This window comes from Sceloporus occidentalis, unplaced genomic scaffold, assembly GCF_023333645.1.
Source record: "Sceloporus occidentalis isolate IW3139 unplaced genomic scaffold, rSceOcc1.0.p SCAF_526, whole genome shotgun sequence".
NCBI lineage: Eukaryota > Metazoa > Chordata > Lepidosauria > Squamata > Phrynosomatidae > Sceloporus > Sceloporus occidentalis.
The window spans coordinates 66,204-128,908 of NW_028317506.1; the positions used below are offsets into that span (position 1 = coordinate 66,204).

Below are 62,705 nucleotides of genomic sequence, written 5' to 3' on the forward strand. Positions count from 1 at the left end.
GCTAGAAACCAATGCTTCATTTTTTTTTTATTGAAACCTCTGAGCTATAAGAGCTTCTTATAGTTCTCTGTACAGCCCTTTTGATTTATGGCCCCCTTGAGGGCAACACGCTGCGCATGAGCTGAAAATACAAGTCAATGAGTATTCAGTGGTGCTAACCAGTGAATCAATACACATCTCATTCACTTGGATGATCAAATGCAATTTAACTAATCTGCTCTATAATCGTTTCCTCCGGAAAATGCATCTCTCAGCTTTCCTGTTAATAAAAGATATGAAATGTGGGGATCCCAAGAAATAAAAATGTAAAGAAAAAATATATTTTAATGAAGCTGCATTAGTTCATCAGAAGGGAAGGATGCAGCGAAAACACCTCCTATCCCATTCCGTCTTTGGTCATAGGTGTTTGTAGATGTTCACATGGACATTCTATAGGAGGTGAGTCTTTGGAAGCCCAGGCAGTGGTATTGACCTGGCCCAAGCCTAACTCGTACCATGCCAGCTTTACCAATGGGACTCCGGCTACTATAGACTACAACTCCCATGATGCTGTGGGTGAGGTGTCTCATGATGCTTTGGCAGCCTTATCTATGTCCAAGTATCACGGACGTCACAAACCAAGCAACCGGAGAGGCATCAATTTCTGCTTTGCCCACATAATCCAACATTTCCGTTACTTTCACTGCATTTGTTGGGTTTTATGAATGCTCTTACTTCAATCTAGGGACTTTTTAAGATTTATATACCGATCTATCTACAGTTATGTTTTTGACTGCAAGCTCCTCAGTCAAGGAAAAACTTTGTAAAAAATAAATTACACTTTCTCAATATGTGGATTCACATGTTGAATGCTAGCGACACCCACCTGGGTAATTACTAATACGGAAGGGGTTAAGTTGCAACGAGGGTTTTGGTGACATTACCTGGCAGATGAGGAGGACGTGTGTCAGCGGGTCCCTCTGTCTTTCTATCTGAAACACTTTCCGAAGCAGACCTTATAAAGCTCATGAACTAGCATGCCCAGGCTCGCTCCAAACCCCACGCCACACCGGCCAGTTTAATAATTCCTCAGGCCACAGTAAATCAATGCCAGACTGGGACAATCCAATGCCAGGTGACCGGGCTAGCCAGCCGTGAAGAATAGGCGGCAGGCACGGTGCCATTACACACACACAGTCACCCTGACAACATCTGACACTTCCTGCTTTGGAGATGTCTTATTGTTTCGCCTTTTTTTTGTTTCTTTTGTGGCTTTTTTTTCCTTTTTAAGATTTCTCCTTCCAGGAAGGCCTCGTGTTGATAAAACCTAAAAAAAGAGAATTGGAATTGAAACAACAAAAAACACTGGAATGGCATATGATATGTTTTGTCCAATCAGAATGCCACCGATCCAGTCTTAGGAACATGGCATCAACCAATCCGGGGGTTTATTTATACATTATTTAAGCTTGCTTTTAATTGTTTGTATGATTTTTTGGCATTCAGATTAATGCTTATAGCTGCTAGGTAGCTGGTCATAGATGAAATCCCTTCTTGAATGCAGGAATCCTTAATTCCTGAGAATTAATATAAGCAACATTTACTTGGCAAGTCATCCAACAACAACTTTGCCGTCAGGAGCTTTCATATTTTGACATAAAATAAAACCAGATAATCATAATTAGAATGTATTTACCTTTTACAAAAAAAGCTCTAGAGACATTACGTAGCTTAACTCTCTCTGCACCTTGTGCTTTTTTCCACTTCTTACCCTAGCCTAGCGATTACATTGTAACCGTCCACGTAAATGTATCTTCAGGGAAAACGTCTACCATTTCCACGCTGTGATTGCGCAAATTAGACAGGGCTGCCTAGTAACCACCACATTAAAAGTAAAAAAAGGTCCAAAATGAGCCTCTGGAGGGAATCTATAAGACTATAAATAGAGTTTGTGTAATTGTAGTAAGTGTATATCACAAACAATTATATAGATTTTCTTCTATAGACATAAACAGCATCAGGCCTGGACTGCCCATTGGGCACAGTGGGCTTATGCCAGTGGGTCGGTGGCACCCGACTTACCTTTATTGCTGTTTGTGTTGTCAATTCAATATTTTACTGTATGCTCCCCGGCTTGACACATGAGGCTGCACAATACAGAAGTGCCACACAAGAATACAACATGTATTTTAAAGTTCAAGGGGTGATATTTATCCCCACTCTGTTGCTAAACAGTATGTCCAGATCAAAATATTGTAAGTTTTGTGTAGCAGTTTTAAAGACATAAAAGAAAGGCTTAATTACCGTATATTGCTTCAAACTTTTAAGGTAACAACGTAAGTGGTAAAAAGTTATGGGTGGTTGTATTAGGAGTTTGGAATTTTGGGTGACCTTGAAAAAAAACCTAAATTGGAAAATGTTTACGGAAGATGATATAATTATTTATAATATTGTGTTTTCAGGTTGACCAGGGGCTACTTTTGAGGTTAATTATTATTAATGTTTATTGTTTTATATAACGCCATCCTATTCTGCAGCGCTGTACAAATATGAAATAAAGTATTTATTTAAACATATTTATATGTATATTTTTTACTACACTTAAATCACATTATTTTGAGCTTTATGGCTCGCCCATAGGCAGTCGCATAATGCTGCGCTTGTAGAATGTGAACAGCTGACATATTATGCATCGAGGAAGCAAAAATACGTTGATCAAAGCAGTCTTTGGAGTAATATATATATATATATATATATATATCCAAGGACTTTTTCTCAAGGACAACCATGAAACTGTGAAGATATTATCTTATAGATTATCAATGTTCTCCAACATGCCGTAATAAATACCTTAACAGTATATCATTGCACCTGTTACCAGCCGAAAAGTTTCAGAAGTGGAGAGAACCGGCTAAAATGCCACCTCTGATCTCCCATGATCACCACTGCAGGACAGTGTCCAAAAATCAGGACTATCTCGTGAAAACCGGGACTGTTGGGGGGTATGTATTTTGTGTCTATGGCTCCTTCAAGCAGCGGGTTGCGTTTAATTGCCGAGAGCCGTTACTTCCAAGGAAACTTTGACAATATATGTGACAATATATGTGACATGAAACAGGCAGCTCCACAGCACGACGACGAATCAACGGTCTGCACCGAAACGTTTAATATCAAAGGTATTTGGCCGGCCTTTGTGTTCCCTGCAAATAGCTTTCTCCTAGCAACCAGGAAAATAATTATCTGCCGTTAACCAACTGTAGGTGATGTGAAACCTAAGATTCCATTGAAATATGACCCATTTACAGCTTTAATCATTTTTTTTTATTTAATTTCATTTATTTATTTATTATTATTATTAAAATGATTATTAAAAAAATAAATTAAAAGTAATTTTTTAAAAAATTAGCAAAATTCCCTAAATCTAGTCCAATTAATTTTCCGTAGACCCTTAGGCTCTTGGGAGGAGAGAAAAAAAATGTCTTTTCGCGTAGTTATCATTTATTAATTATTGATGTATAAGTAAAAGTTAGGCGTCATCATCGTCACTTTAAAATGATTGATTACTATGTGGATTATTATATGGAGATGAGATAAATCAGCTGCACTCGACAACCACCCCATCAAAAAAAGTTCAGAAACCTGGCTAAAAAAATACTGGTATATTTGTTTATTTATTGTTTATAGTAAAACGGAACACAGAGCCTGACACGCTTCACGCGTTTCGCACAGACTGCTTATTCATAAACTTATGAGAAACGCACTAAACGTGCTCTGCGTTTTCCGATAAATAAGCAAATATACCAGTATTTTTTCAGCCCAGTTTCTGGTTGTCAAGTGCGTTATTTGATGTATATAGCGCCATCATATTCCGCAGCACTGTACAATAGGTAAACAGGACAAAATAAATAGTGTAAAATGTAACACAAAAGGAAGTTTAGTGTTTATTTTCATTTGGCCCTTATTTGTAATGACATGCTAAAAAAAATTGTGCCTGTTAAATAAATGGTTTTTTTTTAATAAACTTTTTTTGGAGTGTTTCAGTGCTTGGCTTTTGAATCTCTCCTGAAGAAGGTTAAAGTGAAGTGGAAATTTCCATAAGTCTTGGGGGAGGGGATGGGGTTTAGAAAGCTGAAGAGCGAGGCCCCTCTGAAGCCCACCGTTCTCGCCGGGAACTTTGTATAAAAGTGCCACGAGGCTAGACGGCAAACTCACAGACAGGGCCCTAAACTCTGTGAGGAAATGTATATTTGTTATGTATTTATTAGCCACGTTGTACAGCGCTGCGGAATATGTTAGCACTTAATAAAGAATAATAATAATAAAAGAATAACGTCGAGGCTCGGGATTGAGGAGGAAAAAATGAGAAAGGGAGCTTGCTCTGCCCACGAGAAGGGGGGAACTGCAGAGAGGGAATGGGAGGAAAGTTATCAGGGGAGGGAGCTGAGGCCGGGAAGCGAACTCCTGCATAGGGCCTCTGTCTGTGCCTCATTAACCGCGGGCCTGTGTTTGCCACATCCAATATGGCTCACTCTGCGGCCAAGGCGAAGCTGGGAAGCCCAGCAACACTACTGGGGGATAACTCGTGTCTCCCGGCCGCACTCAGAGGGCTGATTAACGACCCCCAGTTCAGGTGAGTCCGACTGCGCTGTCACTGACCGGGAAAGCAAAGTTCACCGGTTAGTTTTTAAGGGGAATGGTTGTTGGTGCCAGAGAGGGAAAAACATGCGAAAATCTAATTATCAGCCAATATCAGCCACACCAAGTTTAACCATGTTGCAGATGGCTGTGCATGATGGGAATTGTCAGCGCCCTGTGACTGACGATGAAGGGTTGTAGCTGTCGTGACTCCTTGGGAACTTTTGTGAGCATTGTGGGAGTTGTAGTCTGTGATTTCTGGGATGCCAGAGGCTGCAGATTTCATGGAAAAGTGAACAAAAAGTAAAGTTGTTGTTTTTTTGTCTGTAATATGCAAATTTTTTAGACAACAGCTGGGTTTGTGAGCGTCTACTCACATGAAGCTCAGCCGTATCTTGGCTGCGAGGTGTTAACCTTAAACATGACATAACTTCAATGTTTTCTTTTTTAATTAAAAACAGGGCCTAGGTGGCCTAGCAGTGGCAATAGGTAATTCTGCTTCTAAAAGCGACAAAAAGGGCGATAATTTAAGCATATCAGCATTCAAACAATTACTAGTTCATCCCAGAACTGGTAAGAAGGGCCGAGGGGCCGGGCCCCTGGGCTGCTCTGACTGGAATAGTTTGAGTCCCTGCTAGTAGTTACAAATCACCCAGTCACCAGGGTTTGAAGAGTGTCAATTGCTTTAGGTACCATTTACATTGACTGGATCCTTTCTGTGGTCTTTTTTAAGCAGTCTATTTATATAGGACAGGACTGGGTTGTGTGCATTGAGCATTGTTGTCCTTGCTATAGGTAGCCAAATGTTTTGGGAAAACATACTACCGGGCCTCTAGTTTGGGCTTAGCGCCCCTGGGCTGAATATTTCCAACCTGCCCCTGCATATCAGCAATTTGTATGAGTCCTCGCTGTTATCTGAGCCCCAATCTACTAGACAAACACCCCGACTCCTTATCATACCGACTGTGACAAACATTAGAACGACTCAGTCTGAATCACCTAAAGGGACACTGACTAGAAGTCTAGGGAGGAACTTACTTCACTAGCATTACCATAAAGAATCAGCTCAGTGTGGTGTCTGAGCAGGGAAAGTCACCCAAAATATCATGACTGACAACAATGGTGTCCTGCTGTACACAATGCTGTATTCTGCGCTGTACTTTATTTTTCTATGGGAGATCCCATTTAACCCCTTTGTGACCAATGACTTACCAGGGAGGAAAATATGTCCCTAGAGGACCAATGACATGCCTGGTATGTCACAGGATAAAAAGTAGTCAGTCTACAGCAGATCCACTGTGCTTCTGTCCATGCAGCCAATCACATACAGGGATACAGTTAAATGATGATACTCATTGGGCGAGTCACGTGGAGTACAAACTCAAATTTAAGAAAGCTCAGAATACAGTAATAGCATGGCACATGGTTTGGCACCAAACAGATCTGGTAAAATGGGGTGGTATCTGGGGTGGTCAAGGTGGGGCCAATAAGAAGGTTGATGAGAGTGGGCCGGGGTGGAGTGTAAATGTCCTTAGGGGGAGACCTCCCTGAATAGCTATCGATGCAACGCTGTTGGTCAGCCTAATTGATGCCCCATTTGCCCAAACAGTCATGGCTGTGGCAGCAGGGAGCCCTGAGGTGCCCTCACTGGCAGTAAACACCTTTTGGGAAGGGGGCATTCTGATAATTTGACGTTCCCCCTCTTTGCGCTGCGACCCAGTTTCTCTGAACTGCATACACCTGGAGCACTTGCTAGCATCCTGTGGTTTGAAAGATATTAGATGTGTTACGACAGCGGATGTTTGTGTTTCGGAAAGAACGGGACCAGCTTTGCATATTTCCAACAATAACCCATGCAAATATCTGGAATGACGTGAGGACAGAAACACGTGAATGTGGAAAAAAAATACCGTATGGTGAGACCAGTTTCTTGGGGGGGGGCATTTAACCCCTGTTTTTCTTGTCTTGATTTATGTTTTTTCATATTAATGGTACTGTTCCAATTATTAATTGCACTCTGTTAGAGGCTATGCAAATAACCCTTAAAAGAACACTTCTACCATCAGATACACTTTAATGCATATGGTAGCTGAGAAGTCCCTTTAAATTATCATGGTGTCCCCTTTGTAAATGCATTGGGGGTGGGGTCTATGCCCTACATCCCCATAGTCATATCTAAAGGTGACGGAGATGGAGTTAGTAATGGTAATAATTTTGAATGATCCATGTGTTGCAATGACGGTCGTGTGTGACCTCCATTGGCCCCTACAGTGATTAAAATGTTACTGTTAATGATTTATGTTCAAAGAACATTGTAACCCAAATTGAATTTCCTTTCAATGGAAAAGTAACCATCAGAAAGTTATTTGAATACCCTTATTTGAATATTTTGTTGCCGTTTTTAGATGTCTTATTAATACAACTATTTATGAGCGTAACGAAATAAAAGAGGAAGTACGTTGATCCCATGCTTTAAAACGTCCCCGTTTTGCACAGACACTCTACCTCCTAAGCTCCTCCCCCAGCGCCCTGATTCGCTGGAGGTTCGAAGGTACGAGCCGAGGCTAGAATGTGGTGCTGCTTGCAACACCTTTACATATAACCCCCCAAAACCGTCTGCAAAAAGGGTGTCGCTTTGTGTTCTGAAAATGGGTAGAAGTTGGAAAAATAGGATGATACTTAACCGATACGTCGGCAGAGAAGAAGTAAATCATGAAAGTAATTCCCCAACTTGTTTTATAACTGATGCAGGACTCACAGGACGGGCGATTCCAAACAGCTGTACGAAAAATACATAAACCTGTTTGCACTAGTTCATTTATAAAAAAAAACCCTAGGACAGGGGCATATAGGGAAAGGGTTAATAAGGGCAGCTATTTAAATCCCAGGCGGTTGTCTCTCCTCCTCCGCCGTTGTTTGTCGCTCTCACAACAATCATCTCTGTGGTTGGATTTCTCTGAAATCTTAGTCTAAATGAAAGCAACAAACAAGCAGATTTTTCCACCTGCTTCGCACATTCTGCTGACATACTTTCATGTCCGTGTCTTCGCACAGCCTCCGAAAACTCACTTTAACGTTTCGCCTCGATGGTGTTGGGATAAAGGCTGCTGCGGTGGGTAATTGTGAGAACGAGATTTTTATTTATTTTTTGACATTATTTTTAGCCTTTTCTTAACGTATTCAACCTAAAGGGCATGGTAAAAGCTGAAGATATGCATTGTCTATTTAGGGCCGGTTTCATGTTGACGGTAAAATCAGATAACAATAAAGTCAACAAAACAAGGACTCAGCAGGGGGTCAAATCATGCCCACTGCCTGGGTCCTGACAAGGGTTACACGTAAAGAACATAAATATTACCCCCCACACCGCTTCCCAGTTAAAAAGGGACATTTGTGTGGATCACAGCCACCATCCTCACTACAGAGCGCCGGAATATGATGTCATAGCCCAGCACTCTGTGTCACCTTTGAATGCAGACTAAGGAGGCCTGTGTCGACACATAGGCCTCCATAGTGAAAATGGGATGGTTGGGAAGATCAGCAACAACAACCTGCCCCGTGGGTTTTGTGGTGGGGGTCTGCCACCCCCCAAGAACCTGCCGTTCTAGGCCCAGGCCTGTTCAGTCTAGGCTAGAGTACATTGCTGATCAAGCGGAAACCCTAAGCCTACACAGCACTATGTGATGGCTGCGCTGTGATTGGGTGACCCAACACCTTTTGTTTTGGAAAATTACCCCTGAGAATAGTCTGACTTCACAGTTTGAGGCTAATTGGCCATTGGTTGATCGAAGGGTCTAAACACTTATGCAGTAATCTGAAATTAGAGATCTGTGACCCATTTTTTGTTACCATCCAGTGCTGGATTGACCTAGAGTGTAGAAGTTGGTGATGTGGGTGTGGTTAAATTATAGCCCCACCCACTCCCACAGACCCTCCACCTCCTTTCTTGCTATTCTTCACCCATTGTGTCCATAAGCCTCCCATTTTCAGATATAACGGAAGGATTTTTGCCAGATGCATCCAAAGCTTTCACTGAATCAAATTGTGCTCCGTGCTGCAAACGTACAAAATATCACCGATCCGTGATAATGAAATTACATAGAACGGTGTGGTGCCTCGGTGGTAACACTGTTTTGTCACCTGCTTGTAGGCAGCCTCAGTATGCCTAGCTGTATGAACAGGGCCACACGGTTTAAATGAAAAGATTAGGAGAACGTAGCAGCTTAATCCCCCTGGAAAAAAAATCAGACGTGAGACTGGATGTTTTATAATTGCTTTGGGAGAAAGATTCTATGTATGCGAGAACATTTTCAGGAAATCCAATTTTATATGAAGCAGAGTAGAGTTGAAGGACTTTTCAAGGTTGGATGGCACAGCAATATCATCCATATAATGTACCGAAACACAGAAGCATAGAGTTCCAAGACAGATAAGAAGCATTCGGCTCATCTAGTCTGCACGTCTATGGAGAAGATACTGGTTCTTAACGGCTATCAAATACCACCTTCTCTGCTTAATTTAACACTTTTTTTTTAAAATATCCCAACTACTGTTGAATGTCCAGAATCTTCAAAAATAATCATTTAATGGTGTACGTCATTTTACATGGAATGATTATCATGTAACAAAAGCAGACTCTAGAAGGTTGTTGCCATAAAACTGAAAGAAAGCTCATAAAATGCTTGTTTTGTTTTTTATGTGATAAAAAACTTCAAAGGAAAGAATGGAACGAAAGATCCGTAAAGATTTATATTGATTTAAGATGCTAGAGAGCTCAATATTTTGTCTTAGTGGAACAGCACCTTTAATCAGAACAATACTATTAATAATTGTATCATATCTCTAGTTTTTTTACTCTAAGAAAAGGGAACCATGTTGCCTATGAAATGTTTTTAAAGTCATACTTCCCTTTTTAAGACACAATTTTTTCCTAGAAAAAAACAACCTGATCATAAGATTATTTTTATTTTACATTACGTTGTGACGATAACCTATTTTAGACACGCTGTCATGTGCTGTATGAGTCTAGTGATATTATTTATTTAACCGTCTCCTGTGTATTGAACAGCGCTGTAAACAATCACCCCTTAAAAAGTGGCAAAAAATCAATATCATATATATATAATACCCCAGTTTGTTCTTTACTTGCTGAGACAGGTAAATCTGAAAGTTATTGGTTTTAAAATTCTAATTTAGGACGACCACAGGAAGTGCGGTACAGAAAATAATGCTCTAAACTCACAATTGTGAAGGTTTCAAGATAACCTTCAAAGTTAGTTGTTTGGTTATTTTGGTGCAGGAAACTGGTGGTAGCTGCTGGTATGAGCAGTCGATGAGCAGTTGAAGAGCAGTGCTTCTTACTGAAGTACCACTTGTTTCCCTGAGAGACAGGTATAAGCAAGAAATCAAGACAGACCACGGGGCAGAGGGGTTAGAGACCATTAATGGTCCTTACATGATGTTTTATAGGTGCTAGGCATACCTGGGAGCTTTCAGGGGGCGTGGCTGACAGAAGGGGGTGGAGATAGCTGCACATAGCAGCACAGTTAGTGGGAAGGAGCTGGGCAGGAAAAATGGGCGGGGAATAGGCGGAACATGGGTGGGAATAAGACGTGGCCAAATTCCCCGGGAAAAGAAAAAACTGACCCACCGAAGCAGGGCTTCACTCGGAGACTCCGGGTCAAACCCATAGAACTCTCAGGTGTGGTGGTAGGTGGAAATACATTTACAATGTTTTTCATTGGTTCATTGCAGAACCATTTTAGTAAAAAACATGTTTGTGCTTTATGGGTAAAAAAGAGTTTTGTTTTTAAGAGGAAATCTCCCCTTACTTTGGTTATTCCGGATTTTTTTAGGGACAAGGTCAGTATACAGTGACTATTTAGTTAGTAGATATGTCTTTTTTTTCTTACCGCTGATGATTTAAAACTTCCAACACTTTACTTTTATAATTTCCCATTCCACTGAAATTTATCCAGCCCCGATTAAGGGTTTCTAGAAGGTGACAGCTCTCCCCTGGTGGGACCACTCATAGCTCCCTCTCTTCACAGTGATGTAACGTTTGTGGTGGGTAAGGAGCGGCAGGTGGTCCACGCTCACCGATGTATTCTGGCGTGTCGTTGCAAGGTCTTCCAAGGCATGTTCAGCAAACAACTACAAGCGACTAAATCCTCGCAGGAGCTGCAGGTCCCCTTTGTTTTGGCAGATATGCATCCCGAGGTCTTCTTGGCAGTCCTGGAGTTCCTTTACACCAACAGTGTGACACTCAACAATGTCATTGTAAGTATCGAAAATTACTGTTCCTTCAATAATCAGCCACTAAACTAATATATAATTCAACTAATTTAGTTTAAATTTTAAATTTACTTTTAGTTTTTAAATAACCAATTTGCTTGTTCATAATAATTGTACTAATTATATATTCAGTATTGAAAATAATTAGCAGAAAATCAAAAGAACCAGGTAAAGGAAAATCAGATTTTATCATAAAGGAAAGGTCTGAATCAGTGTTGTGGTCCAGCTCAGCAGAAAGATGTATTCGAAATATTAATTGTTTAGCATTCCGACCCTCTGACTTCGCTGTCGGTTGCGAAGGGCCAACTCCAGAGAGCTTCTGAAGCGAGCCGCCTAATGCATAATGAATGTCTTGAGTCATCTCACTGATTTGCTTTGCATTGTGCAGGGCCAGCTCAGGGCTTCTCGAAGGAGAACGTCACTCGGGTTTGGCTCTTTGGATATTCTAGCTCACTGACCTCACTGCCAACTGCAAACTCCCTGTTTATTGAAGACACCTTTAAGACTTATTTATATGTGAGCCTTCCTCCCAACTTCTACCCCTGGGGATTGGGGATGGGGCTTGAGTGTCACTCAAACTGGCATGGCTACCGTGTGAGCAGAAATTGGGACCGCGGCCCCGAATCCCTCTTTCTCGCCGGGCTCTACTGGACAGAGGTAGAGCTCGGCAGGATAGAGTGGCAAAGTCGGGACTGTCCAGTGGAAAGTGTGACAGTTGAGAGGCATGGGGAGTGTAGACAATTGACAGAAAGTTTATGATTTGTAATCTATTTCACGTACATTGGTGGTTTTTGTTTTCACTTGGTCCAATAGCGAATCAGGAGAAATTAAGACTCTAAAACTCATACAAGTCAGAAGCTGTACATTCTGTAGATAAGCAGAATCCTTAGCGTTTGTTTTAAAGTGCAGACAATGCATGGTCGCCTAGCCTTCAGCCTTACCAAACCCTACACAGTTAGGACGCAACCTCAATAACATATTTTGTAATAAGCACTACATCCATCTCTTCCTCCGGTGTCTTTTGTCACTTTGTGTGTTCTTGTTGCACTTTCCATCTTCCCGTTTGGTGCCGGGTACAGGAAGCGATGTTGTTCACGTCTCTTCTAGGATTACTCAATGAATGATATGCAGTCGAGTACGTTTGTCTGTATATATAAATACACTGTGACGCATCGTTCATGTGCAGGACCCTTCTTCAAATCCAGTAAGAGAGGAAGCCCCGGCTTCTGTCTTGTGAAACCCTGTGATGGCGACATGCATACAGCAGACAAGACATCTCGCCTACAAACTTTAACAACTCAGACTAAGGCTCAGTCTCTGTGTGATCCTTACTCAGTATAAGCAACATTCCTACCTCTCCAGACATTAAATTGGTTTGCAGGCGGACAGAAATTGTTAGCCGCACACCAATAATCAATAATGAAGTCTATGGAATTATTGATTTGAGGTGCAATCAATGCAACAGATTATAAGAAAATATAAAGATAGACCACGCAGGCTCATGACCAGACAAAAATAAGTTTATCAAGACAACATTTCGGCCAAAATGGCCTTCATCAGCCCTAACAAATAGCAGGCTATCTGATAGCCCTGATGAAGGCCATTTTGGCTGAAACGTGTATACACGGTATATCTTTATGTTTGTATTGAACTTGTTTCCAACCAGTCATGTACTGTATATGTCAGCAAAGCAGTCCAGCTACTAATAAGTGTTCATATATATAATATAATTATAGTGTTTAAAATGTTATTGTCATAGAGGTGGTTTATAATCCTCAATGGAATAGGTGTTGTTTCTGAACTTCAGAACCGTGTTGAGATGTCCTCCAGTGGAACTTGATCGGTGTAAAGTGTAGGAAACGCAGCGTTGGTAAAAACGATGCGGCCAACAGCAACACTGTGTGAACCAAAAAATATACACTATGTCAATGATGAGTTAACTCCCAGCTATCCTATGCATTAAGGTTCATACAAAGGCTGGAGCGTAACTTTAAAGTACTTTTAGAATGTCTAGAAACATGTTACCTTAATCAGAATCTGCATTAAAGATGCCTTTTAATTATATCCTGTAGACGTTGACTTTGAACATCCTGATCTGCTTTTACTCCCAATCGCCACCTAAAATCCATATCTGCCTCTCTACCCACCCCCAAATCCAGATCTGCATCTCTCATTTGCCATTCTGTCTTTTTCTTCCCTTTTACTCTACAAAATGAGTGGTTAAAGAACGTTACATCACATAAATACTTTTTGTTATAAGTGTGTATCTACCCTTCATGAACCTACTGCTATAATGTAATGTGGATTGTGGCAGGTAAGTCGGCTGGTTGATGGATGACCTCCTTCCTTAATGTGTAAAGGGTAGCTGTTCCAGAGGCGGAATGCTGTGTTTCAGGCTGTCTGGTGAGGGGTAATTGTCAGGTTCAGAGGTGAATGCGGGTAACACTCATTCTTTTGTTCTCTTCAGGCGCTGGAGGTTCTAACCTCAGCTGTCGAGTATGGTCTGGATGATCTGAGAAAGGTAAATATGGAGCCTGGAGCACAATTGGGTGCGATGAGAAATGTTTCTAGAGGGGAATCATTTTACTTTTGTAAGGACTGTTAGTGGTTGTACGAATGTTTTTGGTCATCCTGAAGGTTAATGGAATTTAAAAAGTGTAAAACCATAAACAAGACGTCTTGAAGCGGATCAGCCCACATTTTAGATGTAATGAAGTTTACAGATCACAATAAGCAATATATATGTAATATATGCAATATGCAATATATATGTATCGGAACCCCCGCCTTCTACGTATACCGTGAGGGTCTACGTGATTATTTCTGTTCATCCAGAAAGTTCATCATTCTAACAGCCTCTGTAAGGTTAGCGTGACAAGAAGTAAGAGAGATGAGACGAGTTGAAATGCTGGTTTTTCAAGTATTCAGCTTTTCCACCAATGATCTCCAAAACAATTGCACTAAAAATACTAAAAGCACATAGTTTTAACACACTGTTCCTCTTTAAAATGTCTCCTTAAGTGGCCTGATGACCATCACAAGGTAGGCTGCCCGGAGCTCTCCATCTTCTTGGGGAGCGGCTTTGCGAAGGGGGGTGGTCAACATTTAGCTGGTTTGAAGTAGGAGAGAAGTTGGGGAGAGTGGGCATGGCCAAATGCCACGCCCCTGACCAGAGAAGACAGAAATCGACTCCGAGACCCAGGAAGCAGAGCTTTACTCGGAGACTCCGAGTCAGACCTAGAGGGTTCCCCGGTACACAGATGACGAGACAATGGGACCACATAAACATTGGGCCTCACGTTGCCTACTATGCTCCCTCGTAGTATAGATTTTTTAATGAACAAATAATTATAAAGCAAATTTATATAATTTTCCATTTATTCCATCGTTCTATGTAGTGTTTGTTAAAGAAACATTGTCGTCACTGGTCCCTCTCCTTTTTAATGTTTATCCAAGGTGTTGACGTGAATAGGGTCCTGTTTGGTTCACTGAGTAGCCGCATTTCTCATGCAACATTTGCATAAAACTTTACATGAATAGGACAGGAGTGCTGGAAAAATAATACACCATGACTGACAGGGCCAGCTGTTCCCATCACAGCTTTTAGCATTTGTGCAGCCATTTATCGAAACTTTGTAAAGTTTATGGGGGTTTGGGGATTTTTTTTCAAGATATTTTATTCAAAAGTCTGACTCGTGGCAGCTAAGATTGGTGGCAGCCTGTGGCTGAGCCAGAAATTGTCTGATATATTTCTTGTTCTAAACTTTTTTCCCTTCTCCTTCTTCCGCCCTCCAAAGGCTGCCTGAACCAGTCAACAACAATCAGCGACTTATTAATAGGGCAGAGATAAGTTAATGGAAATTGCAGTGGGAGTTTTTTTTATTGTTTTTATTTACTGTTCAACACACGACGCTGTCTCCTTAAAAATCAATTGGATTATTTTCTTAGAAATTCACTCATTTTTCGAGTTGTACCCCCTCTTTCAGAGAACGTAGCAGGAACGTTAGGGCTGTTTGTGTTTCAGGTTCAGGTCGGTGGTGTCCGTATGGGTGCTGGGTGTTCTTACATGCGGCACCCGGCCTAATAAAAGGAATTCTTCGCATATTTCTATGTCATCAGTGAAATTCCTGAAACCTCAAATGTCACTTTAAATTAATTAAGTGATATTCCGACTGGCTGTCAGGAGCAACAAAATATTTTTTTGGGCCAAAGACATTTCCTGCACTGGGGGTGAGGAAAGCGGCAAATTATTATTATTTATTGTTTTATATAGCGCCATCATATTCTGCAGAGCTGTACAATAGGTAAACAGGGCATAACAAGTAGTCTATAATATAAGGATTCGACAGAAACTAGAGGTATCTAGAGATACATTTGGCGGGGGCACCACAAAAAAAATGAAGAGTGTGCATGCGCAATTGAAGCGTTTTCCCGTCAATGTATTTTTAATATTTGGGTCATTAAGATCTGGTTTGTCCTGTTACTTTCTCAGTGTTATATTTACACAGTTTGGTGAAGCGTACTCAGGATTTCGTCTCTTTCATCTCTATGTTATACAGGACACTGTAAAAACCCCACGCCTGATGCCGCATGGTCAGTACGAGGCGGGTGTAACAAAAAGTTCCTTCATTATCTTTCGCCTCCACCCTGTTTTAGGATTAGGATGTATAGTTTCTCTTCGGTTAATTTCAAAGACATTTATGTCACTTGAAACATGACCTTAAGATGAAAGGAATCTGTTTGATACTATAAAGAAGTGACTCCTGCAAGCGTCACAAAGTGTATTCATGGGCCTGGTCCGCTGAACGCTGGGCTTCAACTCCCAGAATGCTGACCCAGCCTCTGGGGCAATACTAGATTATGACTGTCAAGCTCTGCTTTAAGATACACCGGGTAGCAAAAAGCCCTGGGTAGCAGTATTACCACGAGAGCCTTAAACCCAGTGTTGTATACTGTTATATTTCCCAGTGCTGTATACAGTTATATCCCCCCAGCGCTGTATACAGTTATAACCCCCAGGTCTGTATACTGTAATATTTTCCAGTGCTGTATACAGTAATAATAACCCCCAGAACTGTATATAGTAAGAACCCCAACACTGTATACTGTAATAACTCCTAGTGCTGTAAATGGTAATAACCCCCAGGGCTGTATACAGTCATACTCATAACCCCCCCAGCACTGTATACAATAATATCCTCTAGCTCTCTATACAGTAATAGCCCCCAGCGCTGTATACAGTAATATTCCCCCAGCGCTGTATACAGTAATATTCCCCCCAGCGCTGTATACAGTAACATATCCCCCTACATATGACAGCTGTGTGGTCCCTCTAAATGTCTGTGTTGCCGCCTATGTATCGCTATACCCCTTGTTTCTGTTGATTTCTTACTGTTTATCCATTGTACAGCTCTGCAGAATATGATGGCGCTATATATAACAGCACAATAATTTTTAAATACATTTTTAATCTGATTCTAGTAATAAAACAAAAAATGATGGAATCTCCCCTTTAAAAATACAATGGCGAGCTACTCTTGCATTTAGAATATATTTTCCTATTAAGAACTTATAGGCCACCCTAAGCCGGAATCACTGGTCATTATAGAGTTAAACAAGATGTTAGCAGGAGCAGCTGCTTTAACACAACATTTAAAAAAATCGAGAGGATGAACAGAAACCCCAGATGGAGCTTCATGGGGAAGCCGCACCTGGTCATCCGTTTACAGACACAGCAGGGCAAAAACCCCCCCAAAGACAGTAATATATGATGGTCGCACCGAGCCAGCCTCTGGACGGGGCGACGAGGTCCACTATTGGGTGCATTGTCTACATTTACTACTTAAAAGGGTTAATCAAAGTAAATGAGGGGAGTATATATCAAAGGAGGAGAATTCTCAGTGGCCAAAAAGCTCTTATCTAATTACGACTGCTGCTTCTGCGGTTAGACATTGAGGGTGATACGTATTTTAATGCAGGGGTGCATCACATACCTGTACATGCCTGTAATATGTTCGGCGTGATGTCATGCTGTGCTCTATCCATGTTGAACAACTGGTAATGTGACATTTTTGATTTGGGCTTCGCGCCTTCCAGTAGTATTAACAGTTGTGACCCTAACCAGGTACAGCGCATTGCAAGGACATAAGCCAACTGTTAGGACTTTCCTGGCAAAATCGGGGCTATTGGCAACTACATGCCTTGGGCAGCAGGGTAAATTTTTGCCCGAAGCAGAACTAACCCTGAGGGCATCTGGTCAGAGGTGAAGTTAAGGAGAGGTACCGGTAATTTTGGTTTTGCAAGGACCTGAGGATGCTTCTGTGACCTGATGTGTATTTCTCAATGAAGCCACGTGTAGTAATATATTTCTCAATCGGCGAACACACTAAAAAAAACTGCGTTTGTTGACCGTTCAAGAGGTTATGGAGATGGCAATATGTAAAAGCAATTAGTGACCCAATAAATTATTGCCCAACTATTACCTAAAAGGAAGGTAAAGGAGAAACAGTACGACACAGGGTTTGAGCTTTACATTCTGTTAATGAAATGTAAGAAGCAAAAGATATTCTGTTTCAGAACGTCTATTGTTGGTTCACACCGGAGCTACACATCTATTCAGCAACAGAGAAGTCACATCTCTATGGAGATAGCATAGACGTTTAAAGGGCATCATGATGTCCCATACAACCCCACCAACGAAGAATGCACATTCGACTGCTTAGTAAATACATTCCATACTTTCTGCTTGAAGTAGCCAAGGAGTTGGGGATGGGAAAAATTAAAGGAGACACTGGGGGCTGGAGGGTCCCTTTAAACAAAGCATATGCGACCTACGCATTTGCTACTTGCTAGCAGATTTTGTACCAAATTCATAACATTATTTTTATTAACAAAATGCGTTTTCTAATGAGACAACCGCAGCGCTGCTAAAGGGATATAAAGACAAAATATACCAATTACCGATAGATTAGAAGAAGTGATCTTGAACGTCATTTATTATGCATTTAGCTGATCCAGCCCTATAAATAAATTTTATTTAAAGACAAAATATACCAATTACCGATGGATTAGAAGAACGTGATCTTGAACGTCATTTAGTATGCATTTAGCTGATCCAGCCCTATAAATAATTTTTACATTGATCAATACAAATGGATTTATGTTATCTTGAAGAAGATGTTCCATTTCTAACTGTGCCTTTAGTTGTTGGACTTTATTATTAGTCTGTGATCCGTTGGCTTTCCGTTTTGTACATGTATAGATCACACCGATGATGTCTTCCTGACGTTTTCTTTATTACTTTTGAGCTCTCGGGAAACAGATTCAGCTACCGCAGTAACACTCGCAGCATCCGTTAGACCGGGTTTTGGGTTCTGGCCTAAAGGAAGTTATTGTATTTCATGGTCTTATCAACAGCTGTGCAAATTCTGGCACAAGACGCCTTCCCAGCGAGCTGTCATTTCCTATCCGCCTATTAATAGCACATGATCTGCCTTTATCTTGAGAGCCGGGATAAGGGACAATGGGAAAGACGCGGTCCATTTAAAATATAGGAATAGAAATATAAGGGGGGGAAGGATCTTTACGCCAGGAGAGCACAAAAATAAATATCCGACGGCGCGCTCTGACGTTACAAAACGGATCATAAATGAAGGTTTAAACAGTAAGAAGCGGATAGCTGATCGGCCGTAAATATGTCAATAGTCAGATAGAAGATGGTTCTGTTTACTGATCCGGGGAACCTGTCCAATGAATCAGTTCCCTTGTCTTCTCCTGCAATCAATAGAATATTAATTAAATTACTCGGTGAGTAACCCTCTATGAGTACTGTGAGTAATATGTATTCTTCCAAAAAGTAATCCATTGAATGTTAATGAAAGTGTTTACCGCTTATAAAAAAAAAAAGCCATGGAATCCCTGGCAATTTACTCACAGAGGGTTAGGGTTACTTTAATTTGCACTCTTCTGTAGTGGGAGTGTTAGGGGCACTAAACTGTCCCTTTAAATAGCAGCCCAGATCCATTCCATCCATGTTGGATCCACATATATTATTTGTACCTAGCCCTCTCTCCAAGCTCGACCCAGAGTCTCCGGCTGAAGCCTCTCTCCCTGGATCTCCAGGTCTATTTCTTCTTTCTCTGGGGAGAAAACTTTTCACAGGCTTGGTGACCAGCCATACGCGACGACTGGAATATTGAAATTAACAAACATAGTTAGAAGAAAATAGATTTTTTTGTTTAGAAAAGTTTTTTGTTTTTTTTTGGTTTCGGTTTTATGCAGTCCAGGCAGTTAATATGCGGAATGCACTTCCAAGTGACCTGGTTTTGGCTGTTAATACTTTCAAAAAAGGTCTTTCTAGTGAGCACAGAAATTCTGGGTTATTTGTTTAACTTTAGTATAGGTAATGTCTATCCGGTAAGAAATCCAATTGCTTTTGGCATTAAGAAGTTCGTTGTTTTTTTTTGTTTGTTTTTTTTTTACTTCTCGTGGACAATTCGAAGCAGCGAGCTGACTTTCCAAGTTCAGATCGCACCTGGTCATACCAGCCTTCATGAATCACTAATGTCCCCAGGGCCACCAGCAGGCAATGTGGTTCGATGAAGCCTTTCGATTGACTTACAGGTTTCCTCGTTCCTTCGTAGGCTGTGACTCACTACCGACGACCTGTCTATTCCATCACAAAAACAATCTGTCTTGGAATAAATAAACACATCTTGTCAGGCACGGCGCGGCATACATTTTACTTTTTGGAAATTATTCCAAAAGGGTAGTTCTAACGGGAACTTAGGTTGCTGTGACATTTGTTGGGGGGCGAAAGGTCGAATTCAGTAATTCAGGAGAACTTCGAACAAGAATTCACAGAGATGAGAAATGAACATTTTTTGAAAATGCCAACGCTCTGTATTTACTGCCATTTTACTGACAGTAAATCTCATGATGCTCGGCCAGCCTGTTGGAAGGCTAGCGGCTGATGGGCAGATGTGAAAAAAAACTAGAAAAAAAACCAAAAGACAAAGCACATCGTTATACTATAGAAAATTATGTTTATGTTGGCTGGCTCGCCATTGTTAGCGGTGTAGTTCACAACCTCTGCAGGGCGTTGGGTCATCGTCTTCACCCCGCTTAAGCCATTGATGATGCTAGAATCATGCGATAGTCTTCACTTGGCTGCGTGGACTTCTTTTAAGGACTAATTCTTATTCTGTTTCAGCATTCAGCGGCTGCGAATCATTAAGGGTTAGGGTTGTTCTAATGACATCATGGCTTGCAGACTTTCAGTTAGAGTTCTCAGAGCCCGGATGCCTTTCTGGAGGTCAGCCAGAGACCAAAGAGGCTTTGAAGTCACGAGGAAGTAGAGGGGGATTCCTGCTTCCCCATGAGAATATCCCTTGTTTTATTTTACTTCCAGCTGCGAGGCATTAGACGGTGCCCTTTGTGCTGTTAAAGAAATATGGAACATATGATATCCTACCCGTCTGTCCCGTGTTGTATGCTACATATGTCTGCAGTCTCCAATCAAATGTGTTCTAGCTTACAAAATATAATTTATTTTCTAGAAATTAACTCTTTCCGTTTGTATCGTTATGAGCGATACATCGTAGACAGGATCCAGACTGCCCCGCGTCCCTGGCACAAGCGCCACGTACGACACAGATTGATTGGAGGTTAGGACAATTCAGCCGGTCTTGTCTGGCCATTTTTCCCCAACTTTCAAAACCTCAAATCTTATTCAGCCCTTCATCTTGTGTTATATACGGGACCTCTGCCACTTGTGTTGTGGGGCTGTTCCACGTATCGACCCCCATCTCAGTGCCATAGAGTTTCTCATACTACATCTGACCCTCTGACCATCTTATTTTAGATTGTGATCTCATGTCATCACATCTCTTCTCTTAATATATATACTTCTCTCATGTACTTGGTTGAATCTCTTTATGGATTTAACTCTTTCTCTCCTCCGAGAGAGAAATGTCACTGATTTAACTATTCATTACACGGCGTCATCCTCACTCATCATCTCATAGTAGAAGCTTGGTCTCCTGCACTCTTCATCCTTAGTGAATAAACCCCCAAGCTGTGTCCGAAAGAGATGGAGGAGCGGCGTTAGAAGAGCGAGCCTCCACCTACTCAAAATAGTTTTTGGCCTCTTTATACGGCAGACTTGAAGAAATAGAAGACTTTTCGACCAAGGCTGGACTGGAAAACGCTTTGGTGTTTCCCGTGTGGTCCTAGAAGGTCCTCCTCCTAACTACGCGTGAACGACCAAGATTCGGAATCCACACTGGGCCCTTACCATGTATATGTCAATCCCCACAGGATGGACAACGTGCTGTATTATAATAAAGCCAGCTCTGCTAAAGGGTTAATGTAAAAGTGCAGAGTGGCACCTCAGAATTCGAGTGCTTGATGAGCCAGCAGGCTGTGTAATGGTGCCGGAGCCACATCACGGGACTCAAATTGCTCCCATGTGAGTTTAACGGGGCCCTTCGTGATATCAGATGGGTGATGTGTATAAATCCCCAGCATCACACGCCATGCGCGCACACACACACACATACACACCGCATGCATGACTCACGCCAGCTGTCATGACCGGGCTAATTTTAACAGCACAACTGTTTCTTCTGCTGGGCGATCCACGGGGAACTCCGGATAATGAATTTTCTACACAAGAGGAATCACAAGACTTTCCAACTCCTTCCCCATCCCCACGCGGTTCTCGCTGCCACTTTCTAGGAGTTACTTCTTACAGACTGCGATCCTCCGCGATAAAAGGGACGAAGCATAGATTGTTACTGCAGACCGTAGATACCAAGTTCCATCCCCAAATGTTATTACATTTTAAAGGAATGATCACCAAAAATGTCACGTGAAGAAACATCACGATATGCACTTATTCCGCAGCCCTTTGCTGTGGGGACGTACCCCAAAAGAATATTGAATCGTATTAAAATCAGAATATATATATATATAGATAGTATTTTGGTATTATTGAAGCTAATTAAATCTGCCGTACCCAAAAAATCCACTGATGGTGCCAACTCTTTTTATATATATATATTTATATATATATATATATATATATATATAAAATTATTTATTTTAACATTTTGGATGTCTTTTTTCTGTGCTTGTAAAAGTAGTTTTATAATGCGATATATTCAGACCGGGGAAAAAAAAATTCTAAGCCTTAACGTCCAACAAACAAAAAAAAATATCCTGTTCCAATTTCACCTGAAGTGACCAGAAATTCATGCTCCAGGCGAGGGGCGCAACGGAAAGACCACGTCCCACCCACCCATTACCATTTCACAGTAATTTGGCGCAGTACTCACCTTATGTTATTCACTAACAAGATAAATGTTATTCACTAATAAGATAAATGTACATTTATACAAAGCTGAAAATTGCCACTACTCCACCTACATCCCTTAGGAAAAAATTACTGCAGTTTTTCTGAAGTAATACTGCAGTTTTTTGGACATGAAATAACTACAATACTGCACTTTCCTGCAGTATTACTGCACATTTACTGCAGTTTTTTTTCATACTGCAAACCTACAGTTGTGCTTCAATGTACTGCAGCTTTATTGCATTTGTACTTCCGTACAAAAATAACTGCAGTACAGTGAAGTACAAATGCAGTAAAACTGCAGTAAATGTGCAGTAATACTGCAGTAAAAGTGCAGTATTGCAGTTTTTTCATGTCCAAAAAACTGCAGTATTACTTCAGAAAAACTGCAGTAATTTTTTGGTAAGGGAAATGTAACAAGTAAGAAAAAAACGGGAAACTGGTGGAAGAATTACCGACTAGAAGAATATTTGGCTTTTCTTATACCCAACGTTGGGTCGACTAATAATGTTTACTGATATTTCATTTTTGTAGAACTTATTAAGCCATCTTTTTGCTTATTCACTAAACTATTTCATTGCACAACTTCGCTATACGTTATGAAGGCCCAACCCTTACGAGGAACCTTGATGGCCGGAGAGAAAACGTAATTAAATTAGTGAGATGGCGGTGAAGAATTTTGACTATGCAAATGCCTCCAATCCAAAGAATAAATCTCGCGTTCGATGTGCGGAGCAGTAAACGAGAGATCGTGGCTTTGATCTGTTAAAAGATGATAATGTGGAATGTTCAGTTTTGGTAGACTAAGAACAGCTGTCAGGGTCAAAGGGCCAGGAAGGGCAGGGTTCGGACCTCGGAATTGAGTAATTAGAATGGATTGTGGCAAAAAGTGTTAACTAGGTTAGTTAAAGGAAAACAACTTGAGGTAAATTAAACCGACGGTTCTATGGAAAGCCGATTTTATTATGAAATCAATATTAGCAGCCAGACCTTATGGCCTCTCTTCTTCCCGTTAAACTGATCTCGGGTCCCGGTTGTATCTCATGTACTTGAAAATATCCCCTGCTTAAGCGCAGGTGGGCGCGGGGGTGTGATAGAAAACAGCAGAGAGGCTCACACCGTCAACGCGCGTAATGTCTATAGAACGTCGGGTTAAAATGTCTGTGGATATGTTAAATAAATGAATGAATATATGAGATATGTTATTGTCCCGTTATAACTGCCCTGCGATCCCCTCTGCCTGCAGGAGACATGTGAACTCGGCTTCCCCCTGCCCCTTTATACATAGCAGTAGTTCATGCCTCCGAACTGTCCCGCTTTCCACGAGACTGTCCCGATTTTGCCATTCTGTCCTGCCGAGCACTACCTCTTGCGTTTCAGGACAGAGGTAGAGCCCGGCGGGTCAGTGGGATTCCTGAGGTCCCGATTTTGCCGGGGGGGGGGGGGGGGTACGGGTTGGGAGGTATGGGGGTTGTTTTCGTGGTTCAGCAGCTCTGTATCTGTCCGTATGTCTGTCCTCATGTCCGCTCCTCTGTCTCCATGATCACCGCGCTCAGTGCTTCTCGCTCTTTGTTTCTGCAGCTGTGCGTGGAGTTCATCAGTAAGACGCTGACGGTGGAGCTGGCCTGTGAAGCCTTACAGGTGGGGAGCAAATGAATTAAACCCAAAGAGTACACGGGTTTGGTAAAATAGTTTAATTTTCATTACGAGTTTATGAAGCCAGGTTACCGGCATATGGCGGTCGGCCGCTCCCATGCAGGGTTTATACTTATTCTGCCCCTATAAGCATACCTGGGGACTCTCACGGTTGGAGTCTCAGGGTAATTGCTCCAATCTCAGGATGAAGGGGTAAATTCTCAGGGTCGCGGATGACTCCTATTCTACACCGCTGGGATCAAATCTAAGACTCCCAGTTGCTGCTTTCCCAGTATATGATGGTTGATATCCCTGCTTGAATGCACGTGACTAAATTCAAGATTAAGGACCGCTATTAGAGCCACCTTTGGCAAATCACTACATAGAATCTTCACAATATGCTCTTAAAGGGTTAATATATTAAGAAATGCCTATAGGTCAAGGACACAAAATGACAAATAATAATACAGACCCAACCGGCACCGCTGGTTGCTCCAGATCTGCTCATTTCACATCTCCGGCCCTCTCCTCCACCTCTGTCTTCTGACCTCCTGCAGACGCCAAGTTTGAAGGGCCCTGGGGGGCGATTCTCTTTGGAGGCCCTCTTGCTGATGTCATGTGATATTTGTCTTCCCGTGAATAGTTGTAAAAATAAGTGGTTTTGTTTATATATATATATATTCTTAAACTGTACAACGCATTCAGTAAAGTATTGATCCCGCCGCTACATTATTAGTAGACACCCCCTAGAAATTTCACTTAAACCTTGAAAAAAAAAATGTCCCCATATTTTTCCTCCAAAACACGACATAGTTGTCCATTTTAGTTTGATTTTATGTGAAGCGACAGTATCAGTTTAAAAATACATTTCCAAAATCATTGCACTCTTTTTTAGTTTTTGCAGACACCCTGACTGTGGTTAACAATAGAATAGCTCAGTCTTAATCACCCAGTCGGACACTCTGACTGATGAAAGCCTATGGAGGCACAGACTTCATTGCCATAAAGCATCAGCTCAGTGTGGTGTTTGAACCAGGAAAGTCACCCAAAATATCACATGACTGATAACAATGGCCGCCTCCAGATAAGGGGAGTTTATTAGAACAGAATGAGATAAAACCAGGTTTTTGTACTGTATCCGGTGCTGTATTTTATGCTAAAGGATAAAAAAATCCTCCCATTCAAATAATTCCGACTGTAATTATCGAGCGTTCTACTTTCATTGACATTTACGTCTCGTTGTCAGCTGAGGTCAACCAAAACAGCGCAGTGTCTGCATTATTATGGTAATTAACAGCAATGATTATAGATTATTTCTAAAACTATTTGCTATTCCCTTTGAAAGTATGTGACCGTCTCAGGGTCCTACATTTGAAGCGCCCCTTTCTAATGTAGCGTGTTCATCAGCAGGACTCGCAGGTCCATGTCTTACTGCACAGACAACTTGGCATGACCTCCCTGCCTCCAAAAGGTCCAAGCTGATTATTATGAGTAATATATTTCAAGTGGAGAACCTTCATCTGGGGGTGTTTATTCAGCATCATGCGCCAAGGGCATCGCTGGATCTGCTTATACCCCTGCTGTCCACGTAGCGGATCTTTACCATTTTTCTTTTTGCGCTGATTCGAGGAGGTCACAGAAAGAAGGAACATTTACTAAGTGCGTATTCCTTCCTAAGAGGCATACCCCATGCTCAGCTAATCCTTAAAGAGCCTCTCCTGCACCCTGCCTGACGAACCTGAGCGGATCAGCCGTGCAAAATAGTCATTCGCCCCCCCCCCCCAGGATCATACGAGCGAAGAAATCAAGTAGCCGGATAGTACAGGACACTTATCACGGCACGTTGCGCCACCCAAAATACTAGCAGATGTATGGTCACAATGTCAGTGGAGGACAAAAGGACTAATATTGGATGTTTCCTCCCCACATAGAGAGAAACTTGACAGCAGATCAGAACCATCTGCCAAACCTTGGTCGGTGGTCTTGTCTTAGGTTCTGGGTAGCCATACGCCTGTTTAAATTCCATTACTGTATTGGCCTCTACCACCTCTGTTGGCACACTGTTCCACTTACCCACTACACCTCTCAGATGGTGTTTCTCTGGCCCACTGGCCCCATGTGTCTTATTGTTGTGGTGTTTTTTTTGCAGGCTGCCGTCACTTATGGACAAAGCGACTTGAGGAAGAAGTGCTTATCGTTCATTGAACGACATACAGTGGTGCGTAATATATCCTCTCCTTTGATTTCCCCTCAAAATTGCTTATATATATATATATATATATATTTAATAAACGGATAGTATAGTAATGCCCACCTCTGTGGCATCAGAAGGGTTATGACCTCTACGCTTAATTTTGCATTATACATTAGCATATATTATTAATTATTATTATTATTAATAATAACAATAATAATATTATATATATATATATCTATAGCGCCAACCGTTTCCGTAGCGCATTGTGTAGCCCTTGTATGTTTCTTGTTATGCATTCCCAGGTTATGGCCCTTTCGTTGGGGGCACGTATCAGACCTGCTCCCCAAATAAAGAATCCGAGCTGCCTCCCGGCAGCCGCCCCTGCAGGTGCTCTGAGGCTCCGTCCGCATGACAGATTAGTAATAGGGAAGCTGTGAGGGTCGCAGGGACCCCCTCCTTAAAGGCAGGCTGTGCTCCGGCGGTCTGGGCGAGCTGCCCTCGGCATTGTGTCGGGTGCTTTGTTAACCCGAGCCGATACTTTGTATTGTGATGAAGGCAGCTCCCATCTGCTGTCACCCTTCCTTCTATGTCACTTAACCCATTCACCGGGGGTTAATATCCAAGGGAAATGACACCCATACAAGCCGGGTGTCCTTAATCTATATGTTGCCCCTGCCCTGCTCCCTGTATTATTTAATATAATACACTATACACTCCGTGCTTGTATGGGGTGAACTTTTCATTTTTTAGGACATTCTTAACATAGAAACATTTGCCGGCAGATCAGACCCATTCAGCTCCATCTAGTCGCCCGTTTTTCCTGCTGTAAAGAAACCTCAAACCTTAATCAGCCGTCGGTCTCGTCTTAGATTCAGGAGTCATATGCCTACCCCATGCATGTTTAAATTACCCCACCGCATTAGCCTCTACCGCTTCTGCTGGGAGGCTGTTCCACTGATCTACCACTCTCTCAGTAAAGTAAAAGTTCTTTAAGTTACATCTAAGCCCCTGGCCCTCTAGTATTAGAATATAGACGCAATAATACATTATGATGTATTTTTAGTTGAAGGTTGAAAGGACGCAGATGAATAATGTATCACCGAACATAAGGAAAGAGACTGTGTTTAGAATTGTATCTAAAAGATCTCCTTGGTCTTGAACGTTAATTCTCTGTTCCTTGTTGGCTCCCCTGGGGTCAGACGCAAACAGGATGCTTTGTGTGTGATGATGAGGCGAGGATCCGGCCTGAGCGCTTCCACATGGGATTGCTGCTTTTAATAGTAAATCCCGTCATATTCTCACAGGAAGTCATTAAGACACAGAGTTTCCGGGAGCTCTCGGACCTCGGGCTTCAGAGCGTCCTACAGAGTAACCGTCTGACTATTGATGAAGTCCCACTTATTCAGGCCGTGCGGGAATGGGCCCACGTTAGCTCGGTGAGTGTGCATCCGATCCATGGGTGGCAGTCGTTAAACGGCAGCCCCCGGAACCATGAACGCACATGAAAGCATTCATCGTACATTCACTTAACCTGAAAACAAAGAAAATACTTAACCGAAGGAGAAGCTGCAGCTCCAGAGCTGCATCAGAACATTCCAACTCAGTGGGAGTGCTGTCCATGCGCGCACAAGAGGTCTCAATAGAGCTAATTGATGGCAAGTAGTTCATGTCAAGAGATGCCTTCTCCTGTATGGCAAATAACGGAGGGGTAGGGAAAGGGGCAAATACTTTTGGGGGATTCTGCAGAACCCCCCTCCCCCATGCATTTGTAAGGGCGCCACCATGATAATTTAAAGGGGCCACGCAGCTTTCATATGCATTAAAGTGTATTTGATGGCTGGAGTGATGACTTCTCTGTTTTCTCTTGGTATCCCGCTTTAAAAAGTCTGTGGGACATAGATAATTTAGGACCTTTCTCCCCTAAGCAGAGCACGGTTTCTCTTTCCATTATCGTGAGTTTTACACAGTGTTTTTCAAAGCCCGATGTAGAACATGCGCGTCTCTCAGCGTATCCTGATGTCGGCCGCCCCAAGGCATTTCCCTGGGTGGGAGTTCAGGCTCAGCAGGCGCCTGTAAAACAGGTTTGGGTGTCAATGAAACTCGCAAATAAGTCCCATAAATTAATTTTCTCCAATTAACTGTATCTCTTGGAACAGAAGATGTCTTTTTTTTCGTACCGTGTGAGAGATTTTTTGAAGACATTGAAGTTCTCGTTTGGAGAATATTTAATCTTTTGTCCCATTAGTTAAGAAAGAAACATCCAACGCACTCGAAAAGATAAGTGGTTATTAAAATAATCAGCAGCTCGTACATATGAACCATAGCTGGTAAACGAGCCGCCATTTCTTCTTCTTGACCGCAATCCCTGGGTCCCGATTTCATTCTGGGACCCCGGAGAATGCATATGGCGGAGAATGGTGAGCGTGCACGATAACGCTGCCGGTTTGAGTAACGCTCTACCTCCCCAGCTTCGGTGCTTTTTCCCTAAATCTAGTTGGGAAATTTGAAGATTTAGTGGAAAAAAAACTGTAACTAAGTGCTTTTTTAACATTTATTTATTATTAAGGCTGTTGTGTTTCACTTTCAGGTTGTTCTTGATCTTCCCATCTCTGTCGTTGCAATGGACGTGGTGAGGGAGCTCCGTCTCTTTCTTCTTTCTCCAGACGAGCTGACCGCTCTGGAAAGAGAAAACCGCAAGGATGAACTAATACCGGTCCGAGGCCTAAAACTCCTTAAACTCCATCGGCCGCCTTGTAGGAAGGGTTCTTTGGTAACAATTCACTTTTTTGTCTTGCAGGGGAGCCAAATCGCGCAGGCTTGGAAATTTCACGCCCTGAAGAAGGTCAGTGAAATGCAGCCACATCTATTCCACCGACGGAAGGGAACAATCGTAAGAGAACATCATCGCTACCTAGAAACGCCTTCCAAATGACGATATAAGTGTCAGCTCTGCTGCCTACCAGTCGCAATTCGTCTCTGCTCTGCCTGTACCCCGACTACTTCTGATGTAAATAGTTATCCAAAAACACATCATCAAATGGAATTAAAGGGATATATTTCTAAGGACATATTAAAAATATTTTATTATCTGTATCTGAAACGTTTACGGGTTGTCTGCGTTGCCTGGAGTTCTTTATATAATAAAGTATACCTTTTTTCTTTTATGCACTATTTGTTAAAAATTAGACTTGCGCATTCGTCTTCGGGCGAACATGAAAACGAGCACGAAGAGGCCGTTTTTTTGTTCGTTCCGAAGACACGCCGAAGAGAATACAGTGCCGGCAAAACGTAGGAGAAGACGAAGACTCACAACCACGAAGAATCGAAGATTCTTCGTGATCGTCTTCGTTTTTGCCGCGCAGCCGCCAAAATTTCAAACAGGAGTGAGCTGATCTCGTCTGTCCAATCAGCTCACTCTTGTGACGTCACGCTAAGGGTCTCGTCCAATGCCTGTGCTGCTGTTTTTTGAATTCTGAAGGCGCCTTTATAAGACCAGAGCTTGCCTGAGAGATCCATTCATTTTTCGCTGTGACTGCTTTGGCAACACTGCTGTGCTGCATCCGAGCGTTACAGAGAGAGATTGTTCTGTTCTGTGTGAGACTGGTAAGCCTTAGCCTGCCATTTCTCACAGTGTACTTCATCCTCACTTCAGTGCTACTTAATATAATTAATAATAATAATTTGATTAATTTAATTTTTTTTATTTAATTTGTCATCAACTGTAGTGTAAGTGCTGTTGAGTTGACAGTGCACCCAGTGCCTCAGTGGCACTGGGGTGCCCTTGCCCTGGGCTGGCACTAGTGCCTATTGCCTGTCCCGCTTAAATAAATTAAATAGAATTTATAAATAATAATTTAATAGAATCTATAATTTAATAGTTCATTATTATATATATATATATTTGTCAGTCATATATATATATATATTCTATAGTATACTAGTGTAGAGTGTACTGTAGACATTCATCTACTAGTGTCTAATTTAAAATCAGTAATATTAATTAATATAATTAATAATTGAATTCATTATAAAATTATATATATATTTGTCAGTTATAGTTAGTAATAGTATACTAGTGTAGAGTGTACTGTAGACATTCAAGACATCTACTAGTGTCTAATCTAAAATCAGTAATATCAATAATTCTATAATTCTTTCTTGTCTTAATAGTTAATTAAATTAGCTATAAATAAAAGTAATAATATTAAATAATTACTACTAGCGTATAGTTCAGCTAATCTTATTAGTACTGGTGCTGCAGCTCTATAGTTTGTGCTTTGTTTTAGCAACAGCAAGAGACCAAGTCAATTTTTCTTAATTAATCTTTCATTTTATTTCATTTGTTTTGCTCACCTCAGTCCATCAGTGAAGTGAACTTGTTGGGCTAGTGAGTGCAGCCGCATAAGTGCTGTGTTTTTTTTTGATCAGCAAGCAGTGACGTTAACTGTTTTGCAAAGATTTTCTCATTTATTTTACATTTTATTTCAATTTTATTAAAAGTACCCTTAGTGTTTTGCTCACCTCAGTCCATCAGTGAAGTGAACTTGTTGGGCTAGTGAGTGCAGCCAGCAGTGAAGCTAACTGTTTTGCTGTGACATTTTATTTTATTTCTAATTCTTTTCAAGAAAAATTGACTGTGACGAGCTGTACTAAGCAAAGCTTCAAGCTACTAGCTGTAGTACTAAAATAATTCTAATCTTCTTTAATCTTAATCTATAATATATTATAAATAATATATAACAATATAAATTCTAATTCATAATCTATAATATAAGTAATTCTAATTCTAAATTCTAATTCATAATCTATATTCTTCTATCTATAATACATAATATATAAGTAAATTATTTCTAATCTATTAATATTATATAACTTAATATTAATTAATAAATCATATACTGAATCTGATTTAACCTCACTTTAGCTTAGTGGGTTTGAGAGCGTCTGCCTAGAGGTAGATTTATAGTAAGGAAATATAGCTTTAGGCTAGCATAGTAGTAGGCTAAGCTCTTAGGCCCGTGTAAATTCAAATTAAAAATAAAATACTGCTAGTTATTAAATAGTTAATCTTGAGTTAATAATTTAAATAACTTTAGCACTTTGGCAGATTGCACACAGCACAGTGCAGTAGTGCATAGTTTTACTTTTTAAGCAGTAGCACTGAAGAGAACTTCCTCTAATTTTTTGTCTTTAATTCGTTTTTCCTTTTTTTTTATTTTTATTTTTTTATTTTTTTTTATAGTTTTTTAAACACTACACTACACACACAACACAAAATTTGAAATGGATCCTCCTTTTGGGACTAAGGAGGGACAAGCTCCATCTACCACCGCCACCACCAGCACCACCACCAGCACCACCACCAGTTCTAAGATGCAGCCTTTGCGTCAGTCTAGTCGGCCAAGTAGGCCAAGCTCTCGCTTATCATTTGGGGAAGCATTGCTTGAAGGATCATCAAGTAAAGGAAAGGCACCAAAAGCAGGCAGTAGTAGTGCGGCTAGGCCCACAAGCTCTATGGTTTTTTACGGAAAGCCTAAAGCACCAGAAGCACGTTCAAAGTTAAAGGGTAGCACAAGTAGTACCAGCCCAGTGACTAAAAAGAAGTGCCTTTTGCCCCAAGCAGCATCTTCCCCATCCACCAGCAGCATGCAAGGTACCAAGCAGAGCCAAATTAGCAGCAAGACTCAGAGGGGTCCCAAACCAAAGCGATCTCATTCCTTTGTAGGCAAAACCACCACCACCACCACCCCCACCTCTACCGCCTCTACCACCACTAGTGCTGCGCCTACTGTTCCCACTGGTACCGCCACGCCATGTCCTCCTAGTACCTCTAGCAAGCCACCAAGTCCTTACAAAATTTTTGTAAAGACAGTTAGAGAGAGGGCTACACATAGTGGAGCTCCACCTAGCGAGGTAGCAGAGGAGCCTGAGACTGAGAGGCCAAGTGCAGAGTCTATTCTTCCTGCTCGCACTACTACTAGTCACGAGTCTCACGACGATATCAGTCTTAGCTCCAGCCTAGCAGGAATTCCATTCGATCTGGCTAATGAAGAGCTAGACTATGAGCCAGAGGAAGTAGAGGAGATGAGTGGTCAGGAATCAGATTCCTCAGGGAGCAGTGTCCAAATGACTAGTGCACAATTTTCCCCTGAGCCTCCACCTTCTCCGCTACGATCATCACCACCACCACCACCACCAGCAGCAGCAGCAAAACCTAGCAAATCTAAAGCAATTAGCAGTCCCACTATGGCCAGTACTGTTACCACCAGTCCCACCACCACTAGTTCTGCCTCTGTTCATCCACCCCGAGCAGTAGGAGCAGCACCCAAGGCACACTCCAAGGCTATGCGCGCCCCAATTTGGGAGCACTTTGAAAATGTTGAAGAAGGGCGCTATGGAAAGTGCAAACATTGTGGGAAGCTAATAAGCAGAGGGAAAGTGTCTGGCCATTTTACCAGTGCTAGCATGAAGCATCACCTCAGCACTCAACACAACGCTGTGCTATTGGGGAAAGATGCAGAGGGAAAACTTAGTGCAGGCAGCATAGCTGGTGGCCGTGGAAAAACCCCAACAGCTTCTTCTTCTGAGCCAATAGCAGCAGCAGCAGCAGCAGCAGCAGCAACTAGTGCTGGCAGCCAGAGACCAAGGCAGGTTGGAGCACTGCATGTCCAGCCCACCCTGGAACAATTTGTGGCATTCCAATCCAAAAGGTCAATGCCCAAACAGCAGGCCAATAAAGTAACGCGACTGATTGGTCAGTTCATTGCTGTTGGAGGGGCATCCTTCTCTATGATCGAAGGGGAGCCTTTCAAACAATTGATGGCGGCTGTGGCTCCACAATATACAGTTCCGTCACGTTCCACTTTCAGCAGGAACATTGTCCCCTCATTGTATCGGTCCTGTGTTGCAGCAGTGAAAGAGGAGCTTTCCAAGGCTGCTGGTCAGTCTGTTCATTTCACTACAGATTTGTGGAGTGCACCTAGCGGCCAGCATGCCTTTCTTTCTTTGACAGCACACTGGTGGCAGCCCGGTGTGTCTAAGGAAGTTGCTGCAGCAGGCTACCGATCTTTCCTTCTCCATGCAGAAGTGATGGATGAAAAGCACACTTCCCAAAACATTCTGCATGCGATGAGGAAAATGTTTAGCCTTTGGGTGGGAGCAGAGGCGGGCACCAATGTTGAAGTTGGTTTTGTGGTAACTGACGGAGGTGCCAATATGGTGAAAGCGCTGCGAGATGGTCATATTGTTGGTGTGCGCTGTGCAGCCCACATCATCCATCTTGTAGTGAAGGCAGCAATGTCGGAAGGAACTAATGTGGCAGCAGTAGTTCTGTCCCGCTGCAGAAAGATCGCTGGGCACTTTCACCATAGTGTTAAGGCTAGCCAACTTTTGAGGGAAGAGCAAGAGAGGTCAGGTCTTCCCGTACACTGCCTACGTCAGGATGTCAGTACACGGTGGAACTCCACGTTAGACATGCTCGAGAGGATTTTGGAGCAGCAGAGGGCAATCCATAATCTTGCCTCAGAGCACAATATTGGGATTACCTCTCCATTGAATAGGGAGGATTGGACAGTGATCGCCCAGCTAGTGGCAGTCCTTAAACCATTCAGGGATGCCACAGAAAATTTAAGCTCAAACACTGCCAGTCTGGCCCAGGTAATCCCAGTGTTCTCCCATCTAGGCAGCAAGATGGATGTGTTCCTTGGAAACCGTGAGGCTGTTCAAGGTGGCACTCTACATCCTGACATAGCAGCCATAGTCAGGAAGCTGAAGGATCTGCTAAAAGTACACCTTCGCAAACGAATGGAAGAGAGTCCCGAAATTATGCTAGCGTGCCTTTGCGATCCAAGAATTAAGGGAAAGCTAGCTTTGAAATTTAATGTTCTCAGTAGCTACCGGGAGCAATTGGTCAACAAGGTGCGTGACTGGCAGCGTAAAATGGGAATGCTGTCCGAGGAGGGAGAGGTGCAGGAGGAGGAAGAGATGATGTGGTCTGCTACTCCTAGCAGCAGCATCAGCAGCAGTGCCACAAGCAGCACAACACAGCTGAGTGGAGCAGCTGCGTTTTGGGAAGAGGCACTTGGGAGTATAGTTGGACCATCTGACAGAGCTAGCAGCAGAAAGGAGAGTAGTGCTGCTGAAATGGTCAAACTTTACCTCTGTGAAGTTCCTTCTGCGCCTAATGTTGATCCTCTTAGCTACTGGGATGAAAAGAAGAGTGTGTGGCCTGCACTCTCATGGGTTGCGCAGCAGCTACTATCATGTCCGCCAACCACTGTTCAAAGTGAGCGCGTGTTTTCTATGACTGGAAACATACTGAGTCCACAGCGCTCACGCATGGCACCTCATCTGATGGAGCAGATTGCCTTCCTTAAATTCAATCTGCCCAAGTTGGGTTACCCAGCTCTTAGCTTGGAAAGTAAATTTTTTTTATCTGTAATGTTTAAGGTAGTTTCTCCCCCTGGTTGCACGTGTTTGCGGTGTGGCAACGTCTGCTACCTCCGCCGGTGTAGCCAATTTACGCTAGGGCCTAGTGTCTGAGTTCTGGAAGTCCGCTCCCAAACGCCATGGACTGACAGACTTTCATGCTTTGCCCTGGGGTGAAACAGGTGAGCGGGTCGTCAATTGCCCACTCATTCGCCTTTTCCAATGCTGCTGCTGCTGCTGCTGCTGGTGGTGGTGCCAGCGTCTCTTCTCTGCCAGTTCGCTTCCTGGCTAGTGTCATGCCTTAAATGTCCCTAATGGTAAGGGCAGTTTCTCCCCCCTGGCTGCGTCTGTTTGCGGTGTGGCAACGCCTGCTACCTCCGCCGGAGTGGCCAGCTTACGCTAGGGCCTAGTGTCTGAGCTCTGGAAGTCTGCTGCCAAACGTCTAGGACTGACAGTGTTTGGGTGCTTTGCCCTGGGGTGAAACAGGTGAGTGGGTCGCCAATTGCCCACTCATTCGCCTTTCCCAATTCTGCTGCTGCTGCTGCTGCTGCTGCTGGTGGTGGTGCCAGCGTCTCTTCGATGCCAGTTCGCTTCCTGGCTAGTGTCATGCCTCAAATGTCCCTAATGGTAAGGGCAGTTTCTCCCCCCTGGCTGCCTCTGTCTGCGGTGTGGCAACGCCTGCTACCTCCGCTGGAGTGGCCAGCTTACGCTAGGGCCTTGTGTCTGAGCTCTGGAAGTCCGCTGCCAAACGTCTAGGACTGACAGTGTTTGGGTGCTTTGCCCTGGGGTGAAACAGGTGAGTGGGTCGCCAATTGCCCACTCATTCGCCTTTCCCAATTCTGCTGCTGCTGCTGGTGGTGATGCCAGCGTCTCTTCGATGCCAGTTCGCTTCCTGGCTAGTGTCATGCCTCAAATGTCCCTAATGGTAAGGGCAGTTTCTCCCCCCTGGCTGCGTCTGTTTGCGGTGTGGCAACGCCTGCTACCTCCGCCGGAGTGGCCAGCTTACGCTAGGGCCTTGTGTCTGAGCTCTGGAAGTCCGCTCCCAAACGTCTAGGACTGACAGTGTTTGGATGCTTTGCTCTGGGGTGAAACAGGTGAGTGGGTCGCCAATTGCCCACTCATTCGCCTTTCCCATTTCCTTTTCCATTTCCATTTCATTATTTTCCTTCTGATACACAACCAACCAAACATAACACACACAATAACACAAATAACACAGTGACATAACACATAACACACATAACACATATAACACAGTGACAAGTGACAACACACATAACACACATAACACATACACGTACAATGCAAGAATCACAAGGACCTTTCCTCTTGTTATTTGTCCTGGCCTTCATTTCTACACTCACTAGCATTAACGCTATAACTCACACTTCATACTATAACATTTTTCCATCCACATACCTGCCAACAGACCCAACTTTTTCAGGGACAGTCCTGCTTTTTTCCAGTCCTGTCCCATCTAATTTAGCTAAACTAGGTATGCAAATACACGTTGGTAGTTATAGCTCGGTAGGTAGCACTAGTATAAACATTAAATAAATATAATAAAGTACTAAATAATAAATCTAACTTTAAAATATATTTAAATAAACCCCTAAATTTTTTTTAAAACCCATTAAAATTAAATTATTATTTAGACATAATACATCTTTAACCAAAGCAGTGCACTGCTACTAATCTTAAACATAACCGTACATTAACCCTAAGCTATTTTTTAGTTCTTGTCCAACATTTTTCCATCCGCATACCTGCCAACACACCCAAGATTTTGGTGGACAGTCCTGCTTTTTTCCAGTCCTGTCCAGTAAAAGTTGGGTTGTTGCAAAGTATGCCATTGTAAATAGGTAGCAAATGTTAGGCATGTATTACAAGTGGTCCAAAATCAATTTAAAAATGTAAAATAATCCCTATTCTTTTATTAAACATCTATGGATGTGTGATTGTGTATGATAAACGGAGGCCAAGTTCCTTGGAGCATTTGTCTCTAGGTCATTTTGTGTACAGTACACCTCAGTACGTGTGTGCAACTCTATTGGTCGTTTCGGCAGGGGGCTGGCCTGCCATCAACGAATGAAGTGCGTTCTGCAATTCACTAGTTGATGCCAGACCAGCCCCCTGCCGAAACGACCAATAGAGTTGCACACACGTTCCTTCACGGCAGCTGCTGCTGCTCCGATGTGTATTAACCCCTGCAAGGCAACCGGGAAGGAAACGAAGATTAAACGAGCACGAAGAATGTCCGCGAATATTCGCCCGAAGAGAAGACAGGAACGGGCGAATATTCGCGGAATACGAAGGTTTTTTCCCCCCCGAAGACGAGCACGAAGACGAACACGAAGAGCCCCCTGGTGCCCAAGTCTATTAAAAATGCTCACAACGTAATTATTAGGAAAGTTTATGGCTTAATATTGTGTGTGTGTGTAAGTGGTTGGTGTTAGAGTGAGTGTGTGAGTTTATGGTGTTAGATTGTGTGTGTGTGTGTGTGTGTGTAAGTGGTTGGTGTTAGAGTGAGTGTGTGAGTTTATGGTGTTAGATTGTGTGTGTGTGTGTAAGTGGTTGGTGTTAGAGTGAGTGTGTGAGTTTATGGTGTTAGATTGTGTGTGTGTGTGTAAGTGGTTGGTGTTAGAGTGAGTGTGTGAGTTTATGGTGTTAGATTGTGTGTGTGTGTGTAAGTGGTTGGTGTTAGAGTGAGTGTGTGAGTTTATGGTGTTAGATTGTGTGTGTGTGTGTGTGTGTGTAAGTGGTTGGTGTTAGAGTGAGAGTGTGAGTTTATGGTGTTAGATTGTGTGTGTGTAAGTGGCTGGTGTTAGAGTGAGTGTGTGAGTTTATGGTGTTAGATTGTGTGTGTGTAAGTCGCTGGTGTTAGAGTGAGTGTGTGTTAATGTATGGAGTTGCGATTGTGTCTAAATTGGAAACTAAAATCACTGATCAGTATTTTTCAGTAATACGCGCATACTAGGTTCCCGGCAGCTGGTTCCTTCTAGTCAAGCTTATGTGCTGGTGGTCGAAAGTGAGAGGGGCCGAGGGGGCTTCAGTTTTTATGTAAAATGAATGGTCATGTAAAAAAAACCCCAAATAATGACCTGATTTGTTTTTTTAAACTTTTTTTCTTTTAGTTTCTAATTTACTATAATTCACCCCCATTTTGTTCTGTGATTCAGATATATACATATTCAATCATATTTAATATTCAATATATTACTCAGTTATACTCGGTATCTTCTTTTTAAAGTTTCTACCCCCCGTAGACTTACCAAAAGCGTATTCATGTGTTTTACATGCAGTTTCATAAATAGACACTAGGTTGTTTATTATAACAAGAACTGTAGCCCTTTTTGATGTTCCTTTTATGGGCTTTCAAAGGTGCAGTTCACAGCTCGGTACATATCCTGCTTTCCTTTTCAAAGCCGCAATGGTTTAAATATATCAAAGCTTTACCCAGAACTCCGAGCTCTTCTATTTCTCACTTATAAGTGGAATTTGACATACTTGTGAGACTGGCCATTGAGTCGAGAAGTTACGGCAACGGGCAACCCTACCGACAAACACAACGGGCCTTCAGTATTTATTGCCGACGCCGGTTTCAGCACCTTTATGGACTGTGCTTGCAGGTTAAATATGTTTTTTAACCCCTTATGTACAATGGGTTGTCCTTAAACCCATTAAAAACAATGCATTGTACGGGCTTTGTCATGAAGGGGTTAATGCTATATTATTGGCCATTCTGGCCCTCTGGGTTAACCGGTGCCAGACATCCCTTCGTTCAGATACTTATATCAAATATCCTGCCCTTCCATGAGGATAATTCATTAATATGTGTCTCCCCTCTTTTAGCAAAACTATTTCGGGATCATATCATTTCAGACGCGCTTGTTTGTCTGACTCCTCGGATGAAATAAATAGAAAACTAGTTATTTACATCATCGTCTGTAACTCTGATTGTCGAATCTAATTCCGACGAACGCCATAAATTCTCCTTAAAATAGCAATTATTTTTCTAAGTCCCAAAATAGTGTAAAACGCGTCTAATCTGAATGATAATAAAAACAAAAATTGAATTAGAATGATTACGTTATTCTGCTATGTCTCGCAGAAATATATCGGTTTGTGCCTTTTTATGTTTACTTTTATCCCAAAAAGTTACTAAATTAGACAAAATGCAGCCGTTGATCTCTTTTTTTTTTTTTTCTTTTTTTTTTTTTTTTAGACTGCAGCTCTCATAACCCTCAGCCGGCCTCCAGCTGCCGCCACTGCTGGGAATATTAAACTAGAAACCATCGCTCTGGGAAGTACCTGTATTTATTGGCAAGTAGTTCAATTAACCTGTTACAGGAACCGGCGTTGTTTTCTGGGAGTTTTGTGCCGATTTTCGTTCATGTTAGTAATTTGTTTCGTTCGCTGGAAGTTCCCTTTAACCTAAAGTGAAACTGTAATAATATTATGTGTTTTTGTCACTCGGTAGAGTCACGCGTGACCCCAACCAAATGACCCCAAAGACAGCAAAACAATCCCAGATTCCTGAGAAATTATTTAATGACCAGGGCTTTTTTACCCTATAGGACTAGTCCTTTTTTAATTTTTTCAACCATTATATCCTTTTCTCATTTAATGTTCTACACAATCTATATATTTTCTTGGGACAAGTAGGCAACAATATTTTTATAAATTACACGCGGCTAGTATTAATGGGAAAAAAATACCTTAAATATATTTGTTAACCTGTCCTGATTTGGAAATATATATATATGTTATTTTTATCCTTTTTTTTTTTTTTTTTTTTTTAAATGTATGTGTCACATGACACACTATTTGTTCCTCGCAAAAATTATAGGGTGAAACAATTTCTGGTAAAGGTTTAGGTATTGAATAGTACTAGGAATGGTGTTTCTAATGCCGCAATTTGATTAATTTGATGATATCTTTTTAACCCATCAGTCTCCAGGTGGTCTTGAAGTATTATATAGAAAAATAGCACATGGGAATTGAGAGAACATGCCAAGCCGGGTAATAAAATGGGGTCCCTGTTTTTCACAATATGAGACAAAGTGACCATACAGTGAATAATGTCACCCACAGAAGTCCCTGCGTTGCTACTAGAGGCGAAGAAACTGAAGAAGCCACAATTTCCCTGTTTCCATACTTCTTGACTTTCCGTCACGTGGTTACTATGTTAAGGGAAAATTTAGAATTGTACATACATTGAGTGTTATGTGTCGGGTCCGGACCGATACTGTTGCCGGAGCGTATAAAAAACATAGCGTACGGCCCGCGCGTTCAGCCACACAACTGTTATTTAGCGTCTGCTGGCCTTAAAGTGCCAGGGCTGCTTTTCTTCTGTATAAACATATATATGGGGTAAAATATATGAAAAGTAATTTTATAACCGTACCAACCAGTAGAATGGCCCAATTAGCAGGAACGTACTATTGATATAACCTCAATTTAATCAAAATTCCTTGACGTGTTTAATGTTCTTATCAATTTTGTTGTCCTTGGAGACTCAAGCTTCTTAATGGAGAACGTATTAGACTCCCCTTCATCCAAGGTGATAATGGTCAGTAATGGAATCCCAAAAATGCTTCTGAGACTGATAAGGTTCTGGGTAATCTTAAACGAGGTCAGTGCACTTGTGGTTTCTTTGGCTAAACTCATCCAGACTGCATTTTTCTTGTTTTTCTGACATTTTTTTTAATCCACAGATTTGGGTCCATAAAGAACGTTTATTTTGAACACTGTGTGGTCTTTGGCTTTCCAGCCTTAAGACAACAAACATAACCAAAAAGGGGGCCGCTCAGACACCACTGCACGTGTGTGGAAAGGGCTGCCTCTGATTTCAATGGGAGCTTTTTCCTGTCACCGATTGGCTGCTTCGGGCAGCCAATCAGTGGGAAGATATGTCAGATCATGGAGGAAGAGGAGGGCAGCTGCTGGAGCAGGGCTGCATCTTCTAGGTCAGGTTACTTTATCTTTAGTGGAGGGGGTCAGAGACACTAAATTGTCCCTTTATTTCCAAATTTCAAGGGCACTACTCGTTATTGCCCATTAAGCCATTGTGCAGCGCTGTGGCATATGATGGCGCTATATAACCGATAATAAAAGTGCAGTAATAGTAATCACCCATTAAACAAATGCCTCTAACTTTACCCAGACATTATATTGGTCTCTGTTATATTACATTTTATTTATAGAGCATCGTCAGATTCCGTAGCAGAAGAAATTTGACATTTTTGTGGATATAATGAGTTTTATTTTTTAGGCAGTGCCAGCCCTAGGGGTCCGCTGGACACCTCTTGTGTCCCCTTTGCATGCAGCCACTTGGAAAATACTGTATGAGTGTTCACTCATCTGTCTAGTACTCACCGCCCTTTTACTCACTTCTTTCTCTGAGCGCCAAGTGTAGAACACAATAACATAAGGAGGTACTGTGAGAAGATAAAGTGTTTCGGCATTTCGGTTATTAAGGTATTAAAGAGCTGGCGGCTTTCCGGCGGTGCCAGTAAAGGTCGGTTGTGCCATTTTCCCGCGGTAGGACAAGTCTTCTTTTATCTTTTTCTATGTCACACGTGTAGAATATAGGACAAGACCTGGATTCTTCTCCCTGCGGCGATCGGAAGCGATGGATCTCGGAGGAAGTGGATCATTCTATTAATATAGTCAGCAGACCGCAGAATGATACCAATGACAGGATTAATCCCTATGACCTTGTTAGCGGTACACAGTCATGCTGACAAGCACGATATAACAATCACCTTATGTATTATTAATAGCAAGTATTATATCCTTGCATTTTTGGTTTGTGATTTTTTACATTTTTAAATGAAAACGTACACGACTTTACCCCGAGGTCCTCTTTCTATTATTATGTTAAGGAATAGTTATAAGACACCCAAAATACCAGTGCAGTTTTCCTCTTGACTACTGACCCAATACATTATTATTTATTGATTTATATAGTGAGAAGGTTTGCAGGTTAACGGCACTGGGGGGAACCCTGGAATCAGTGATCGCCACACCTGGTTTCACCTGGAGTCTCCGGGTGACGGGTGCTTTCCGAGGTGGTTTCTTCAATCTACGAGTAGAGGAGTGGGGTTCATTAACGCAAACTTCTGCCCGTTTCTACCTACCCTCTACCCGCTTTCCATCCTTTTATAGTCTAACTTAGGCTAGGCCTGCCTCCTCATCACAGCCACACCCCCCAGGAGAGGCAGCCAATCCTGGCAAGGGAGACTAGGAAACCTAGGGCGCTTCCAATTGGTAGGGCCATGGTGGAGGGCTGGATCTTCTAGGATACCCCCCAAGGAGGGTCACACTGAAGCCAAAAGCCTCAGCCTACCCGCTACTACCACCAAAAACTGAGGCTTTGGGGACCTGGCCCGGTGCAAAATCACAGGTGCACATATGAATAGAGTGTTTGTGACGTACCCGACCCCAGCCCATGGCTAGTGTTATAACAATTTACCCCTCCACCCGCCGGCCATAGGCTAGGGCAGTGAAGGGTAAAAATAAAAAGTGTGCAAGGGATCATGATTGGTGATGTAAGTGTCAAAGTCTTGTCTCGTTCCTCTTTAATAAACGGGTGATTAATATCTGGCCGCGGTCGCTTTTCCCAACATTCTCTTGCTAAATAATACATTGTCGAGGCCAAAAGAACTTTGTGTTATTGTTCGTCCCACAGATAGTGAAGCCGGCCACGTCTGCTCACCCCCCTTAATTTACATATTGGGACGCATGCGGTGCAGTAAGAGCTGTCAGAGCAGTGTGTCTGGAAATCACTTTAAAATGACCCAAAACAATATTATAATGCCCATAATCCTTAAATGGCTCAGTAGCAGGAGAATGATGCCAGCCCTGCACACGTGTCGGCGTAATCATTTATTGATGTGATTAGGAGTTATTCACTAGCGATGTTCAGGCAGGCAGCTGAGTAGCAATTCTGACCTCTGACCTCTGACCTTCAGGCAGCTGGCAGAAAGGGGGGTGCCGCCATCTGCACATCTTCTCTATAGAGTATTTGTTGGTGCCCTGCCTGGTTTTACAAAGCGGGGGTTACCGCTCTCATTGTAAATGCACATTTTATATTCAGATTCTTTTTTTAAGGTTTTTGGAGCATGCAGAGAGTGTAGCGCATGAAATACAATTTAAAAAAAATCATTTTTACTAAACTGGATTTATTTAAAATGTATATTTCCCATTTCTTGTGATGGTACGATGCTGTACGCCATTTATCTGCCAATTTTTCAAATTTTTCGGAGAATTAAGTAAATATTCAGTAAATACCAGAAAATTATTTTTATGCGGTTTGGATTTTTTTTTAAAAAATCAGTATTACTCAATTTTTTTAAACAGGCTCTTAATGAATGCTTACATTAAGTGAGAAGATTCCCCAAAATAAATTATAGATCTCCTTTCCCCATTTCTGACCCATTTGAAACGCCCAGATTCATTAAATTGAGAACTCTCATAATACGGAGATTTTGATCAGCGACGGGGATCCCCCTGTCCTTCAGCCAATAGAGAGATTCTTAAAGACCCTGAGAGAAGAGATTTACGTGTCCGTCTCTAACTAATAAAATGGCTCTTTTAATAGATTTATTTTAACCAAAAAATAAGAATCTAAAAAATACACTTAAAATGAATGCATACTGTGGGGGACAAAGAGAAGTGGGCCCCAAAAAGGACCTGCCCCCCCATCATCACCACTGTTTTCACATGTGTTGTGCTTTAAGGGGTTAATATTAAAATGCTTTAATCTCGGGTGATTGCAAGCTCCTTTGAGCAGAGCCCTCCTTACCTCTTGTTCCTGTAAACCCAAATGGTTCTGTGTGCACTACTTGTCCTGTTTACCCATTGTACAGCGCTGCAGAATATGGTGGCGCTATAAACATCAATAAATAATACCTTTTAGAAGTTTTCGGGGACTACACTATGTGGTCAGTTCATAAATATTCTGGTTCCATATGCGTTCCAGCGCTGAAAAAAACCCACCACTCAGGGCCTTTCTTTTAGCTGAGAATGATGGGAGTTACGGGAAAAATACATGTTGAGCAGCTGAATCTCCCTCTATGTTATTATTATTTATTGTTTTATATAGCGCCGTCAAATTCTGTAGCGCAGTACAATGGGTGGATCGCAGTATATTGCGGTATTTACGCTGTACGTCTTCACGCGCTCGCCCCGTCTGTAACTGTTTGGATAATTCCACGTCTATTTATTTTAGGAATCCTACATTAGGACAGCGTTAGCAATGACGTGGGGGGGCTTCGCAGACCATCTGTCTGGATCATTGTATAGAAGGAATTTGCAGCCATAAAGCAGACTATCCCCTTTGCTCAGGGTGCAGAGGTCGCCCGCCGCTGCCCGATTGCCCGCCTCTGCCTGGTGCACATTCTCTGTTTGTTACTCTTTAAGAAGGTTGTTAGGAAGCCTCCTGGCTGAGTAATCTTTAACGAGGGGAATCCCATGTGCGGAATGCAGTGACTCATCCTTCTCCTGATACGGAAGCCCGGAAGGGTCAAACCGTAGCCACATTAACAAGAGAGAGCACTGAAGCCAAGGCGCTTTAGCCATACCACCCAAGAGTCCTGGCTTTTGCAGGACAGACGTGATTTTTGAGCGCAGTTTTTTTTTAATCCTCTGATCTGTAAAATCTATGTAACAGCACAGACCCCTGAAATGCTGAGGGGTATGTTTAGCATAGGATAGTAGTAACGGGTATTTAGAGTACAGAGTTCATTTCTTTATGGGACCGGCTGGCCCCCGCCAATAACATGGATTTGGAACTCTGTACCTAATGTATCGGTTAGTCTTAGTCCGTCAGTTCTAGTTCTGTCAGACCCCTTGAATGTAGGGACTGTAAGAAGCGCTGCGGGAACTGTTGGCGCTATATATATATATATAAAAGATAGCCAGATATTAAGAAAAATTTACTACAAGACTTGTTTATCCCTATATAAGGTGCTTTCTCGATGGGGTATCTGCAAGCGCCTAGCGGTTTTATCCTGAATGGGCTTATTCGACTCAGCATCCCAATTTGTGCTTTTCTCACTACTTTATTACAGCTGGGATCCCTGCTTGAACACAGATTGATTTCAGCAGGGCCGGCCCGACAATGGAGCCGAGTAGGGCAACCGCTCCAGGCGGCACTTTTGAAGGGGCGGCACTTCGCCGCCCCAAGCCCTTTTTTTTTTTTTTTAAGCGAAAGAGAGAGAAAGGGGCGCCGAGTGGTTTTCGCTTACCAAGCTGTCAGTACCCGCTCGGCGCCCCTCTCTCTCTCCTCTACGGCGAGTCTTCCTGTTCGGTCTCGGTGCCGGCTTGTGATGCTGAGTGCCGGCATTACAAGCCGGCACCGAGACCGAACAGGGAGACTCGCCGCTGGACTGCTGAAAGGTAAGTACAAGGGGGGGGAGGGTAGATAATGGGGCGGGGGGGTTGCTGCGAGGAAGGGTAGATAAGGGGGGGGGGCATTTTAAAATTCGCCCCAGGCGGCATTTTGGCTTGGGCCAGCCCTGGATTTCAGAATATCTTTACCTCCAGACAAGTCATGGTTTCCATAAGGACCATTTGCCTCTCGCTACAATGTAATTGATAGGCTGTTCTATTAAAGGGTTAACGTTAAAGGTTCCCACGGGCTGTTTCTATATAACGCTCCGCTCCGTGGAAGCTGGGGGCAGAAGCTACAGAATCCTTTATAGGGTTACTCCAGGGGCCGTTAACCTTATCCTCGCCGCCACCATTTCTCTTTAAAGGCGTAACATTTAATTAAACGATATAGATGTAGACACCTACAGACAGACAGGAGCTATAGGGTTAATGCTTTGGGGTCTAACTCTGAAGTTTTTGAAAACTTCCCATTAAACCAAAACCAGAAGCTGCTTCTGCATGAGATCATTCTATGGAAAAAAAAAGAATTTCCAGGAGAAAGGAAATGGTATTTTTGGAAGCAGCTCCCGGATGATAAGGGGCTTCCTGTTGGAAGATTTAGAATTTTGTTCATTTTTTTTTTTTTGTAATATTCTGTGTTTTAGTTTGACTTCATTGCTAGAAAAAATAATATACATGCGGTAACGCCCACACTTATAGAAGCGAGACATTTGCCCTTTTTTTTTTTTGCACCGGCATTGATTACATAAAACCTACGTCAGGCATCAGGTATCTCCCTCGTTACTAGACGCGTTTCCACTCAAACATAAAAACAAAAAAATAATCGGGAGACCTTAAAACGCTTCCTCCGCCACCCAGAAGATAAGGTGAATATTATCAGTAAGAACAAACAGCGTCCCTCCCAGTCCCAGGACCTCGTCTCCTATTCCTTCCCGATAACTGTTGCCCATGAACTTCTGAACGGGGAGCCAATCATCGCACAGCGCCATGCGGCAGAAGCGCGTTTAAAATAAATAAACTTTTTTAAACTTACATTTTGCATGGAGGTAAATTTTTTTTACTAAAATTAGCAAATTTTGGTGACGCTGATACCTTAGCCAGACGAGGAAAGGTTAAATGACTTAAAGGGACAGTTTAATGTCACCCTACTATAGAAGAGCGCTTATTAAAGTACCCTGTGAGTAACCGTCACCCCCTGTGAGTACTTTAATACTGTTTGTCTTCTTACGAGACTAGAAAGCACACACCTGACTTAGCAGAAGTTGCCCTCCTCCTCCATGGCTCTACTATTCTAAGTATATCATCGGCACAGAGGGGTCACCGGGGCACTCGCCCCATCCTTTATCAGGCGACACATTTGTCAAATAATTCAATAAACTTTGGTTCTACGATTGCGTTGCTTAGTTAGAGTTGCGCATGGAGTGGCGCACTTGCCAAGGTGCCGGGGTTAAATTAACCAGATCACCGCCAACTTGTGACATCACGTGCGGGTCACGTATGGCAACCCAATGTGTTCCTATTGCAATGCGTGGCTGGTTAGTCTGATATCACTTCCTTCTGTTACTCCAACGAGCAGAAATGTCGCACACCTACGCCGGGCAGCCGAGCAAGGAAAATGACTTTCAAAGTAGAAGGTTTTTAAAGTGAAAATAATGAATTCAAAGGAAAAAAAATATTTTTAGAGATGATGCAAGCTGTAGTGAGCCTTACAAACAGAAAAACACATGATACATTTGCGATACATACGTGTATATGATATGATACCTACATGTGATACACACATGCGATATATACGTACACATGATACATACATACATATGATACGTACATACATGGGATACATACATGTGATATGATACATATGATCCATACATACAAGTGATGTGATACTTTCTCCATAGTAAACCCCTTCAATTTCATTTTTGGATATATTGCGCCATCTTGTGGTACCAAGTAGAAATTGCACCTTTTGTCTCATGTGCAGTGCTTTCCTCCTCTGGTTGGCGGATTGGTCTCTACTACCTTCTTAGCACCCCTGTAATTCTTCACTTCCCCTGATACATTTGGGGCTTCAGCCCCCAGCCCCCAGCCCCAGCATTCAATCAACAGGTATTTTTAAATAAAAAAAATGTAGGAAAATAATGTAGTGTAATTATTACTGTATATTAAGAATGAAAGAATACAGAAATTAAGCAACCGTTCTGTATTATGTAGAGGAACAGGAACATTTCTTTATCTGGAAGTGAACAAGGGACTTCTGAGATCTTCAAATTTCATGCATTTGTTTTTTAAATTGTATTCCAAAATTATTCAGGGTCACTAAAAAGGCATTGTGTCCTATGATGTCAGTGGGAGCGCCCGTTACGCCAGCGGGTATGTATGCTCAGGCAACCTTTGTGATGTTAGGGTGATGAGGGTGATGAGTGTTTCTATCGATCCAAAATCATTAATCTGTTACCGTAATTTAGCTCGTTTTGGGATTTTTCTCCTTTGAATTAGTTTTTTTTTATTTTTGATGATCTCCAGCAGGGGGCAGCACATGGCAATAACTGTTATTATCTGTTGTTATCATTTACTGTTTTTATATAGCGCCATCATATGCCGTGGTGCTGTGTTCTAACTGGAATGTAAAAGGCAGCATCCATGTCCCCCTTATGAGACTCTGTCAAGGCTCGATGGCCAGAGGGGGCATTTGCTATCACCACGTCGCTCCTTGTGAGTTTTAGTTTTTCTGTATAAGGTCTTATCTGGAGTACCTGGTTAATATTAACCCAAGGGGTGCTGGAGACCATTTCTAGAAGAAATCACCAGTCTTGTCTTTTTACACTCTCGGAACGTGCAGCCGAGACAGGAGCTACTAAAGAAAAACACGCAGCAAAACAACAGCCGCTGTGAACAAGGTTTCATTTATACCGCTGGTCTTATTCCAGGCTGAGGTGGCCACTGACCGCCAACCGCTGGAAGTAAGAAGAAACAAACTGAGTGTGACGATGAACTATAAATCCGCACTGTATCTCGGAATATTGAAGAATCATCAATGGGAAATACTGACTGCCGCTTACTACTGTTTTTTTTGTGTGTACTGTATATTATGGTTTTTTTTGTTACTCCATTAAAAGAAGTCCTGATTGGTCAATCTTAGCGCTACAAAGACTCCCTCGACCAATAGGGGAGGGCCATCAGCGCCTATCTTCATCAGTATTGTGTTAAGTGCGTTCGTGGTTACACTTCTCATTCGGTAAGAAAGCTCCATGGGCTCTGTGGTTATTTTTGGTGGTAACTACCTGCTGGACCTCAAACAGATCAGCAGCCGGCTCTTCATGTTTACAAGGTTATGTTAAAGATGGCGGCTTAATGGTGTGGCAATGTGTGGCAATATCCTTACCCTTTAAAGAAATGTAAAAAAAACAAAGGAGGTGAATGAGTTGGCCGGTGGCACGGCATGTGCTGGGCAAACCCAAGCCAGACCCTGGGCATAGCTTGTTGAGCTGAGTATAAGTTAAACCTTACTCATCGGATGAGTAAGGACCACAACACACAGTCAACTCTCTCTTAAATACGGACAAGCGGCCAGTTGAGTTCACTTGAGTGAAGAGGTGAGTTGGTCATTAATGGACAATTCCGTGGCAAGTTGCCCTTCTCTCAGCCTGACTTGAACCTTTGTGAGTAGACCCCAACACTCACTCTTCCGTGACTCAAATCAAACACAGTATACATTTTCTCTGGGGAGGATCCAACTAATTAAAATATCTGATGAAGTTCATCTTCTAGAATGGGCCAAATGCTTCTGTCGTCAAATTCTATGTTAAAGTCAGAAATGTTGGCCAAGGAGATGAACATTTCTCGCCATGTGCTGTTTGAGTTGTCCTGTAGATGGCGCTATGCAAACACCAAGAGCAGATATCAGAGCTGAGAAGGTGATTTCTGTTCCTGATATATTTTGCTTTAAAGAGATCAATTTACGCAGAGCTTCCACGTTACTATATGTGCCAACTATCCCGGCACTCGATTAAAAACCTGCCTATTAGCTACAGTGGGAACAATGAAATGTACAACCCAAAAGAGCGAAGAGAGTGGGATACAGGATAGGAATATCCAAATATATTACACGATTAAATAAAGTCCATTCCATGTTTATTCTTCATTATTATTCTTAAGACTGCTGCCAGGAATTATGGGTTGTGGCATCTAAATGAACGTGCCGGGTCACATTATTAATCTATACACTCTCCCTGGCTGACATGGAATATATATATCTTGAGACAAGGCAGGGGATCAAAGGAAAACATAGCTGAGCGAAAGTGAATCACTGAATATAATATTTGTTTTTGGCCACTTGATGTCTGGGGATGGGGTATCTTAAGAGCTCCGATTTTATTGTCAATAGATTCAAGTCGTTTCTGGGAGCTCAAAATCAATCATGTATTATAATATGTATAGAACGCGTTATATTAACATTTTATTTCTGGGAGCTCAAAATAATTATTGTTTCTGAATATATTGTGCAAAAAAACCAAACTGTTTTCCATCAGTGACTTCTATTCTAAATCATATTCTTTTATATTAATTATGTTCAATAAGTCATCTAGAAGTCATTGTAAATATATCTAGAAATCTTTGTAAAATCATCTAGAATTTTTTGTTAATATATCTAGAAATCTTTGTAAAGGCCAGCCTCCTATCCATGTCCGACGTCGTGAAAAGGGTTCAGCTTTAGGTAGGTATGAGGTCCGATATTTCCACGCGTGACGTTAACACTTCTAGATCTACCTTAATGAGCTGTGTCCCTTTCTGGGGTATCCGATGTCTGGCGGAGGGGCGTCTGTCACAATCTGTCAGACAGACGCGGGGGGGGGGGGGGGGGGATGGTTGGAGCCACCCGAACGTTCATCCATCACTCTTAAGACAAACAGGGGCCCTTATTGTCAATACAGAGCTCTAAACATAGAAACATGGAGTTTAACGGCAGATAATGCCCGGACCACCCAGGCGGGCCTTTTACTACTTAATGTCCTACTTTACACCCTGTTCCTTGTTCTCAGGTGATATCGTGTGTCTTTTGTGTTCTTCCCTTTCCAGTGGTGAGTATATCCACAAACTGACCATCCCCAGGGAGCCTTATGTGCCTCGCTTGGCCACCAATTATTTTTTTCGCGGGATATTGGGCAGGAAAGGAATAAACGAGCGAAAGAGAATTAGCCCCATAAACAGAAAAGTAATTTTTTTTGAATGCTCGATTGGAGGCTCTCCTATCAGGTATTTAAGGGGTTAAACCCGCTTCAGCTCACACAGTTACTGGAGCTTATAATTTGTGGAAACCGAGTCGGGGCCCCGCAGCCCCGGGAATGCTTATTGAATATATTCCATAACCAACTACCACTAATAATAGCTGCATTTTCCACTTGCTGGTAAAAGTATTTTTTTTTTCGTATAAAACGCTGGCGATTATAAAGATTTTGATGTCGGGCCCTGGCGAGATTCACCGCAAGATGGGGATCGTTAAGGGTTATGTATTTAAAAAAAAAAAAGAAATGCAAAAATGCTAATTTTGAAAAGTGGTCTTATCACCATAGCAACCAATGGATTGCTCTCGCTGATTGGATCACTCCTTTAGTTGCTATAGCGACAGGACCACTTTTCAAAGGATAACAGGAAGAGAATCGCAGCGCAAACAGTAAAGATACACAAAGATGGCAATAGACTAGGTGGGAAGTTAGAGAGCTGGGGCGGAAGGAGAGCGTCGCTCTCTCTCTCTCTCTCTCTCTCCCACCCGATAGTACATAGGAAGCTGTCCCTCCAGGGCAGGGGACTGGTGACAAGACAGTTAATTAAAGCGCCCGGACCACACAGCAAGAGACTGCTTTCACCCTCCGCACAAAATAGACAATGCCCGGGGCAGGAGGTCAGGGGAATGCTGCAAGGAGAATTAACCCCTTCAATGTGTATCACTGCCAATGCAAAGATACGACGCATCAGCCTGCGCGGGCGATATGACAGCTCAAAGCCGAGGCTCAGAGAACAGAAAACACGTCATTGCTTTTTAGAGATATTAGTGTTGGAAAGATATAGAGAAGTCACTTTGCTCCACTTGATTTATACGGGTCTAGGATCACATTTTTTGGTATGTTAGGGTTTTTCGAGGTCTGACGGTGCACTCGGCACTGCACGCTTCTATTCTTTAGGGCTGGAAGCGGTTTACATAAAAATAAATCATCATAAATCTCATCTGTCTCTCCTTCAGGCATGTCTATATGATCCAAGTTTACAACCACATAGCAGAAAAGCCCTTGGTGGTCGTATAAGCTTGCACTCAAATGTAACGAAGTTAGCTTGTGTTTTTTAACACGGCACCACTAGGTGCTGTGCAGACTTTGGGTGACTGGGGGGCCGTGTCTCTTATCTTGCCCCTCTAATACAACTAATGGGGTAAATTAAGAAAAAAAGACTTAAGAGTGTAAGCTTGCGAGCCGAGCTCTCTCCACCTAATGTATGGAAATATGTATTGTATGAAGCGCTGATGATGATGCTGCTGCTGTCGGAGACGCGGCTGCTCTGCATCGCCTGGGTACTGCCAGCTTGGCTTTAATCCATTTCAGGATGATAGGAGTTGTAATCCGCAGACGACCTGCGCATGAGAAGGAATAATTTACTGTTGATTCCTCAGTAGCCTCCTCTGCTGCCCCGATACCTCCCAGAGGTTTGCGGGGTTAACAGTTTTGTGCTGAGACAAAGGCTGGTGACTTGATGAGTCTGTCTGTCGGCGGGCTGCCTGGGTGGGCCGGGAGCCATTGTTGTGCTAACTTCCCTCCTGCAGGATTATTACAGGTTCACTCTTTCAGCACCGGAGTACTGCAGCTCTGCGGATTCTAATGTATCTCTTTCCCACCCTGGGTGGTCTGCGAGTGCGTGTGTGAGTGTGAGTGTGTGTGTGTTTTTTGGCCGTGAGATGAAGCGGACTGTAAAAGCTGGACCCAAACATTTGTGTCTACAGCCTCCCGTCAGCGGCCCACACCGGAGCAATGACCCCCAGCCTGTTTACATTATCAGTGATATGAATACTTAAGCTGAAGGAGGGGGCCGCCCCACAACAGCCCCTGCTGCCCCCCATACATCAAATGGGTTTTAACAGGATAATGAGGATGCACTTGTATCCCGGGAACTGCCCTGCTCTGCTGCGGGGGGGGGGCTTTTCAATAGCTTCTGGTGGGAATACTAGGTGAAGGAACGTACATTATTTGATATATGCTGGGGGGGGTTGGAGGTATTGCTGAATATGCCTTCAGAGCGTTCTTGTATCCGGTTGAGGTGAGCCTGTCAATGGCTCTGACGCCCAAACGTTGGACATGAAGATCAAAGGCGGATCGGGATACGGTGTAATAGGATTCATTCTCCTACCCAGGTATTAAGAGTGTTATGGAAACAGAAACTAGACACAGCCCGAGGGGGTCCACAGCCCCCGCAGAATGTATACATCTCTGGAAAGCAGCCGCGGCTTCCGTGGCCTCTTAGTAATGGAGGTATCGCCTCGGCTAGGAGACGGAGCCTACAGGATTATTGGAACCGAGGAGATTTACTAAATGGTTAAAAGGTTGCATGGTGACGGCTCCAGCGATAATTACACGCCATAGATTTTCACAGTTTAGTAAATCCAGGCACTCCTTATGAGATCAAGGGCCGAGTGTAAGTGGCATCTCCATAATCATATGAGCATAAAACACAGTTCTGTGTATCGTTATATAGTTAAGTATTGAATAAAAGCTGGTTGTGGTTCATTTTGCTCCAAAAAACTCCTTCTATCAACAGACCTGGAGGCAGCCATTTTTGTCGGTCATGTGATCTTCTGAGTCACTTTCCCTGCTCAAACACCGCACTGAGCTGATGCTTTATGGCAATGCTAATGAAGTTCTTGCTTAAAAATGGCCCTGGGTTTTACTTGAAGGATTTAGTCTGCTTATAATGTTTTAGTAACATCATTTGCTGTGGAATATGATGGTGTTATATAAATCAATAAATCATACTAATTATAAATAATAATAATAATTGACTATGGAGGGGTACCAGAAAGAGACCAAGAGACTACAAGACCTGTCATCCTGCATGAACATTTGCTGGGGACTACAATGCTTTTAATCCATTTGCCTGCACGTCCTCCGCTACCCGGATTCAAAGTTAACGTCAGATAGGGAAGCGACTCAAAATTGACTCTGAATAAACTATAATTTATTTAATAAACAACAAAAGAATTAATATTGTGATGAAGATTGCGATTGGTCAGTTTGTTAGCTAGAATTGTTTGCAGGGCAGGTGTTGTAAGGCAATAATAGCCCCGCATTGTGAACACCGGGGGGCGCTATACACTATGAAATGCATATTCCAGACCCGTAACATGCTCCACGAAGACCAGGGTAAAAACTTGGGAAGTTCAATGTCACATGGAGTCTGCAAGCTGGGGCCAAGAGCCAAATATCTCCTGGAACTTTGCCTTCTGAACCATTAGGGAAAGTTTATCATATTTAGAATGAAACGTTACTGTATATGTGATTGTGTTCACACGCTTTGCTTCATGGTTCCTCCATTGTGCCTAGGGGCTCCTGAGATGTGCATCTGTTGCTGCCAATTGTCTCTATTTAAAGTAAAAATGAAATCTGCCGCATAAAGAGACCTCACGCAGCAAAAGGTCGACGCTGAAAGGCAATGCCCCCGAGTGACCACATTTAATGTCAATGATCCTGAAGAAAGGATGTTCAGCCAACAGCTGGATCCATATGAAGACGAATCCCTTATTCACCTTTAGCTTTAAATTTAACGAGTGACATTTGTGTTTAGCCGGTTAGTTACCCGGATCCTGCCAAGCGGATTTTCCCACAGTTACCCGGGGCAGACAGTAATACCCTCCAGTGATATTTAAATAAGTGCATGTATATATATATATGGTATTCCAGATACTTTGGACTACAATCCCCATAATGCTCATCTGATGAAGCCAGCAGGGCAGGTAGGTACCTGGGCCTTGTGTGTTGCATACTTTTTTTGTATACACTTATTATAGTCACACATTTTCTTCCACATTGCAATTAATTAATTAATTACAACCTTCTGGAAACTAATAATAATAATAATAATGTTATTAATGAAATATAAATATTTAACTGTAATTCCTCCAGGAAATGCTGTCAGCTTTTTATGTGATGCTGCACAGGTTAACCTTATATATATTTGGGACAGTGAGTTCAGTAAGGTAGCCAACTGCTTATTAGGCTATAGGTTGCCATGGTGATAAGACCACTGATGCAACTTTACACTTTGAATCACTTTTTTTTTGTGTATTTTGTTGAGGAATCTTTAATAATCCCCAGTAATAGACAATAGATCATAAGTAACCGCTATGAGAAAAATCACAATTTTGGGCTTTGCTCTGGGACTGCTTTATGAATATGGCCCATATGTTAGCTTTTACTAAAAGGGGATGTCCCAGCATAACCCCTGGCCCTGTATACAGTAATATACCCTCCCGGCCCTGTATACAGTAATATACCCCCCAGGCGCTGTATACAGTTATATACCCCTGGCGCTGTATACAGTAATATAACCCCCCAGTTCTGTATATAGTAATAACCCCCCGGCGCTGTATACAGTAATATACCCCCAGCGCTGTATACAGTAATATACCCCCGGCGCTGTGTACAGTAACTTTGGTTGGTCACAAAAACCTGGTTTTATCTCATTAAATTCAATAAACTCCCTTTATCTGCAGACCTGGAGGCAGCCATTGTTATCAGTTGTGACACCACACTGAGCTGATGCTTTATGGCAATGCTAATGAAGTCAACTCCTCCATAGAATTTCATTAGTCAGAGTGTCCAGCTTTGCAAATAAGACCAAGGCATTCTATAGTTTCCCACAGGCGGTATGATAAGGAGTCGGGGTGTTTGTCTAGTATATTGTGGCTCAGATAACAGAATGAGAACTCTTTCAAATGGCTGATACGCAGCTGCCTGAAATCATTATTTTCTGCCTTTTGGGATTTTTAATCTGATACTGGTTAGAAAAAATTGTGTATCACCCTACTCTCTTTTATTAACATGTATTTGAAACATGTTAAGGAAATGCATGGAATCCTTTGTTTACTGTGATATCACAAAGAGTGCAGTTAATCACTTTGTTTAACCCTTTATTATGCTGTGCAGCTAGCATTAAATTCTGTGTTGGGTTAAAAATAATACATTTAGAAACTCTTGATAAAGGACTAAGTATTTTTGGAATCGTTCTTTATCAAGAATTTCTATGTGTATTATATATGTATTAAGTATTTATGAAGCCACGTTATGTTTGAAGCCACACACACACATCACACACACACTCTCTGCATGAATGAACACAAAATTCAGAGAGTGCGAAAATATATTTTAAAAAAAGGACAAAAGCCGGTGCATATATTTATATATAATATATATTTTACTCTTTAAAAATAAAACTTCAGTTGAATGGCTATCTCCTGTACACACTACAAAAATAAATCTTTGTTCTTTTAATATAAATAACTTATATAACACAATGACACTTTGTACCTCTCTTCAGTCCACAAGACACATACATATAGACATACCCTTTACTGCCAGCAGGGGGCCCCAGAGCACAACTGTACATCTAAAGTTATGTGCTGGGGCCCCCATAGCAGCAGGCAGGTTAATTATAATTATTTATTATTATTATATATTTTACATGTTAGATAAGCTGCCGTTTCCAAACAAACAAAAAATATACAAACACGCTAATAATAATAATTATAATATTAATAAAATACAACCAACAGAATAATGTGAGGGTCCCTGCAGAGGGACAATTATACCAATGTCCTATTGGGACAGACAATTGAAAGGGTTAACTTTTTTTCACAGCTAATAAAGGGTTGGGGGGGTCATTAACCTCTTCAGTGCTGGGGTTTGTGATAAGGGGGTCTGGCAGTGCTTACGCTGAAGGTGTAAGATAATTTACAATCTGTAGTGCTACAAGATAGGATTTTTTAAAGAAATTCAGAACTTTTTTTCTGGGTGAACCTTTCCAGTACCACAGGGGTTAAGGTATAAATACATCTCGAGGGGTAAAACCCAACAAGCTTAATTTACAACCAAAGTTACTTACATATCAATAAGCAAATCGAATAGGTGCGACATATTATTTGCATAGAAGCAATTTAACACTATGTGCCCTTAGAGGGTTAATCAAGGTTTGTGGAAGGGTCCCCCAAAGCACATAGTAAATTAAAGGACCCTTTTCCCCTTTGCAGCAAGTGCCCAAAGGTTTTAGGAGCACAGATGGAATACATGATGCTTTTCATTTACCAGCATGTGATAAAAGATATTATTAAGATCAAATAAAAAATATATATTTTTCTGAAGTGGGTCACGTGCTGCAAAGGGCCAGTTTCCGACACAAAGGGACATTATGTTTTTATAGACATCAAGGGGTAAAGAATTTTTTTCTTCTCAACCACTCCAGTAAACGAGGGGTTAACAGATAGCAGCAAAAACTGGTGAGTAAGGTAAAACAGGGATATAGGGAGAGGTCATCGAGTCACAGTCCAACAAGTCAACCCCGATCTACATACAGTACATGATATTGAGCTTATTAAATAGCACATTAATATTTTGTTCTTTTTCATAGTTTTTCATATTAAAATATATCATAAAGTTAAAGAGTCTCTAATACTTTGATCTGAGTGTAATATTATTTCGATTAGTATCCATTATTTCCTCTTCTTTAGATAATTCTCTGTACAAGGATTCCAACGATACATTCTTTTCATTAAAGAGCTGTATGTATATATATATATACACGACGTCCTCCTGAAAAGAAAGGAGAATAAAACAAGATGTTAAAATGCTGCAGGATAGTTTAGTTTTTTGTTCATTTTTTTACAACGTGTCAAACCGGGGCTTTTTATTTTGGAAACATAATGGACAATGGTGCTGTTTCAAAAAGGCTAGCATAACACTGAAGGGGTTAAATATGTATTTAAAAGTATCAAGAGATCACCATCTAAAGTTTTATATTATTATATAAATGTTTCAATATATGAAAGATGTGGTATTCAAAGTACTTTCAGCCAAATCTTACCCTGTTGGAAAGTGGGAAAGAAACACTAAATTCAGTGGACACTGAAAGAGTTACTAGAGGTGTTACTGACTGTATACACACCTAACATTGTACAGCGCTATGGAATCTGATGGCGCTATATAAAACGATAAATAATAATAACAAAGATGGAGTCCGATGTGACACTACCAAGAGCCGCCTGTAGGTGGCACTGTCAGGTTCGATATTCGTGATAAAAGGGTAATGAATCGTAGAGAAGATACTAACCTAGTGCCGGACGGAGGAGTCCACCTGTGTTCTTTCTCGCTCAAGGTCTTCAAGCTCAAACACCTCAGGGTACTTGGTTCTCCTTTTTGCCCACTGGGGTCTACCCTCCATAAAGTCTGTCTCACTGTCCTCGTAACCCTCATGGGTATAACCCCGTACAGCTCCGGGCAGCACTGGGTGCACGGCCACCGTCACGGACGCTGTGGTGGTCACGGTAGTGATAGAGCCGTTGGGCCCCGGCATCTTCGCACAGTAGGCTGGCGGAGCAGTCCTGTGGCCCTGCGGCCTGTTACTGTGCTGAGTCCTGATGCACGGGGGCTGGTTAGTCCTTGCATGCCCTTGCGCGGTGGGGAGCGGGTGCTGCCTCCTCCTCCAGTCTCTGGGTTCCTGATCCGGGCAGTTACCCCGAGATGTATCCGTGGCAGTAAGAGCTTCTTGAGTACAAGGATCCTGGGCATCGATCTTCATCGGCTCATCTTGGTTGCCTTTGCAGGCTTTCACCAACTGTTGGGAACAAAGCACAGATCTTAGAACATTGATGGACTACATACCGGCTCAGCCAGGTTCCCAAAAAAACCCTACAAAGATGACATGAAGTCATCAGTAACAGAAATTGTATCCAAAACCATTTTAATCAGAACAGGCACATCGGAAAAGGAAACCACCCAACCCACCCTGTTCTCACACCCAACCCACCCCGTTCTCACACCCAACCCACCCCGTTCTCACACCCAACCCACCCCGTTCTCACACCCAACCATATTATCTGAAAGCCACCTCAAGAACTCTTACCATGATCTTGGGATAGGTAGGATCCTTACTGGCTTCGAGTATGATATGCGAAGGTTTGCGGGGAATGATGTAAGCGCTTCGCTCATACAGCTGGGGGTCGTCTTCCTCCATCCCGGATGTGGTGGTGGTCTCGGAATAATAGTCTGAGGAGTCTTCTGGATCACTGAAGCCGCCCAACTTGCCATGCTTGTTTGGCGAGTAGAAGCCGTGTCTGTTCATGTGTGGGGGTACAGGTTCAGGGCTGGGGGTAGGTAGTTGGCTACTGTGATCTGCAGGGGTGACCTGGGAGAAAGAAAAGGAACAAATTAAAACATTAATCAAAAAATAATCCATAGAACATCATCCTCCATGATGTACCTGTTACTAGTTACTGCAGGTTCTTAAAGCAGCAATAAAAATTGGAAGGGTGCCATTAAACGCGGACGCCCTCAAATGTGTTTATTACATGTAGCTGAGCAGAACCTGCAGTTTTTAATACATTTTACACACTTCTATCTAAATTAAGAATTAGAGGCGACCTATCGTGACTTACCTCCGCAGGGGGTCCGATCAGGGAGAGAAGCACAGGCAGTAAAACCAGTCCATTGAGAAGCCCCAAAACGGTGAGAATGGTCAGAACGGCAAAGAAGTACCTGCGGAGAAGAGACAGCGGCGCGTTAGTTTGTTTCCGGCTGCCTGAGCCATAAAGCAGGAGATCAAACACCTGAAGTCAAGTATACGTCACTGAATAAGTGTTATTATTCAATCAATACACGTATAGGAGGTCAACAACTATGATTATTAGGATTTTGCATGCGCTCCAAAACAAATAATAATAAAAATAAATATATAAATATATGTATATATGACGTGTGGCTAATTTGCCAACCACTGTGCGTTACACCCACGGACATGTGTTGGTTGGCATTGGGGCCAAGTCCATTCACCAGGTGTTAGACGGTGGAAATGTAATGTTTATTCTAAGGATTTGGCAGAAAGCTGCGCGGTTTATTCATTAAGTTACAGGGACTTTTTTTTTTTTTTTTATACTAGATTTTTATTGCTAGACATAAAGGGGAAAAAACACCATTTTTATATGCAAACACACCAAATTTTATTTACGCATTTAAAAAAACAAATCTCTGGTACTCAAAGAGTCAGTAAGGTGACCCCCCCGGGGGACACAAATAGTATTGTTTATAGAACTGGGATAAAAGTGGCGAAAGAACAGAGACATTTATCAAAATGTATAAATTAAACAATTTCTGGATTTGTTGATACTTGGCGAGTTTTATTGATTGTGCCGCAGCTGGAATATTTACTTGTTGCAAAAACTAATTAAGAGTGCCTGGCTGACCCAGATGTCTCCGGCAATGAAGGGGTTAAGCGGGGTTAAGTGAACGCGGCTCTTACGTCATGCTTTTTAGGTTGGCGTTTAGGACTTTAGTTCCCCCGGGGACCTTCTGCCTGTCAGTACGGGTCCCCCCCTGGCTTCCTCTGCATTTCCCTTCCCCCATTCTCCCATGCATTAGAACCGGCAAATCTAACCTAAAAGGAAGATGATGATGATGATGATGCTGATGATGGTGGCGGTGGGGAGAGGGATAGGTTTAAAGACGCTGAGAGCCCTTTAAGACTTTGGAGTGTTGGCGCAAGTGACACATACTAATGTCTTTAACCCTAAATCAGGAAAGGGGTTAATTCAGGCACCCCATCGACCATAAACTAGGTGCCGGCAGGCAACTAGAATAAGCGTAAGCCGTACCTCCCAACGTTTCAAAGACGGACACACTTGGGAGGTACGCAGACTGATATTAACTCACGGGGTTAATCGTCCTCCCCGTGCCAAGCCGTAAATCAGTATCAAGCCTAGAAGTGGGATGTGATGTTTATATTGGGTTCTGTAATCTCTCCCATTGAGTGTTTAGTTTAGGAGGTGGGGGGGGGGGGGGCAGCAGGCCGAGGCCTGGGGGGGGGAAACTGGTGTCAGATCTCTGAATTAGTTCAGCTGTTTATACCGAAGTCCTGCGCTGAACGTCTGTTTACATGAGGGATACTTCTGCTATTTCCTGATCGGCCCAGGCCAGCCTCCATCTCCAGCCTCCATCTCCAGCCTCCTCCTCTAAACAAGACCTCCCAGGTTGAAAGGAATGGGTCTGGATAGGATTCAGAAACTAGTTTTAACAGCACAAAGGCTATCATCCCGAGCCAGCTCAGCCCTCGACCCCAGGAATCACTCAAAGCACAGACTACGTCAAACCGCTGAGGTTTTTTTTTTCAGTTTTCCTTTTTTTTATATTTATATATATTTGCTGCAAACACACCGCCAAAGAACATATTTTCTTTTGAAAACACTCGTTTTTACGATAGAGCTCAGTTTCTGAGAGGGATTCTGGATACGGCCACAGAAACTATGGAACGGTTCCTACTTCCCTATGTAGGTTATGAGTGTGATCACCAGATGTGGCCCCTTCGGCCCAATAGGTCCCAAGTTCCTAATTAAACCAGCCGCACCCAGCGCTCATCATAAAGACCTCAGAGAGAGGGGGGCTGCGGGGCTCCTGACCCCCGCTGATACCTGGCCAGTCCAAGGGAGTCGTAGTTGCCCCGAGGAACTACCTATGGGCCAACCCTCCCATAGTATGCATACAATGTGTGCATGCGCTCCTGCCAGAACTGGCTGCCATCAGAACACGGGAGTGGTTCTAGTAATGCGATGGCTGCTAATCCTGCCAAAAAAACGTGTAACTATTTAATATCATTTGGTCAATGTGTGATCCATTAAAGATTTACCTGAAAATAAAGTCAAACTCCGATCCCGCGAGCATAAGAACCCCCAGTAAAGTGGATATGGCTCCGTCCAGGACAGGAGCGAACATGTGCTCCAGAGCAAGAACCGAGCGCTGGTTACGGTCCCCGATGGAAGTGAGAAAACCCTGGATGGATTAAAAAAAAAGTTTAATTTCTGAAGAAACTCAATGGAAAAAGCATTGTAAGTGTCTAGACCACATCCCACCACAAGGGAGCCAGACTTCCTCCGAAGCGCGCATGGGCTATGACTATGGAGCACACATGGGAACGGCTGGCCACAGCTTGCATGCGGCTGATCCGGAATATTAAAGTTCTCAAAGGCTCGTAGATCACATTCCAAGTTTTACAGGCTTTCGAGGAACCCCAAAGCTCGGCAGGACCCACATACAAGAAGGTGGACTCGGTAGGTGACTTACCAGGGCCACGTGCACAGTGAATTCCACACCGATTCCCACAGAGGCAATGAGAATAACCACAGGGATGGCACTGAGCTTAATGCCGATCAGTCCCATGATTCCAAACAGCTCCACCGTCATCATAGCCAAAATGAAGACCTGTTGGAGAAACGCAAACGTCAGAGCCGGAGAGGAGCGGCAACAGAACAAACAACAGATTCCATGAATTTCCCAGGGGCCGAGTGGGCATCGGGTACTTACAATGATGCCAGCGGTCCAGGGGTTCAGCAGGAGGATGGCGCAGACTAGGAACGTGCAGGCCAGGACGATGCTGATGGCCAGGAGGAACCAGTGCCTCAGGCCAATGTACTGCTCCCAGAACAGAAAGGGGTAACCGCTCGGGTAGCTGTAAACCCCCTGCTTGGCGAACTCATCGCAAACCGAACGCACACTCTCTATGGCCTCAATGAAATCCGATGTCTGACGGAGTCCATTCAAATAAAACGGGAACTGGGCAAATTCAATCGGTTCTGCCGCCGGGACTGTGGCCATAAGAAGAAAGGAAGTGAAGGTTATTTACTAAACTATTTAAATCGTACTGCTATACATTTAATCATGCTGCCACGGTAATGCCACCAGTGAAATAATTACTCACGGCTTAATAAATTAAATACGCAATTAGCTTTTTAAGCTTCAATTCTATTCCAATTTTAGAAAATGAGCCATTTGCTCTGTAATATGTGACTTTAGAAGGAAAGGAACTTACTCCTTAAGTTCTCGCCGGTGGTGTCATATCGATCATGGATCCATTCGGGAGGAGGTGGGTAAAAGTTAGCCTGGGAAGCAGCATAACCCAAAGGATCATTGCTGGCCCACACGGTCAAATATATATAGAAAGCATCTTCGGGAATGAGGCCTTTTTGGTCAACAAGTCTTCTGCTGGTCAACTGTCCAGGAGAGAGAGAGAAAGTTATGTGAAAAGTTGCAATGGAAGACAGAAGGACAGGAGAAACCACATATAAACCAGTTTAAACCCTAACACGCGTGTTTGTTACATACCTGGTTAAAATTAAAGGGCTCCTTCTTGCTCCCTGTTTGAATGAGAAGTTTGTAGGCCAGGACGCCGTCCTCCGTTCCGTTCCGGTAATTGTCCTGAGTGATTCGGCCCAACTCCCAGTCTTTATCAAAAGCAGTCTGCAAACCTAAACATAAAAAGGGAAGGTTATCAGAAAAAAAAAAGAGCAAATGTGAAAACTGCCGTCTGATTGGCTGCTATCTATGGAATTTCTATCTATGGAATTTCTCTCTATGGGATTTTCACAGCAGTCAGACCACCCACAATGAGAGATACAGATCCTTTTTTTTCCAGAGAACAATGAAATAGGAGGAAACAATTAATACAAAAAAATGTTCCAGTTGTCAGCTCACCTCTTAGCCAGTCCTGGAA

General features: G+C 42.6%; 2 protein-coding genes across 2 annotated transcripts; one reads left to right on the top strand and one right to left on the bottom strand.

Annotated features, from left to right (window-relative positions):
• Nucleotides 1-4,499: 4,499 nt before the first annotated feature.
• On the top strand, nt 4,500-29,025 carry LOC149271402 (BTB/POZ domain-containing protein 19-like). The gene is made up of 8 exons (XM_089507478.1): nt 4,500-4,609; nt 10,665-10,893; nt 13,376-13,429; nt 23,843-23,902; nt 26,046-26,114; nt 27,398-27,529; nt 28,681-28,806; nt 28,891-29,025. Exons 1-8 carry the CDS (start codon nt 4,500-4,502, stop codon nt 29,023-29,025), a joined length of 915 nt encoding a protein of 304 aa, XP_089363604.1.
• A 28,256-nt stretch (nt 29,026-57,281) lies between these two features.
• Nucleotides 57,282-62,702, bottom strand: LOC149271403 (protein patched homolog 2.L-like; the record flags this gene model as incomplete). The annotated part of the gene is made up of 9 exons (XM_089507479.1): nt 57,282-57,785; nt 58,074-58,355; nt 58,606-58,705; nt 60,846-60,988; nt 61,280-61,417; nt 61,520-61,800; nt 62,025-62,205; nt 62,318-62,460; nt 62,687-62,702. Coding segments are annotated over 9 exons (1,788 nt in total), but the record flags the coding sequence as incomplete, so codon positions are not given.
• Nucleotides 62,703-62,705: the final 3 nt, after the last annotated feature.

Excerpts from the sequence above, each read along its gene's own strand:
- LOC149271402 (XM_089507478.1), top strand. The coding sequence starts at position 4,500 with ATGGCTCACTCTGCGGCCAAGGCGAAGCTGGGAAGCCCAGCAACACTA. Across the intron at positions 23,903-26,045 it reads TGGCCTGTGAAGCCTTACAG|GCTGCCGTCACTTATGGACA; the intron begins GTGGGGAGCAAA and ends TTTTTTTTGCAG. Across the intron at positions 27,530-28,680 it reads AATGGGCCCACGTTAGCTCG|GTTGTTCTTGATCTTCCCAT; the intron begins GTGAGTGTGCAT and ends TTTCACTTTCAG.